A 53628-nucleotide genomic window follows, 5' to 3' on the forward strand; every position below is an offset into this window, starting at 1 on the left:
ACTTGCACTTTTATTTGTGTATTTTTCCATGATTGCAACTTCCACTTAAACAGAGGGTTTGAGTGCTTTCAACACCACTACAGTGCCAAAGTCTAAGAAATTGTCACTCCTAATTCTCCTCATAAATAAATAATAACATATATTGCCACAGAAACTGTTCCATTTGTGGAGGAAGCAAAGTTTAGTTTGTAAAATGCAACTGTCCCCGGAATTAGCCTTTCCCAGGCAGACAGGACAGGACAGGACTTCAGTCAAGGTGCAGGAGGCGTTCCATAAACACAGCAAGGTGTGGTTTTTATACACCAAAACGGCCCGCTTCCGCCTATTCTCAACTTATCTGCGCAACAGGCGAAGGGGAGGGCGAATCGCAAGGTCTGTCCTCTTTTTCGGGGGCAGCAGACCAGAGGAACACAAACACAAAACAACTTTACAACAAACTTCACAACGACAGCCAATATGAGTTTGTACGGCTCCCATTCGAAGCTGCCTACCCTCGGGCAGAGGAGCAACTCGCGACCGGACCTGGCGAGTGCGAGTTTTAGAAACGACTTGCCGGTGTTTGTCGGTGGGAACGGATACCAAGGGGAATACCAGGGAGACGGATACACCTACTCCTACACCAGGACCTCCACGCACGGTGGCGGTGGCGCTGGCGGAGGGCAGAAAATGCAGATGAGCATCGGTAGCATGGGTGGGGGCGTCGGCGGTGGAGGTGGAGGGACAAGGTAAGGGGTTTTTTAATCACCTGTTGCTGTATGAGCGGTCCGCAACAATACCAGGTGTTTTCGTCGAAGAATTCTAAAAGTGCTACAAAAGTAGCTACAAAACGTTTAATGTTAAAAATGTAGCGCTGTAAAAATACTTTGCGTATTCCTGTACATAACAATTTCTTTTCCCTCATGTTAAAACTATTCAAAACCTAAAGTAAAACAACAAAATGAAGTTACTTATAGGAAAGTTTTGGAAGATTTAAAGTCTTCAATAATATATAGCCTGCCATATACCTTCTCGTATTCTCGTATTATAAAGTAGCGCCGGATAAGCTCACTTTAAGGTCACCAATATAAAACGGGCACACTACAAATCCTTGCAGTCATGTTCTAGAAATATTAATACATTTTAACCACAACGAAATATAACTCTAGAGTCTATTTTTCCCTCTTCCTCTTTGCTTTGTGGCAGAGGCTTGGCCTATTCAAGGTCCATGCAAATCCTCACCAGGTCATGACCTCAAAACTAAGCAAAAGTCAAATTTACTCTCATTGATGTATTAGTCTGCATCACACAATATTGCCCAATATCTTGGATCACAGTGGAGGAAATGCTTGAGAAACTCCATACACTGTACACACCCCTTGACTTTCCTCCCACTACTAAACCTCATCATGATGTCAGTCGTGATATGACTCTGTCTCCACACCTAATAGGATACGCCCCAGGCTCATACTAATAATACCTGCTTTTACATGCTATTGTAATTATGCAATAATATGATTTTGTAATTAAAGGGCATTTCACCCATATTCCACATCACGTAACATTTTCTTGCAGTTTGAAGCCCTTTGAAATTCTGTGATTATGTGTAAGCTTTCAAAACTACTTGATAACATGCAAACTGTATTTTCCACTAGTGTCCCTCTCTGACACTTTGGGGCAGCATTATATTTATAAAGATTTTATTGAGCTGTAATTACTTAATATGCTGACTAGCTGACATCTTTCAGAATTGACTTTAAAGCTCTGTGGCCTGTTTACCAAGCACTTAATGGCTTATTCCTGGACTGTATCTCGGACTCCTCTCTAGTTTACACTTCCGCACGAACCCTTAGTTTCTCAAGTGGTGGTGTTCCACAGAACCACAGCCCGACGGCTCAAAACTCCTCTCGTCTGTATTATCACTCAATTATTTACAACCTTTTTTTAACTTTTAATTTGTTATTTTTCCTCATTTCTTTGCCTTTCATTGTATTTCTATACTGCATGCTTTTTATGTGTATTTTTATGTAAAGGATATCATCCTGTAGTCAGTGTATGAATAGTGCTACATAAATAAATTATTATTTTTTACTATTATTATTTCTCTTGTAAAAGCTACCACAAATCTTAAACCAAAAAAAAGTTGTGACCGATATATGCAGAACAGAATGCTTAAAATATTCTACTGGATTTGTATTTGTGAAGTATAAAATTTTGTCTTCATGTAATAGTCATGTCACATTACTGAAGGCTATTCAACAAACCGAGAACATAATTTTCTGTCTTCTTATGTGTAGTGTGCAGGCTATTCAGCACAGAGCTTCGTTCCTGAAAGGCCAATCTCAGGAGTACCTGCAGAGAGCGCAGTTTCTGCTCCAGAATGTAAGTGTGACACACAGATAACATTGCCCACTATGATGTGTTTGTCGTCACATTTAGCCGTAGTTAAAGAATTAGAATAAGAATAGCCAGAGTTTTGTAAAGACGTATGAGCACAGATAGGCTTTGCTGACAGTCCATATACCACACTATGTTGCTGTATGTTGTCTGTTGTCTCTATAAGAGTATGATGCTGCTGTTAGTGGTAACAGGTGCTAATTTCCTGTTCTGTTTGGCATTAATAGGGTGGCTCAACCTTCGAGGTGGAGAAGTTGATGAGTATGGCTGCAGAGAGCATGGAGCAGCTGAGGAGATGTGGCGCCGAGCTACAGCATATGCGCATACCTAATGATGTCTTTAGAAGGTAATTCACCTTGTAGTGTGCATGTGTGTGTGTGTGTGTGTGTGCCTGTGCAAAGCATGTGCAGTGTGTTGATGCATTTGAAAAAACCCTGCCTCCAGATACACATGGAGAGGTGGGGATAAATGAGGAAAAATATGCTGTTTTTTTTATGGATTCTGTATAGACAATCCCAATCTTCTTGGGAGACAGCTCGGTAGCAACACTGATGAGCTAGCTGCATGTACCCAAATAGCCTGGGAACTCTTTTTGTGTATGTTTTTCATTTAGCTGTTGTTGTGCATTTGAGCCCTTTGAAGATGAGCGTGCAATGTGCCCTCGGAAGATTCACAAAGTATTTTACATTTCTGCTCACCCCAACAGCTTGGAACAGCTCCAGCATATGCAAGGTAGTATCCAGCAGTCTCTTGGCGGGGTGCCCCAAAGATGGAACAGAGGCAGCGTGGGCTCTGACGGTGGGAGGAGCTATAGCGAGGCCATGGCCTGGATTGCTCAACAAAAGGTGAGCTCTTCAAACTTGGCACTGCGCTGTACCAGTATTGCCCTTTAAAGGCTGTTATGACTGATGCATTCAATGACGACATGTTGGATGAGACACTGACTCTATCGCCTGCAGTTCCCGACTGGTTAAAACAGTATGAGTAGTTGTGTCTGCATGTGTGTGCATGCCTGTACGGATGACTAAGGGTATGCATTTGCGTATGTGAAGGGAGAAGTGGATGCATGGCTCCCACCTTATCACATATTCTGACCAGCTGTAATTGAAACCAGTCAGACACGCTGCCAGAACTTGAGCCACTGGGTGAAAGAGGCCAAGCGAGGTACAATACGGAAAGAGAGAAAGGAAGGGAAAGAAAGAGCTCAGCCATTTGAGATACTGAGAGGTGGGGGGTGGTGGTGTGTGTGTGTGTGTTTTTGTGTGTGTGTGTGTGTGTGTGTGTGGCACTAATGTCAAACAAGAAGCTGAGAAGGCAAAAGAAAATGAGAGAAGACGTGAAGGAGTGTGAAATCTGACACTCACCACTGACTCAGTTGTTACGGGACATGACAGTTTACGTGCCTCTGGGAAAACGCCCTCGTACTCACTCTACCTCCCAAACCTCTACACCCCACCCCCCATCTCCAAACAAGTGCACACACCCTTTCATTCTTCATTCTCACCACTCCAAGCGTCAACCTTTTATTTCTTCATTCAGAGTTCCCCATGTTGTTCTCAATGAGCTCACCTCCTCAGACATTTTATGTTCTCTCTCAGTCTTAGTTCATACTATTCACTTTTTCTTTTAAAAGTCCTAGTCCCCCAAACATGGAAACTTAACACCTGGTGACCTACTTGTCTCCTCCTTGTTAGTTTCGGTTGTGTTTTGAGCTATTGTGCAAATGTCCTAAAATGACCAGCACACTGTATCTGTTTTTCTCGCTGACCGTTCTCCATTAGACCCTAGCCCTGCTGCTGACAGCATAACTCGACGAACAGCCATGTTGTGTGTGTCAAGTAATCATGTAGGAAGGGAGTGGTGAGAAAACAAAAGGCCTGAGAGAGAGGAGGGAAGAAAAAGGGCGAGTTCAGAGGAGGGACTGGCTCAGGGTGGTTTGCTAGCAGAGCTCTTATCAAAGCTGAGGTCTGTGAACTCTGGTTAGGGGGGAATAGCTGGAATAGTTTCCTGCTTAAGAGACGGACACAGACAATAGACTCACTTAATGATTATCTGCTGACACCTAGAGGACAAAGGGGGGAAAGATGTAGATTTAAAATCACTACAGCATGTATGGAATACAGTAGAAAACAACACAACCCAATTCAATACAATAAACTTTAGTGTCCCCGAAGAGAAATTCTTTGTGGACCAAAGCAAGTCAAGCTGCTTGCATAAATACATACACAGTAAGACATACAGTAATAACAGGACAGGCAAAACAAAGTTACACGACAATAAACTTGCATATAAGAGAACTTAAGTGCTACTCTGCTGGGTGTTATTTAAAAGCCTAAGGTATGTAGGAAAGATTCAGTTGGTTTGTCCTCCACTCGGCACTTTAACAGTAGAATATCTGATGAAATTGTATCTGTTGTTTACCTCAAATACGGTTTATGTTTATGTAACCTTATATCTTTTCTTCTAATCATGTACCATACAATGTATATTCCCCGCAAGCTGATTTTGGCAGCATAATTATGTGTCACAAGTATTTGTTTTCAGTAACATGATAATAAGTGTTTACTCTGTGTCATCTAGCGTCTGATTGAGACAGCTCCATGGGGGGACGACTCAGCCACCATTGAACAACAGATCATAAATCACAACAAATACCACAGCACAATCCAAAGGAGCCCGGAAGTGGACCATGCCAGGGATGAATTGGTAAGGGATATTTTGACTTTTTTATGTTATTATTGAATCACTCTGGCCCCTTTGTCTTTGTTTTCAGGCTCTGTATAGTTGGTCCTTTGAGAACAATCTTAGATTCGTTCAAACTGAAGATGTATGCCCTTTAAGGAGCAATGAGTCGGATTTAGTGGGCTCTAATGGTTACACAGCAGAATGCGTTCCTCTCTGATGTTTAAAGATGGCTCCATGCTTAACTTTTGATATACATACAAAGCCTATTGGTAGACGTAGTTGGCAGTACAGCCACCTCTGGTCAGAAATCAGACAGGAAAGCAGGCGCAAACTGTTTAAATATTGATTTTTATTATTAGTTCGGCCCCAGAGAAGTACTTTAACCCTCAGAATTTGTGGAACACGCTTTTGCAGACCATAAACATGTACTGGAAGATGCAAAACACTGCTGGAAAATAGGTAAACATGACCATTTGAACTCCCTACCCCCTCCAACTGGGAATGGGAACAACGTTCAGAGAACCTCTGAAAACTTTTGGTCATCGTTAGTGATTTCCTCAGCCCACATACTACCTGGACTGCACTTATGTAGATAAAACAACTTATTCAAACTTTATGAAAACACCAAGAATCCTCATTTCTGTTTTTTGTGCACTAATAACAAGCATGTTTATGAAGATTATATGCTATTTCTGTCTTTCGCTCAATTAAAATCCTACACACTAATCCTTTAATTGCTAAATTGTGTGGGTTGCCTGTTTTATGTAACACCATGACTGGCAATGAATTATGTGTGCATAAGTCCAATATTATGTCACGGTGATATTTATTCAATGCAAACTGAACATAAAAAACATCTTTTCTCTAGAACATGAGGGGTGACAAGCCCGCCCTCCATGCTTTGGAACAAGAATGGGATAGCCTGCAGGTAGGACCAAACTCTACAAAACAATGAAAAAATATTTAGAGAACATTATTGCTGTTGTTTAAGCATTACTGGCATCATTCATTTCCTTTGTTTTTACCTCAGAAATTGTCCCACAGCCGTGTGAGTCAGCTGCGTGAGCTTCAGAACATCATCGAGGAGATCTCTCGCGGCATCATGTGGGTGAACGAGAGAGAGGAAGAGGAGCTTATCTTTGACTGGGGAGACAAGAACATTGACCAGTACATCCCCAAGAAGCAGGAGAGCTACTCAGTAAGGATCTCAGGCCGAACTGTTCCTTTTAAACAGATAGAGTCTGTGGTTTGGCTCCAGTTGAAAATATGATGTTATTGTTTTTTTTTTTTGTTTGTTTGTTTGTTTGTTTGTTTTGTTTTGTTTTGTTTGGCTATGAAAACCTTAGTTAAAATGTGAATATACACATCTGTGAGCACTACGCCTCTCTTTTTTTTTTGTTATTGGTGAAATTAAGTGACAACAGACAAGGTGACATAGGGGACAAATAAATTACACCAAGTGAACATAAAGTACAGATGGTGAACATACAGTACAAGCCACAACAGATAACAACATAAAGTTGCAATGGTATATATATATAGGTGTCTGTGTGTGTGTGTGTGTGTGTGTGTGTGTGTGTGAGTGAGGTTATGGTATTATTGTGTCCAATATGGTATAGATAATATAATGAAAATAAATAAATAAATAAAGTAAAAAAATAATAATTGATAATATATATTGCAATGAGGGATGAGGCCAGACCGGGGCATCAGGGAAGCGAGCAAGAGGCCCCCCCACCAGGCCCCAAGTAGCACGGCTGGAGGCCCCAGTGGGAGCAGGGCGAGACGGCAGTAAAAGGAAGCCCCCCCTGCCTCCTGAGGAGTGGCGTTATTTTATTTATTTATTTTTTTGTTTGTTTTTATTATTTATTTATTTATTTATTTATTTTTTGAGAGAGAGAGAGAGATAGGTAGGGCCAAACCACCCTGCCCCCTACCGCTAAGCCTCTCTTACTTTCTATTGTCCATGTAGAGGCTGATGAGGGACCTGGAGGAGAAGGAGAAGGAGCTAAACAAGCTGAAAGTGAAAGTAGATGGCCTTCTGAACAACAATCATCCTGCCTCAGACAAAATTGAGGTGAGCTTTCTCTAGCAGACAGACTATCTTAATTTGTATAATATTCAAATATGGCAGCAGCTGACTAACTTGGTGAGGTATAATGAGCTTTTGTACTGATGACTGTGTCTGCTGCCTTAGGCCTACATGGATACCTTGCAGACCCAGTGGAGCTGGCTGTTGCAGATAACCAAGTGTATCCACATTCACCTGAAGGAAAATGCTGCCTACAGCCAGGTAAATACAAATTCTTTGTCTTTATCTCTCTCAGTCACACACACACACACACACACACACACATTGATGCTACTGTATTTGTCACATCTTTTTGTTTTCATCTCCAGTTTTTCAAGGAGGCCAATGAAACCTATGGGAAGCTGCAGAAGGAACATGAGAACATCCGTAGCTTCGCGTGTGACAAGAACACCCCACTGGAAAGCCTCACTGAACTCCTCAAAAACTTGGAGGTATCACAATACTCTTAGGTCTAATGCATGTTCCTGCACCTGTTAAATTAACACTTAAACATTTTTGAATAGCACTTTTCCTAAAAAAAATTTGCATGTCCGGTAAAGTGGTCAAGCCAGTTTTTTGGAGTAATTAACCTGGCGTGCAGAAATGATTGGAATGCTGTTGCGTGTCTGCATTTCCATAGTACACCCTGTGGATATGTTATGTCTGAATTTTGAATAATCAGAAAGGAATATTTCATACTGTGCCTTCTTGGAGTAGTTCAGTGTTACAGTGGCCCTCATCAGAACCAATAATATTTGTGTTTACAGAGAGAGAAGGAGAGAATCATGGAGAACAAGGCGCAGGTACAAAGTCTGGTCAACAAGTCCAAGGCTATTGTCAGACTGAAACCTCGCAACCCTGAAGAGAAGACCAGCAGCACTGTCGTAGTGCAGGCTTTGTGTGACTTTAAACAAGACCAGGTCAGATACACACACATGCACATGCACACATACATGCATATAAACACATACACACATCTCAAAGAGACTAAATTACATACATGCGCAGATATACACACACAGACATATGGTGTGAAGAGAAAGATCAAAAATATAATTTTGTTGTTTCTTCTGTGTGTTTGTGCCTCAGAAAGGGATTCTGAAAGGGAATGAGGGCATCCTGAAGGACAACTCCCAGCGTAGCAAGTGGCTTGTGACAGGACCTGGAGGCCTGGACATGCTGATTCCCTCTGTGTGTCTGCTTATCCCCCCACCAAACCCACTCAGCATCGGCCTTGCCAACAAGTAAGATGCGCTCAGTAAATGGGGGAATGATTTGTTAGGGAAAACATAGAGGAAATGTAGGTCATTATGGAAATCCTGTGCAGATGTTTGTTTCGGTAAGGGCAGAGCAGTGCATCTGTCGTCAAACAGATATCACATCATTTTGAAATGGAATGTTGATGTTGATATTTTATTTTATGATATTATATAACACATAAATCATTCATAATTAAATAGACACACACACCCCACATGCACACATACACACATATGCCCACATACAGCTTTACTGTCTAGACATTCAGTCTAGTCTGGTTCCTCTAGAATTGTCAGCCAACACCAAGACAATAGAAAGTCAAAATGAGACGTAGTGGCTGCTCCCAGAATGACTGATGACTTGTACTATTCCCAGGAACGAGCAGTATTACGAAGCAATCATGAGCATCTGGAACCAGCTCTACATCAACATCAAGAGCCTGATCTCCTGGCAATATTGTGTCAAAGACATCAATTACATCAACTCACTCACTCTCACTATGGTAAGTTATCACAAAGACAGCAGTGTGTCATACATTATTGCATTTACTTATTAAAATGCTTGCAACTGATACAGAATAATTCTGCTTGAGTAAGAGTACAGATGCTCATCCAAAAATGTACTCAAAAATTATCCTGGAAGAAAACTGCTGAATTAAGAGTAAAAGAGTATTCGCTACAATTTTTTTTTCAAAGTAGTGAGTACTAATTAAAATTTAGTTTAGTTCATGATCACGTCATGTGATAAAATAAAGAACTGTGATTAAAAAATGATCAGTTTAACAGCATTTTTATTTGGTGTACCGACTGTGCATAGACTGTCAAGGGTGGTTTTCCAAAGCCGCTGATTCAGTCATTTGACCTTCCATTGCTGCTTGCTAGCTGACCAGCTTGACTTGAAGCTGACTGCTGTGCTCCCCTCTTCATTAATCACTTGTTCTGTCATGATGACTGCACAGCTGCAGAGCTATTTGTGCCTGTCAGCTCAAATTATCAGCTTTCTCAAAACCAACACAAAGGGAGATACAGTTGTAATGCCACCTATTTGGTCAAATGTAAAAAGGAAAATAGTAGAATACTGATTAAAAAAAAAAAAAATACTTGAGTAAGAGTAAGAATAATCCACAAAAAAAAATTGTTTGTCGTAAATTTTACTCATTTACTCATTTGCATTACTTGAAACATGTTACTACCCAGCCCTTTTCACAGCTTATGTTTTCATATTAGATGCAGAGTTGAATTAGAATTTTTTTTTAATATTTTTATATCTTCTCTGGAAAATTGCCTGACCGAACAAGGTTTCTGCTTTTTCATGCTCACCATATGTCTCTGCCCTATAACGTGACCCCACTCTATTCTCATGTCACTGTAGCTGTCCAAGATGCGTCCTGAGGAATACCGCAGTATCATCAAAAGGCTGGAGACTCACTATCAAGAGTTTCTGCGCAGTAGTCAAGGCTCTGAGCTGTTTGGAGAAGAGGACAAGCAAACCATCCAGGGCCAGTTTGCTGGAGCCCAGAACCACTATGATACCCTGGTTATCCAGCTGCCTGCTTACAGTGAGTATAACATGGCTCCTCAGTCATTCATGGATGGATTCACTGAGTAAGAGTGAAGTATAAAAGATGAACTGTTTTTGAATCAAATTAAGAAGCAAAAAAAGTTTTATATAATATTTGATTCCTAACCTCCTAATCTAATTATCCTTCATTTCATCAATAGCTGCCAAACTGACTGAGCCCCCTAAACAGGAGCCTGTCAAAGCTGAAACCTCCAAAACTACGAAGACTACCATCATCAAGACTCCCGCACCCAGTCCTGTCATTAACCTTACCCTGCTTAATGGCCTGCACGCCCTCCGACGCAGGCTGGAGCTGGTCGAGTCTGGTCTCACTAATCATCTCCACATCTCTCTGGGCGACAACAGTTTGCACGAGTGCTCAGAGCACCTCCAGAAGCTGCATGTGAGTAACTGCTCTTAAAGAATCATTTCTGCATTTTTTTGAGTTTAAGTTTTCCAGCGTTCTCCAGCGTGTCCTCTTTCTGCTCTAAAGGTTCAGGTAGATTCTTACATGCTATGACTTTTGCTTTTTTTTCCCAACCTGATCAAAAAAACTTGTTTTTTAACCACTTAGATACCCATTTATGCAGAAATATAGAAAATATGCATACATAAAAATGTTTGGTTACAAAAAACAAACAAACACAACAGTAATCTCATGAAAGAGAATAAAAAGAAAACTGGCTTAAAATTCACCAAGACCAGAATTACTCCTTTACACAGAACCAGTGTTGAATTAGTAACTGAGCAAACAGGCCAACTTAATAATTCTGGTTCCAACTTTCTCTTATTAGTAACAACACAATTGTTAAAAGTACAATAGAAGACCTTTTAAATTTCCTTTTCATTTACGGTTTCACTAGTGAAGGGCGATTATGCAAAATTTACCTTAATAATTTTACATGATATTACTGTGCAGGTTGTCCACCAGGATTTAGACTCTGTCCATGATGAGTACCTGCGCCTGAGGGAGAGGATTTTGAAGCAGCTGGAAGGGGTCCCTGCAGACTCCGAGCAAGCCAAGTTCCTCCGCTCTGAACTGGACCTCATCAACCAAAAACTTGCTGACCTGCAGGGTCTCTCCTCAGCTTACCTTCAGAGGTAGAATATGTAGTATAATCTCATCACCTGTGTACTTAACATTTACCTAATGTTCCCTTGGCATTTTAGGCAATACATGTGTTAATGTAACATTTTGTCCTAGTGTATCTCAGCTTGTGGCAATGTACAGCTTTGCAGGTTTTGTCGTATAAGATCACTTCTTACTCTTTCTCAGTAATGACTGTCATGTGGAAGATCAGTATTTAATGTAATTATTGTGTTTCTTGATCACAGACTGTCAGCCCTAAAAGCCTTGATCCAGAGCCTCCTCAATGCTGAGGATGTCATCAAAGTGCATGAAGCCCGGCTTACAGAGAAGGACACCACCTCTTTGGACCTCCGTGAGGTGGAAAACTATCGGAGCACATTAAAGGTCTGTCACACTTTCCATATGCATTTCATGCAGTATTCTCTGGCTATGTCATCAGCAGGCTTAAATACATATGTGAAACCGTGTAGTACAGTAACAAACTGATTTAAGATTAAGTAATTATTAATTAGGTGTTGTATGGATATTGTTGGAAGTGTGTAGATTTATCAGTTTTCTCTATCGGTTTTGCAGCAAATGAAGACTGATCTGGAGCAAAAGAGAGACCTGCTGACAGCAATGGAGTCCGACCTGGCCAAAGCTGTTCATTGGAATGGTCAGATCGCCAACTCTTTCCACAAGTGTGATGTGGATTTGTCCAAATACTCGGACCTGGTTGGTCAGTTGTCTGACCGCTGGCGTCGCATCCAAACTCAGATTGATAGCAGGTAAAATGATCTACACACATACACACACACACACACACACACACACACACGCACACACACACACACACATACAAATGTAGAGTGAACCTCAATGATTTCTTTAATATCTCATCACTGATATCTCCATCTTTATACCTACAGTACGTATCTACTGTATTCCAGTAACAATACTAAAAATATCCTTCAATCCTTTTCCTCTTCATCCCACTCTTTCCCCCCTAGAGTGTGGGATCTGGAAAAGCAGGAGAAGCAGCTGAGACATTATCAGCAGAGCAGCACTTCCCTGGAAGAGTGGATAGACAATGCCAGGAAGCGTCAGGACAGCCTACAGACGGTGAAGCTCAGTGACATTCAAACTCTCATGGATCACCTCAGCCAACAGAAGGCATGTATTTCCTTATTTAAATCAGCTTAACAGAGAAAAATATGCCCAAATGTGAGAATAGCCACAATTTACTCTTTAGTGCATATAAGATTTTTTTTTTTCCAGGAAAATCTTGTTGTTTTTTTTTTCACAACCAAATATTTTCTGTTTGATTCATTAGCGCTCAAAATCATCAAAAAACAGTCCTAACACCTAAGCAGAGATGGGTCAAAAACATTTTCTTAACAGTCAAATATTTATGAAGAAAGGAGAAATATATTTATCTTGAGAGCTAGTGACTCAAAAATAATCTTAAAACTTCAGGACAGCACTCAGGAACGTTTCTAAAAACTTAAGAAAACAACCTTTAATGTCAGTATAATTCCACTCCATTCCAAGTAATTGCTGTTTTAGAATTGCTTATAAATAAATCAGTATCAGTGGATTTAATGGCCCTCTACTCTATGGACAGGCACTCCATACTGAAATCAAGGGAAAGAAGGAGAAAGTGGAGGATGTGCAGAAGGATGCAGACACCTGTGCTGCATCTATAAAGGTTGGTGTCAAAAAAGTCACTTATTGTGAACAGTTTCATTATACTGTCAGGATAAAACATTGTCATATATGTTAGCAGGCACATAGACACAATCAATTAAAAAAATATACAATTACAGAAACATTAATGCATATTGTGCTGTTTTTTTTTTTTTTTCAGGACTATGAGTTGCAGCTGGCCTCCTACAGTGCAGGCCTGGAGACTCTGCTTAATATTCCTATCAAAAGAACCATGCTGCAGTCCCCTGCTACTGTGGTCAGACAAGAGGTAGGAGCTCTGCCTCTCCATAACACTATAGCAATTTGCAGTGTAGCTCAGCAATGAGGTTTAATGAAATTATACCTGGTGTTATACCCTTGAGTAATTATTGTGTGTTCATCTCCTGTTAGTTATTCAGAGCAATTGAATTAAACTCTATTTGCTCAGGATATTAAGTTAATGTAATACCATCAACTTAATGATTCATTCTTTTATTGCACGTTATCCTCAAAGCATCTTAGTCATTATGCAATTAATATCACATCTTTTGGCTTCAGTATTCATTTACTAATTCAAACTTCATTAGGCGGCTGACCTCCAGTCTCGCTACATTGAGCTGCTTACCCGTTCCAGTGACTACTACAAGTTCCTTGGGGAAATGCTAAAGAACATGGAAGATCTGAAGGTAAGCACTGGGATTGTGCTATCCACTAAAAGACATGCTATGTTATATTTAAACTATTTATACTAGTATTATATTTAGTGGGTGAAATAAGAACAGCATACATAAAAAAATGTATAATGGAATGTGTTTCATCTTTGATACTAATGTACATAATTGAATGAATTAACAAATATGTCTTGAAAATATGAAAGTAAATGACATAAAATACCTGAGAACCTTCTTAACTTTGTATGTTTCATTGCTTTCTTTAGATCAGGAACACCAGGATTGAGATGCTTGAGGAGGAACTGAGGCGTCTGAAAGAAGATATCCAGGATCGTAACCAGAAGAACCAGTCTCTTGAGGATGCTCTTGCCCGATACAAGCTAGAGCTCACTCAGTCAAAAGAGCAGCTTATTTCTATGGAAGAAGTGAAAAGAACCACAGCATTTCAAGCTAATGCTACTAGGGAGAGCCTTGACAGCACAACCAATCAGCTGAAAGATCTTAATGACAAGTTGTCCCGCATTACATACCAGCTAGATGAAGAAAAGAGGAAGAGAAAGCTGGCTGAGGAACGCTATGCCAGTCAACAAGAAGAGTATGAGGCAGCTGTTCGGCGCAGACAGAAAGAACTGGAAGAGCTCAGCTGGGCAAAGATTGATTTAGAGAAGTCTGTGAAGGACAAGCAGCTTGAACTGGACAGGCTTAAGATACTGCTAGAGGAAGAGTCAACACGTCGACAAGGGCTCCAGTCAGAGATCTCAAAGGTAAGAGCACAAAGCAGCCAGGAGATAAATCAACTTAAACAGACATACGAGACAGAGATCCATGTTACCAAGGCTTCTGTCCTGAAGGTCTCACAGCAGAGAGATGAAGACACAGCAGAGCTGAAATTGCACTGTGACAGACTCACTGCTGAAAAGAAAGACCTAGAGGAGGAGCTGAGGAGACTGAAGCTGTCCATAGCCCACATGGAAGAACACAGGAGCAGGGCAGAGGAGGAGGCCCAGCAGCAGAGGGCCTCAGTGACAGAAGAGACTAGAAGACGTAGTGAGTTGGAGGTGCAGTTGAGAACCCTAGTACATCAGAGAGGAGAGAATGAGCTCAGACTGAAGGAGACTGCAAAGAACAATGAGGAGAAGTCCAGGCAGATCAGCCTGCTTACACACAATCTGGAGGAGGAAGGGAAGAAGAGGAGAGCTTTGGAGGTGGAAATTAGTCGCCTGAAACAGGCTCAGACAGAGCTGCAGACAAAAAACACCACCTATGTGGAGTCAATCAATAAGGAGATTCACATCACCCGAATGGAGCTGGAGAAACAGACTAGTGAGAAGACCAGGGCTGAGCAGAGTTCTGCCAGGTTACAGAGCCGTATCAGGGAATTGCAGTGCTCTCTGGATGGCATGGAAGTAGAATTGGAGAAGCAGAAGAAGGCAAACCAAGAGGAGTTCACACGTAGGAAAAGAATGGAAGCTGAGCTGGAGAGGATGACACATACCTGCAGAGAGCACACAAGCACCATTAACACCCTCAAAGCAATGCAGGAAGAAGTATCCACCTCGGGAAGGAAGTATGAGCATGATCTCCGGGCCCTCCAAGAGGCCCTTGACAAGAGCATGAAGGATCACAAGGTCACCATGGACCAGCTGACCCAGGTGACAACTGAGCTGAAGACACTAAAACAACAACTACTGCAGGAACAGGCCCGGGTCCGTGAGGTCAACCTCCGTAATGAGAGTCTTTATAAGACCATTGAAGAAAAGAGCCGTTTGCTTAATGAAAACACGACGGAGATTGAGAAGCTGCAGAGTCTGACACAGAACCTGACAAAGGAGAGACTGAGGTTGGAAGAGGAGCTTAGGGCAGTTAGGCAGGAGAGAGATGAGCTAAAGCTGAGCAAGGACAGTACAGATGAAGAAAGTGCTTCTCAGATCTCAGCCTTACATGAGCAACTCCAGAGCAGCAACAAGAGGACACTGGAACTCCAAGCTCTCATCAGTGACGTGACCAAGGAGAGAGAAAAGCTTAAGTTGGAAATAGACAAAATCCAAAAGCAATCCATTGAGGTATTTTTGATTGCTGTGAGGGATCCGCTCCACATAATGCAGCTAATTTGCATTCTTACCTTTGCATGAATCATTTTTATTCATTTAAAACTGAAATCAGTTTGATGGTGGTCTTATGATTTTAGATGTCACTGTTTAGGAACTGACCTTCATTTTAAGGGTTTTGCATGAGATGCTTCATTTGCTTGCATGCTTTCATAACAGTACGCATTTCATTCATTGCTGCACTTTAGACATAATATAACTGAGCCTGCATATGCTATAATAATATCTGCTATCCAGACAGGCGTGGCTTGTGGCATTACAAATCATGTTGGTATTGTTGACAATTAAAAATTTTGTTGAGGGTTTAACCTATACGCCTAAACAAAGACATAGCAGCCTTCATCAGACTCATTTGTCAATTTATGTGGGTTTTTTGCTCATTAAATGTTGTTACATATGTTTACATGTAACAATGTGATGTCTTTTGTTTCCCCAGACTTCCATAATGGTGCATGAGTCCCAAAGCCAATACACTGAGGTGCTGCAACAGAAGGACAGTTTACTGGCCAAGCTCAAACTGTTGGAGCAGGACAAGGCCCGCCAGCAACGTCTAGAAGAGGAGCTCAGCCGCATCAAGCTTTCACTAGAGGCAGAGTTGCGCAACAAACAGCGCCTTCAGGATGAGAACAATACCATTCGCAAGGATCTTGCATATATTAAGAGTCAATATGAGCTGAAAGAGAGCCAGATGAGGCAGTCTGACTCAGATAGGGATAAGGCTGACCGAGAGAGGAGCTCCCTGAAGAGTGAGGTGGAAAGGCTTATGAGGGAGCTGAGGAGTGTTGAGGAGAGATACAAGAGCCGGCTTCTGAGCTCTGAGAAGGAGGTGTCAGAGTTGATTCTTAAGAAAGATGCTCTGGAAAGAGAGATAAAGAGATTGCTGGAGAGAGCTAGCACTCTGAGCAAGCACACCCAGACAGATGAGAAAATCCCCACAGTAGATCCTTCCAAGCTATTATTTGATGGGGTGCGCCGCAAAGTAACAGCCCACCAGCTGTGTGACTGCGGTATAATCAGTAAAACCACCCTAGACCAGCTCTTAAAGGGAAAGAAGACTGTGGATGAGGTCGCTGTGGACATCCAGCTCAGTCTTAAGGGTACTGGTATCATTTCTGGCATGACAAGTGGGTCCCAGGGTAAAATGCCTTTCACTGAAGCCAAAAATAAGAACCTGCTCAGCCCAGACAGTGCCCTCATGCTACTGGAAGCCCAAGCTGCCACAGGCTACATTGTGGACCCAACATTCAATGAAAAGATGCCTGTGGATACTGCTTGTTCCAGAGGTATAGTAGACACAGAAGACAGAGACACCTTGGTGATGGCTGAGGCAGCTAGCACAGGCTTCAAAGATCCATACACTGGCAAATTGTTATCTGTAGGTCAGGCTTGTAAACAGGGTCGGATAGACAAGGAGAAAACCATCCGTTTGCTCCAGGCTCAAGAGTCTGTTGGAGGCATCTTGGACCCTGTTCTGAGTGTATTCCTGCCTAAAGACTTGGCCTTGGACCGTAACCTTATTGATGAGGAGCTCTACAGGGCTTTGAACAAGAAACCCACCTGTTACCTTGATCCAGCCACAGGAGAGAAGATAAGCTATACTGACCTTAAGGTTAAGTGTAAAGTGGACCCCATCTCTGGCTTGCTGCTGCTCCCTGGCCCAGAAAAGCCCATGACAGTTAAGGGCCTCCGTGGTGAAGTCTCTGTCACAGAGCTCTTTGATGCCAAGCTGCTGGATGAAACTGACTTGCAGAAGCTTAATCAGGGCAAGCTCACTAGCAGAGATATTGAGGACAAGCTCAAGTCCTACCTGTATGGATCAACCTGTATTGCAGGGATCTATGATGAGGCCAATGACCGAATCCTGCCCTTCTATCAGGCAATGAAGGAAGGTCTTCTCATGAGAGGAACCACCCTGGAGCTTCTTGAGGCTCAAGCTGCTTCTGGTTTCATGATTGATCCAGTCAATAATGTCTTCCTGACAGTGGAGGAGGCTTCAAAGAGAGCCCTTATAGGTAAAGAGTTTAAAAATAAGTTGTTGTCTGCAGAGAAAGCAGTTACTGGATACACAGACCCATCCACTGGAAAGACAATCTCCCTTTTCCAAGCCATTGAGAAAGATCTAATTGAGAAAGGCCATGGCATCCGTCTGCTGGAGGCCCAAATTGCCAGTGGTGGGATTATTGACCCCAAAGAAAGTCACCGTATTGATGTTGATGTTGCCTATAAAAGGGGGTATTTTGATGAGGAGATGAATGAGATCCTAACATATGAAGGAGATGACACCAAGGGGTTCTTTGACCCAAACACCAAGGAGAACCTGACATATCTTCAGCTGAAAGACAGATGTATCAAAGATGCCAGAACAGGCCTAGTGCTTCTGCCACTGATAGACAAGAATAAGCCCCAAAAATCTGAGCAGAGCCGCACAAATGTTCTTCGCAAGAGAAGAGTGGTGATTGTTGATCCGGACACTGGGCTGGAGATGTCAGTGCGGGAGGCCTATCACCGGGAGCTAATTGACTATGACACCTTTCTGGACTTGTCAGAGCAGGAGTGTGAGTGGGAAGAAATAACTGTCAAGGGGTCAGATGGCTCTGCACGCTTGGTGGTGGTGGATAGGAAAACAGGAATCCAGTATGACATCCAGGACTGCCTAGAACGTGGTATGATTGATCAAAAGTCTTTTGAACAGTACCGTGCTGGAACCCTAACCCTGACCCAGTTTGCTGACCTCATTACCAGCAAAGCCAGCACTGAGATGACCATCACAGCCGGTAATGTTGATGATGTGCTCACCTGTAGCAGCCCTATCCAGGCTACCCCATCCTCCCCAACTGTTCGTAAACGCTTCGACAGTATTTCTATCACCCTCTCTCCAGCTGAGATGTTTGATGATCAAAGCCCTGTGGGAGCCATCTTTGACACAGAGACCCTGGAGAAGATTACCATCACAGAAGGGCACAGAAGAGGCATAGTTGATACTATTACAGCACAGAGATTGCTAGAGGCCCAGGCATGCACAGGGGGCATTATCAACCCAGCCACTGGAGAAAAACTGTCTCTGCAGGATGCCGTCCATCAGAGCCTCATTGAACAAGACATGGCCTCAAAACTGAAACCAGCCCAGAAAGCCTATATGGGGTTTGAGGATGTAAAGACTAAGAGAAAGATGTCAGCAGCAGAGGCAGTAAAAGAGAAATGGCTGCCTTATGAGGCTGGTCAGAGATTTTTGGAGTTTCAGTACCTGACAGGTGGTCTGGTAGAGCCTGGCACTGGGGATCATGTCACCATCGAAGAGGCCATTCGCAGAGGTTGGCTAGATGGACGAGGAGCACAGAAGCTTCAGGATACTCGGAACTACCAGAAAAACCTGACATGTCCCAAGACAAAACTGAAGATCTCCTACAAGGAAGCCATGGACAGCTGTATGGTGGAGGAAAGTAATGGTATGAAGATGCTGCCGGCTTCCTCAATGTCCACCAAGGGAATCAGTAGCCCTTACAATGTTTCTAACCCAGGCTCTCGCTCTGGATCCAGAGCTGGTTCTCGGGCGAGCTCCAGAAATGGGTCCCGTAGAGGCAGTGTTGATTACACCTCTTCTTACAGCTATACAATTTCATCCACCTCCACTTACAGCTCTAACACTCTCTCTTAATACAAAAACATCATCATCAACAACAACAAAAGGATTTAGACTAGGGGTTTATTAGCAGTTCTATGCAATGCAAGCGTGTTCTTCAAAGATTTTTCTGCTAAGTGATGGGAATAAAGGTCACATAAATGTAACAATTTTGAATTGGAAAAACTTTTATCATTAATTCTGAATTCATTTAACTGCTTTGTGTGTTTTAAATTTTGGGTTATTTTGAGTTTTTATGCAGAATATAAGTCATGTTGTCATGCATAAAAGGTGAATGTAATTCATTTTCATAGAAAATTATAATGTAACACTTTAAAATGTATCTTTTATTTTTAACATGCTTGTTGATATCATCCTCCACATAACCCACAGTTCATTTTACATTTTTGTATTTCTAAGGTAATTGAAGTTTGGCTGATGTTTTGTAGCATTCTTTCTTGTGCTTTGTTAATTGCAAGTGCTGATGTTTTGCATAAAAATACTGACCTGACAGCAATGATCCACTATGAAAATGCATTACTATCAAATAAATGCTCTGCACATTTGATGAAAAACGAATAAAGTTTTCTTAACAACAACATTGTTATTTTTTAGGGTCCTTTAAAGAACTCAGTTATGCACAGGGCCAACTGCATGAAGTCTTATATCAAAAAGCAATGTCAGTTCTTACCTGTAGATGGCGATAATCGCCATGTTAATCTCGCCTGTCTAAACAGAGGGGGAGGCTTCCCAATCATCACATATTCATCAGAGGAAACATTTGATTTGTTCTCCTGCTTGGCAGTCATAATAAACACCGAAAGGTATTGTTTCTGTTGCAAGAGCACAATACAGGACTCTAATGTTAATTTGCATTCAGCTAAAGAAACTACCATGTCGACCTGAAACAATTGTCTGTCTTTATTAACACAGAAGAGTAATTTCTACAAAGTGGTGTCACTGTTAATTTCACCAGTGGCCAAGGCAGTTTTCGAGATAAGCTAACTTCATGGTCAGTTGACGCTGTCCGACAAGGACTTGACAATAGTAACCAACATAATGTAGATAGTCAAAGGAGCCATCGGTCTTAAAACAATGACAAGGTTTGGACAGAGTAAATTATTAAGCAAGATCCTCTTCAACAGTGTATGTCTGGCCCAAACAAACAAACAGCAGTTATGTAACCCAACTCTACTGTTCCCTTTTGGCAAACTGCATGCCGAACGATAGGCCATCATTTATCAATGTACCGTTGCGCCACCACACAATAGCAGTCTGGAATACTGAAAAGCCAGTGGTTAAATTTACCGAGGCGGTTACCCAGGGCCAGGTCTTACAATGCCTTACCATGCTCATATTACATGTTTACTCATTTTTAGTTTTAGGTCACGCTTGTATGTAGTGACCATAAATCGCACGTAGCTCTAGATATGAGATGTGCATGCTCATTGCACTGGGATATACACACCAGGCCTTCTGTGTTCTGTTGGTTATAGTGCATGAAGTAAAAATAATAATTATAATAGTTCTACTACTACTACTACTAACAACAACAACAACAACAACAACAACAACAACAACAATAATAATAATAATAATTTTAATAAACATCCATAAGGAAATGTGCAGTTAAGTGGGTGACTAAACCAAAACCTGTTGTCACTAGTATAATGAAAACTTGTTTGTATTATTATTATTATTATTATTATTATCATCATCATCATCATCATCATCATTCTTAGTAGTAGCAGTAGTAGTGCTGCTGTTGTTGTTGTTGTTGTTGTTATAATTGTTATTGTTATTTTCAGAATAATGTGCCACCTGTTGAGTGTATAAGTCGCTGGGGGCAGGAACAGTGTTGGAGGAAGCCTAAGTCTGTGTTTGTGTCTGTGTGAGAGAGCCAAAGGGAGAGAGGTAGATGGAGGAGGCCACAGAGAGAGGAAAAGGGGGGGGAGGTAGAGTGGAAGGGGGAGGGATCAAGGGAGGCAGCCCCACGGCACAGTGGGAGGACTATCCCATGCCAGGACTTGTGGCGGCTGCAGCGGCAGCCTCGACTGGAGGAAGTGTGTTGGGGGGCTGAGCAGCAGCAGTTCAGAAACAGAGCAAGGGCTTCCATTTTAGCACCAGCAGCCACAGCAGCAGCCTGGGAGAGCACTGGGGGCAGCTGGGACAAAGTGAGCTCAGAGAAGTGCCTCTGATCAGCCTGAGAGCACATTCCAGCAGAGGAAAATGAGCCTCTCAGCCTTCACTAAGCCAGTGTGACGGGCTGAGTGCTCTTTGACTCAGGACTTTACCTCCCTCTCTCTCTTTCAGCACTGATTGACAAAGGGAATCAGTGGAAAAAGAAGAATCAAAGTCCTCGCTTTCATTTTGAAAAGGTAAGGCACGGTGTCTGAACTTTTCTACGGCTGTTCATTAGTGGGGAGGGGTTTAAAGTTGAGCTGCTCAGCACTTAAAAGCAGGATTAGAGTTGCAAACAGTTTGGAAACATTTTCCTTCCTCTTTAGCCTGTTGCTCAGCTCTATCTCATTGAGTTTAATCATTTCTTCAAACTTCAAAATGGGGCACTGCTCCCTCTGTATTTACCTTGGCTCTGAATCCCGCTAAAGCCAAGGGTTACTGTGTGTGTGCGTGTGTGTGTGTGTGTGTGTGTGTGTGTGTGTGTGTGTGTGTGTGTGTGCTCCAGCACTGTGAGACCCTAGCAGGATTGTCAAGACAGAGAAGGGAGTCATTCAAACTGAACAAGCATTGAGTTTGTGATTTTTCCCCCTTTCAATGTCTGAATGAAAGAGTTTTGTTCATGGACCACTTTTTAAAGCCCAGCCTGGCCTCTCAATAGGAGGAATAGTTTAGTGTAAACATCTTCCTCGTTGAATTGTGTTTTGCTATGAATATAATGTGGGGCTCCTTGCTGTTTTGGGCTCTGGTGCATTGGAGACCTTAATAATATGAAACATATGGGGCAATTCTTGTGGAAGCCTTTTCCTCGGTAAAGCAAGCTCATAGAAGTTCAGAAGACACAAACCCTTTTTGTCCTTTGTTGACTGTTTGGTCTGCTCTGCTGCTGGAGAGAAAATGATGGAGAGAAGCAGAAAAGGAGGATATGTTTTTTTCCCCCTCTTTGAGCTACAGCTGCTGCATGGTATTTTCGGCCTTAGGGCTGCACTTCTCAGGCAGCCATTGTTGATGACATGTACAAGCGTCCTTACATCACAGCAGCTACCCATCGTCACCTGAATCTCAATCCCTCCCTTTCTCTGCTTTGACTCTGAAATCAGACACACACCTGCATTTACACCCTCCTGTGCACCTTTCTTCCAAGAAACATAAGCCATGCGGGTTGTTAAGGACATTTTGCAGCCTAAACTCTTTTAAGATAAGCGTTAATTACAGACCTAACAAGATAGGAGAAACCTTTTTGAACTGGCAATTATGGCTCTTCTTGCTGGTTCTATTTTGAGGTCACGAGTTGCATGAACAAAATCTGCCCCTCACGGCTAAGGAAATGTGTGTCTAACAGTTGTTAGCCGAAGTTAAAAACCAAGGTGTCTGTTTTTTTCACCTCCCACCTCTTCCCTGATAACAGGCGGCAATTACAAAGGGCTGGCTGAGCAACACATGAATGAGGATCCTGATAGTGTGGTTTGGACAGGTGGGTTGGCAAAGGGCTCGGGTTGTGTACTGTAAGCAGAACACTCTGATCTAACCCTGAGAGCAGCAATATGGGACAGAGCAGTGGGGCATTTCACTTTGTCGCAGTGTGGCAGCTACCCGGCTGACATGTGTAAACCATTAAACAGAAATGGAGACTAGGAGAGGGAGGGAGAAATCAAGGGGCACGAGAGGCAGAGAGAGAGAACAAGAGAAAGAAGTTAGAAAGAGGAGTAAGAAAAAGAGGGTTAGAGAGAGTGAGAGTGGGAGCGTAATCCATTTTGGAACGCATTCCACTATGACCTTGGGATAGAAAGTGGTAATTAGGGAGTACTTTAGGAGCCTGGTGGGTGTGCAGATTCACTCAGAGCCAGAGTCCTCGTTTTTATTCCCTTCAAAATATCTCATGAAACTGAGGGACAAATATACGTTGGAGTTCCAGCACTACTAAATAAACTGGCTAAAAATACCCACTCTCCCCTTCCGCGGCTTTTTTCAATAGATTCCACGGCTTCGTTTATGTCAGTTCTTCAGCACTGAATGGGCGTCAAAGCCACAGCGTAAACATATAGAGCCCCTGACAGGAAAGGGACAGAACAAACTGTGGCCTTGTTTCTTTCCAGGCCCTTCAACCAGCCTGTTATGTCACTGTGGAGATGTTATCCCACATTGCGAGGCATGCTCTCCGAGATCCATTCCAAGTGCAAATGCGGGGCAGTTCGGAACAGTGAAGTTGATGGTATCAACTTTATTAGATGGCAATTTGATCTGAATGCTAAATACCAACTGGAGCCAACAGCCTCTGCCAAGCTGTAGCATGGAATATTGTAGGAACAATTTGTATTGTGGGACAAGGAAATTTGTTCCGGCTGTAAAAGGCCCTTCATCTGATAGATTGGTGAAGCATGCTTGAGTTATTCTACTTTTCAGGGTTAGGTTAGGCAGACATAGATGATAAGGGAAATGTAAATATCTCTAGAATGCAAAAAAGGTCTTTAAAAATACATTCCACTCCACCAGTACCCCCCATAGGCAGCCAGACTTCCTGAAGCATTTATGGCACTTGAGGTGTTACTCAGGGTTGAAGACAAACAGCTTGGAAGATCATTAATCTGTCCTTGTGACTGAGCAGAGCCCAGAGACTCACAGCGAGAGTAAGACAAGTTACACATGGCTGCTTTTTGCTCAGGACCAGAGCAGAGCCACATGCTGGGCTGGATGAGCTGTATCACCTCCCACCCCCTGCAGAACCGTAATATTTGTAGCCCCAGAAGTACTCAGAAGACAAATTGAGTATGTTTGTATGCTTAAACTCCAGAATCAGATAAAAAGTTGTGTGATATGTTGTGTTGGCTCAAATGTTTGGCAGTATTTGAGAAAGTGTTTTTTTCTCTCTTTACAATAATGAATTTCCGTGCTCTTTGTTCACTACAGGCACCAAATTCCACTTTAATGGACCTATAAAAATATTTAAGCAGGCCCAAAATGGATGCTGTTGCCACAACCTCTCAATCACCAGCTAGAGTGAGCCAAAAGAAGCAGTTTGGTTTCATTTTTGAGCGTGAATAAAGGGAAAGGACTCCTTGATTGCTTTCATTTGTATGCCAGCAGGTTATAACCTTTTTGGAAATGTAACTGTCTCAGATTCTGTGATTGATTTTACCGAATGTTGAAACTTGTCCTCTGTTTATCCAGAAATTTCTGCACTTTTGCACTTTGTTATAACATGTATTAGTTTGGAAAGCTTACCTTTCCCTCTCAACATGTGCTTGCGTTGTACATAAGCATGTAAAAATGATGACAACAGCTAATGAAAAGATAATAAAGATGGGTACACTGTGCACACACACACCGTACTGTAGGAGTGAGCTATTATCCCCATCTTATGGCTTAGACACTATCTTTAAAAGATTATGAGCTTCCCTTACCTTATGCTTATTCATGGCTTTTTTTTCTGTTTTCCCTCACTTGACTGAGGCCTTCTCTCTCACCCTGTAGTGTATTTTCTCCCACTCGTTTGTACACATGCACAAACAGACTGCATGATGATAACCACACTCAAGTCTCAGATGGAAAATGTATCCTGGGAGCCTGTAGACATGTAGCAACCAGCCTAATAACATACAAACAAACTTTTACGTAAAAGGATTCTGTTGCTGTGGCTCAACCTTAGGTTTAGGAGAGTTTAATTATTTGAGACAGGCAAGTATGCAAGGTTTTTGCCAACTGTTGTCACCACAATGGGCTCGAAAATGAAAACAGCCATGATGTCACCATTCGCTTGATTAGGCCATGCTTTAATGCTGACTAACACTGATTTCTGTGGGTGGAATTGCTCGCTTGCTGTTTATGTGCTATTACACGGCTCTCTTTTGTCTTCCATGTAGTTGTTCACTGTTTGTACAAAATGGAAGATTCTGTACAGTGTGAGCCAGGTGGAGGGTGTGGCTCCCAAATGGGAACTATGATGCATCCCAGCCCTCCCAATATTACTTTCTATCAGTCTTCCTCACCTTTATATCACTCAGATGGAATGCTGGATGGATTTATTTTCAGTGGTGTTTGGGGTAATTGAACGAAAGGTATTTAGAACTGTTGGAAAGTGTCCCAAGTGATGGTCATGCGTGTGTGAACGTGGCTGACAGCACCCATGCAGTCTCGCCTAGCTCTTACCTGCAGGGGTTGAGCTGGGGGAGCCAGACACACCCTAATCCCCCAACATCCTGACCCAGTAAACCTGTCATAGCTTGTTCACAGTAGATCTGACAACCCATTTTCTCAAATCACTCTGCCTGCCCCCTCTCCTCTGCCAGCCTTCCTCTCACAGTGCCATGGGTGGGCTCGGGATTTGAGATCCTTGGCACTGCTTATTCTGCCTTTGTGGACTAATGCTGTGCCTCGAACCAGGAACAAAAGCAGTCAGTGCAAATTAAAGACCAATTATCTTTAGTGCGTGCTGGGACAAGTCGCTCATGCTTGCTTGAGTGATGAGAGTCAGAATTGAGAGGTCTTAGTGGAAAAGGAGGTGCTTCAGGCCCAAGTACATCAGAACAAATCATGTAAAATGAATGATGGGTCTAAATTTAACATTCTGAATTGGACAAAACCTTCTAATAGCATGTATTGGCTTCTTGTGTGGATTTTTTTATTTAGCCTTTTTAAGTTGACTATTTGTTGAGTTTGTCGTATTGTTTTTATAATGAATGTCATTGCTATGTTTTTAATGGATGGTCTCCCCAGTTATTTAAAGGTGCATTATGCAGAATTGCAAGGGTTGATTTAGACAAAAAACATGGATTAAACACATAATTTGTCATAATCAGGCCTGCAATGAGAACTCATTAGATTCAGCCATCTGATTACATCCTTATTCAATGTTTTTTTGTTCTTTGTCAGTTGAGTCTGCACAGCTCTCAGCTTGTGATTACAGCACAAATGATTCAATACACCATTTGATTAACATTTCCACATTTCTCTGGGTCACTTGGAGGTTAAGTATTGGGTAGACACCACACCTATCTCTACCTAGTGGCGTGCCTTGACGCTTCCAAAACATCAGTCAGCCTTCCACCCATTCCTCATTCCTCTACCCTGGAGAAACACAGGCCCTATGTATTGGCTGACCTGTTCATTAATTTCCCATTAGTCGACAGTTTTTCCTTCAAGTCTCAGGGGAAATAGACTAACCCCACTATTAGTTGCAACAGTCTCCGATGACCTCTTCCCCCTACCCACCTCCTCCTCAGCACACACACACACATACACCCAGTCTGTTTCCCCGAGTGATGACCTCCTCACACACATAGCCTCTTTCATTCCGCTCTGAGGGTTGGTTTAAGCCCTGGCTATACAGCGCCTGGTTTATTGCTCCCTCTCTGGAGCCCTTCAAAGTGTGGGGCTCTAGCCTGCAGTCACTTCAGACTTAATTGACAGACACATTCTCAAACTGTAGATTGGCCAGCTTTTAATCACAACAAACAGGCAGTGTGACTTGAGAAGGATGTCGACGCCTTTGGCAGAATGTGAAATGCATGTCAGCTAGCCATTTATCAACTAAAATTGATCACCTCGCTGTTACACATGCTGAACAAGAGCCTAAAACAATACTCTTTTCAGAGGCAAATGACACCCAGCCTACACTGCAAAAAAAATCTCCATCCTTCACTCTCAAAATCTTGTTTTTCTTAAGATAAGTGGAAAAATCTGTCCATGGGGTGAGATAACCCCACTTGTTTCGAATGCAGCTTCACTTGATTTTTGATTTTTTTTTTTTCTGCAAACAAGTATAAATATGTTAAAAGAGGGCAGAATACCCACTAGTATCAAGAAATTGACACTTGATTCAAGAGAATTGTGGAAATAAGTTGATTAGCACTGGAACATGTGGGGTATTTCATCCCATTGGCAAATTTTTTTGGCAGATCACAAAATTGGAAGACTGAACATGAGACTAAATGACTTGTTAAAATGGAGAATTTTTGTGTTTGTTTGTTTTTTTGCAGTGTAGCCCTAGACTTAGCTCATTCCTCAACCAGGACAAGCAACTATTGACATAGACATATGTCACAACATAACCAAAAAGAAGCTGTATTTCCTGTAACTTTTACTTAAATTAGCGTACTGCTTGCAGTGGCCAACAGGAAACAGTTTGTTGGGGCTCTATTCTCTTACTGACAAGCACCACAGAGCGACATGGAGACCGATGAGAGATGACTAGATAAGGGGTGTGTATGTGTGTGTGTGTGGGGGGGGGGCAGCCTCACCCCAGCCCACCAGGAAGTTCATGGCCACGAGGTCACAGGGACACGCCATCTCTCAGGGATTTACAGCACGCTGCGGATAACTGGTTTCAACCGGAATTCTTTGAAAGTTTTTTCTTTTCTTTTCTTTTCTTTGTCATCGTTGCATTCAGTTTTATGTGGCGAATAGATTGCAGGGTTAGAATCTTTTGCAGCGGAGATACATGGCAATCATCTCATACATGTTCAAAAAGCCTTTGATATATTGTTTTGCTTTCCCCCAGTACAATATTTCTGAGACAACACTGTCGGGACGGTTGAGCAGATAGGCTGTAACTGTGTAAACAAGAAACCCTCTGTGTCATACAATGTGGAATTGAGGTCACACTCCAAAGATATCCGCGGGAAACTTGGACACAATGACTAAAGCTGAGGACTTTGACCATCAAATATTGACATGCATGAAGTCACTAGCATAAAATGGGTAGGGTATGAGGGCATAATTAAAGGCCCTGAGGTAGAGCTGGGCAGTATATCGATATTATGTCGATATTGTGATATTGTGACTCAGAATCATCTGGGATTTTGGATATCGTAATATGGTGATACGGTATAATTGTTTTCCTGGTTTTACAGGCCGCATTACAGTAAAGTGATATAATTTTCTGAACTTACCACACTATTCCAGCTGTTCTGTTATTTGCCGTTACCCATTTAGTTATTATGTAGGCATCACTGATGATTATTTAGCCTATCAAAAATCTCATTGTGTAAATATTTTGTGAAAACGCCAATAGTCATCATCACAATATCTATGTCAAGGTATTTAGTCAATTGTGATATTTGATTTTGTACATATTACCCAGCCCTACTCTGAGTCACCTGTACTTTTCCCGCCTATGCTTTTCAGCAGGAAGCCTGAGCTTCAGGATGGAGGAGGGATATGAACTCGACCTGACATATATCACAGAGCGCATCATCGCTGTGTCCTTCCCCCGGGGATGCTCAGAGGAGATCTACGCACACAACCTGAAGGATGTCACGCGAATGCTCAAGTCCAAACATGCAGACAATTACCTGGTCAGTGTCTGTCCATGTGTTGCACACGGTCTCACCTTGAAAACAAACGATGCTGTGAGAAGAAGCAGATTGTGCCAGTGGCAGCACAGACAGTATTGATGTGGGTCCTGATGGGCTTTCAAGGGAAGCTGACAAAGTATTGATCTCCCAGTGGTTCAGCCTCAGCTTATCTTTCACTATGTATCTGTTTGTCAGTGTGGTATAGCAGCAGTTTATTTTAGAATGGAGAAATGATCATCTTAGAGAAATAATGTTGATTCACTGGCTGTGTGTTGTATTTTTTTCTCGTTTTTTAGATCATCAACTTGTCAGAGAAAAGACATGATCTCTCTAAAATGAACCCCAAGGTAAGATCATTAAGAGGTCACACACATCAAACCAGCGCTAGTTAATAAAATACTAGTAGGATGAGGACATCAATACTCAATACTGCATCACACTGGAAAGGAACAAAATTAATTGCTTTTCTGCGGCTGCACAGATTTCAGTGGCTGTCTATCGAGTTAAAGTAAACAGTATCATTTTGACTGGCAGCGCATGTTCATGGCAGATAGGAAGTGGCTTGTATTGTGTGTGTTCACAGTGTCTGTGTGTGTGCTATGTTTTTAGACCCTGGACACGGGCTGGCCTGACCTGCATGCCCCCCCTCTGGATAAGATATGCACTATCTGCAAGGCCATGGAGAGCTGGCTCAATGCTGACCCTCTGCATGTGGTGGTCATACACTGTAGGGTGAGCATCTGCAGGTTGTGGTGCTCCACTCTTTAAAGGTGCACAACGCAAAATTGCTGGGGGTTGATTTTAAGTGGGGACGCTTCAGTCTCAACTCACAAAAAATGCATAATAAACACATTATTGATGGTTGAGTCTACATGCTTCTCACATCAGTGGCAAAAACAAGCACTTTGAGTGGATGTGATATGACGGGTGCAGATGTCCCTAATGATTACATTGCAGCCTGTTTCACAGCTTCCAGCTAAAGCGATCTAGCTCAATACTGGACTAATTCCAAAAAATGTTGTCCCTATCAATCATTTGGAGCAAAATGGATGGAAAAATAGGGCCCAGATTGAAAAATACTGGAATTATCCTTGAAATAGTGTCTTTTTTAAAAAAAAATCTGTTATATCAGCTGTAGGGCATGGTATGATTTAAATGAGAAATTACTGTACTTCTTTCTTTCATCATTCTTTATTTGAGCTTCACAAAAATACACAGATGAAAATTTGTTGTGTAACTGTGTACAGCTGTAGTTAACACTTTATAACACAGATTTTCCAAAAAGCTAAACCACAAATGCTACAATGTAGGGTGATTCATTGCCTGCTTTATCTTTTTGTCCTCAGGGCGGCAAAGGTCGAATCGGCGTGGTCATTTCATCCTTTGTGCATTTTACCGATATATCAGCCAGGTAACTGCTACTGTGTGTCACATTTTTGACATTATGCTACCATGAATGTTGAGCTTTAACTTGTATTGAATGAGGATTTGTGGTAATGAGTGTCTGATTTGACTCCTACACACTTTGCATCAAAGGATATCAGCAACTCACAGCTTTTCTTGTAGACTCATTTTGTACACCACAAGCAATGTCATCGCTTAACCGTGACTGATTTATTTGCTCTACTTTAAGTCCGGGTCAAAATGAGTCAGACAGTGAGTCAAAGCAAAGTTATTGCTCTCAAATTCAAAGGCAAACCACAGAGTTTAAGTCATGAATCACCCTGTACAGAATTACATGAATTAACCCAGAAGCAGGTTAGGTACAACAATAGCTTGTGGCCACGGTGTCACTTTCATTAAATCCACTGAGCCAAGAAAAAAAAAAAATTCTCAGGTAATGGCCCCTCAGACTAAGTCAGAGGAGCTGCAGATGTACTTATCACCGAGTCAGGAAGTGCAGCAAACATCTAGCGAGAAAGTAGTTTGAAGTAGAATGTGTATTGGCTTGTTTTGGCCTGGGCATTATGCGACTATGTAGATCTTTTCTGCACACAGAACAGAACCATTGTGGTATGAGCACACACGGCTGCCAAGGCTGGCCAAAGTCAACTTCTCCCGGGGTTTGTGTCCCACTGAGGAAGACCACATTCAGGGTGGCTGGGTGAATGTGAAAAAGAGACAGCAAAAAGCGGTAGAGGACGAAATAGAGAAACAATGACATACATTTACAATGAAATAGATTTGGGGGGGAGGTGTGGGGTGGGGGCAGCAGGAGAGGGTCCTCTGGTGAAAAGGCTCCAGCGCCTGTTGGTTTTAGTGCTGTCCGAATAGCAGCGCTGTGTACACATTCTGGCCTCCTCTCCCCCTCCGTGTTTACTTAAGGCTGGCATTGTCTTCCTCTCTGCTGGAATCCCTTGTCTCTCCGGTTACTTTCCCTCTTTTCCCCCGTGCATGTGTGTGTTTGTGTCAGCACGTGTCTGCCTTGTCCCAATTCATGCTGAGGTTACAGAGAAGCAGAGCACCTTGTCATCTCTGTGTGGCGTCATTATTACCTGAAGCGCTGAATGTGTTTCTCTGTGTCTGTCAAAGTGCTGATCAGGCGTTGGACCGCTTTGCAATGAGGAAGTACTACGATGATAAGGTCTCAGCTCTAATGACACCTTCCCAGAAACGGTAAGACCCTAAACATATGCACGTCCACCTATATGGCACTACAAGAAAGTACCAGGGCTGGGCGATATGGACAGAATCAAATATTACAAGATCTTTGACAGAATACCTCGATATCAATATTGTTGTGGAATGATTGGCAGTGCTGTCATAACCACAAGAGATTTTTGATAAACAGTCATCAGTAATGTATATATGATAACCAAGCAGACAAATAACACAACAGCAGAATAGTCTATGACTAAGCAGCCCTTTACTATAATACAGCCTTTACAACTAGAAATGACATCACTTATCACAATATCACCCAGAAATCAATTTTCATATACTGACACAATACTGATAGATTATCAATACAACTCCCAGCCCTAGAAAGTACTACATAATGGCTAAGTTACGTATGTCAATCTCTACGTGTTTTTGGACTACTCCATCATTGTCTATCTTTGACTCTTTTGTGTTCTGACCTCCCGCCTCCATCCACCCACCTTCATGTCCCAGAGCCGCCTGAAGCAATACAATAGAGTTTGCGTGCCTGGGCGCTGTTTGTCTGTTTTCTAGTGAAAAAAAAGCCGGGCAATAGACCAGTCATTGTTAGTAATATTAATGGGAATCAGATCCCATGGTGACCTGGTGTAATCTTATCACCGTGACTCACACTAACAGCTCTCTATGCAGAGCATGGCGGCCACAAATACACAGCGGGTTTCTCGTATTGGTGTGTTTGGGTGTTTTTTTTTTGTGTGTGTGTGTGTGATTTTCAAGCTTTCTTATTCTCAAGTTCATGGGGCGTATTACTGTGGGACCAGTACTCATGTGTGGGCAGGGTCTTCCCATATATAAGGGGGAGTTGTGAGCTTATTTTAGAAACTGTATGCTCTACATTGAATACTACCCGGACGTTTATGTTTTAGGGATGACAACAGACATTGACGTACAATGAAAGAATTTAAACCGCCATATTTGTGCTGCATGTGGTTATATCAGCCTCTGCTTTCATGCCAGGTATGTCTGGATCCTCAACAGTCTTCTGAGCGGATCGATGAAGATCAACGCCTCCCCCTTGTTCCTGCACTGCATCATCCTTCACGGGATACCGAACTTCGACGCCACTGGAGGTTAGGCTCATTTTGTTTACTAGTATGAACAGCACAGCTACAGCTCCAGTGTAAATACAGTTACTGCTACCACGAGAGAATAAAAATCCAGATGGAGCCACATCAGAGCAGCGGCAATAAACAAGATGCAGACTTATCTTTGTCATATGGTTGTAAAGCATCACAGGGGTCTTAAATCTTTTCCTCTGTGTCTCTCTCTAGCTTTTTCTAACACACACTCAGACATAAACAGACCTGTAAAGAAGAACTGCTTTATGGCTTCCCAGTAAACCCAGGGGAATCCACACCCATGTTTCCATATAAACTGATATTTTCACTCATTTCATCCAAGTTTTAATCAAAATCGCTTTTTCACAACAGAAGTTTATCACCAGTTGGCTGTGAACAGTACAATCTGAGAAGCTATACATTAATCTCTTGGGATATCTTGTACAGGAGAGGCTAGCTGAGCCCATGTATCCTTACAATAGAAGTCCTTTGAGAAAATCAGTGGCACAAAGCAACAATACTGGGTCATATTTCAGTGTATTCTCAGAACACGCAGTCTCCCCACAAAAGACTGAGACAGATTTATGTGAGCGTGCACTTAAACATTGTACGATGATACAATAAACTCATTTCATAATTTATATCTCTTTCAGTATGTCGTCCATACCTCAAGGTGTACCAGGGAATGCAAGCGGTGTATTCCTCTGGAGTCTAGTAAGTAGCCAAACGCCATTTCAACCGCATCACTTACAGCGCAAACTGCTTGAATACTTCCATGTAATTTGATACTGACTGGCTATCTCTGTGACTCATAGCTTTCTGTAAATATCTGTGATTGGTTGCAACTGTTTGACTAACTGTAACTGACTGCTAGTGCATAAATCCCGGTTTACTGTTTTGTGTTAGTCACATTGGTCCAGGCCACAGAGACAGGGTATGCATCACTCTGGAGCCTGCCCAGCTGCTAAAAGGAGACATCATGGTAAGAAAACATACTGTTTGTGCACCCTACGCAGACTTTTTTTTTCTTTTTTTTTTTTTTTTACTTCGGTTTTCCTTGAAATATTCACTATAAGTTAATTTATAAGAGCTAATATTTGTTGTAGGTTAAATGCTATCACAAGAGTCAACTTACTTCGGAGCGTGAAGTCATTTTTCGGCTGCAGTTCCACACGGGAGCAGTGCAGGGCTACAACCTGATGTTTGAAAAAGAGGACATGGAGACCGCCAACAAAGGTAAACCCTGGAAAAAAACCCGAGAACAGGTCTGAACGTGCCGCCAGTTTACAGCAACCTCTCTGCTCCGCACAGCAGTGCAGGGCTCAGTCTGGACTTAATTTAGACTTGGCAGTTTGAGACCGATAATCTTTTTTTCCCAAACATGTAATGTATCATGCTTTACGGAGAGAATCCTTCACAGACAGCACCATTCATCCTTCCACTTGTGAATGGGCCACACTCATTGCATTTTTGTGTGTTGACATTCCAGATCCCAGATTTCCAGATTATGGGAAAGTGGAGCTGGTGTTCTCAGAGGGCCCAGAGAAGATTCCAGGTATTTTCCTAACTCTTCACCTTTTCTTGAGCATTATTTGAAAACCAGACGTGGCGCGTTCTCCACCTAGCATTCTTCCCTTGTGCTCTCCGTGCTCTGCTGTTTTCCTTCTCCCTCTGCCCCCTGCTAAGAGGAGGATGTGGAATGCTGCAGAGGGGAAATGTAGTGTGAAGTGTGTGCTGACAGAGAGGTAAAGAAGCACAGCATGTGTTGCCTCAGAGCCTCACAGGAGGGAAACTGTGGGTTGTGTGAATGCATGTGTGCAGGTTTGTGTGTTTGCCTATGTGTGTATGCGCACAAAATATGTATTAAATATATTTTTAAACACAATTCCTATAGTGTAGCATTCCTTTGACTTCCGCTGGCATGATGAGAATATTCATACTTGGATTAGACCCCAGATGGGTTATCCAGCATACTGTGGCCAATATTGGCCTTTGAATACAAATCAGATAATAGTCAATGTCGTCTCTTGTTAATATTATGGAGATGAGGATATGATTTGATCTTCAGGATTGAAGGTCTGTTGACCATGAACTGGAGCCTGGCTTTAAGAAGATGTTAACCGACCTAAGCATTTCATTAATAGGGGATTCATTCAAAGTCCCATAGTCATCTCAATGCCATTTGTGGGGCTTTTCCACCATGCCAAGAATAAAGATATGGGGGGGAAACTGAAGGGATTTTTTTGGTGTATAAAATGTAAAATGTATAGATCTTGAATAACAGCACTCAGTATTGACATTCCCTCAGAAATCATGCCAAAAAAAGAATAAAAAAAACATACTTTTATACAACTTGTTCTTGGTGGTTTCAGGTGCGGACAGGTGGCAGAACGGCGCAGATGTCATTGTGGACTACAACACAGCGGATCCTCTGACCCGATGGGACTCCTACCAGAACATCTGTGATGGGGAAGGTATGGGCTACCCCACATTATTCACTACATGATTCACAACGTCTGTGTAGCAATGCCAAGGTCTGCAATGAATCAGACCCGATCTGAGGTTGTCAGTCTCTGTTTTATGAATGGAGGGAGGCCCATAGGGTATTAAGGAGGCATTAAATGTACCTTGCTTCTCTCTCTCTCTCTCTCTCCCTCTCTCTCTCAAAAGCACACACACTCACACTGCTTTTCTCTCTCAGGGCATTGACAGAGCATGTCAAGCCCTGTCCATTGCTCTGGCCAACCCTGCTCCATGTGATTGAAGGAGTGCTGCATGATTGCTTTAACATGCACACACAGTCATCAGTAGCTTGGTTTATGTGGCAATTTTTCAAAGTTATTAGTCATGAGTAAGATTTGCATCCACGCAGGCCTATATGGAAACAAGACTTTTACTCTCATGAGGAAAGTAAATATCAGAGAGCTTTTACCTTGGTCTAGAAAGCCCATATAGAAACTCCTCATGCACTGCGATTATTATGGCAAGCGATGTTGTTTCTACCATTTACTTCTCAAGAATTTTTCGTTTTGTTGTTTCATCAAATGAATGGGCATGCTCTAACCATCCCACACATAAACAGACACACGGACACACTCACTCTCACTAGTGCTTGCACAAATTCAACCTTGTACACACATACACACACACAATCAGAGCCACCCTGTCCGGGCGTCCCATCCTAGCTGCGGTTGTTGCTCTCCCAAATCTCTCCACTCAACCGCAGAATTCACAACAACCTCCCAGAATAGAGCGACGTGGTGGTGACATTAAAACATAGATCCACCCATTCCCAGTACTCAATGAGTGTTTTTATAGGCTAACTTAAGCAAACTCATACGAAGATCAGTTGCTTTTTGTCTCAATTAAACTACCCCAACACATCGATATAGAATTTTATTTGTGTATTATGGGAGAGCAAACACTCACCAAGACACACACAAAGACATCAACCAAGCAATTCTTTTTTTTTTCTTTTTTTTCTTGCATTTGCTTTAATTCCAAGGCATTCATGTGGGATATTTACAGCCTTGTTTTCTCATGTAAACACTAGATTTGAAAGCGAAGACTGGGAGCTCAGTTGGAATTCTGCATCTACTTACCAGTCCTCTGGCAGCCTCAGTGTACCTCTGAAAAGCTGTCAGTCAGGTCTTGGTCAGTCAGCGGGAGGAAGTCTTTAACCAAAAAAAAAAAGGCTTGCCACTGCAGTGCTAAGGTTGTGAAAAGGAAACCTAATTTACTTCAATGGCTCTTTTTTTCGCAATCCCTAATCCAGTTGTGTGTTTATCCCCATGTGTGAATTAAGGCTTGAATTTGGGAAAGGGCAGGTTCTATGTTTGCTGTTAAAACCAGTTAATTTGTCTTTGCTGAGCTTGGTGAACAGCCTGCATACAAAATGATGAATGGCTGACGATCAGTGATGAAATGAGAAATGTTGAGCAGCCTCTCTAGATTCTGCTCATTCATATTCATTGACTGAATGCCCGCCCCAGCAGCTCTCCCTTGATAGTGAGTTTTCTTTGTGCTTCCAGTGAGTCATAACAGAGCCGTGTACAAATTGCCCGCTGGATTATTAGGGAATGTTTCCCAGAGGGCCGGCGACTGCACAGCGGAAGCGCACGTGGAAGTCAGCGCTAAGGAAAATAAAGATGATGATCATCATTAAGCGTCTGACTCACAGGTCTGGCATATGAGAGGCGCTGGGATGGTAGTAACTGAGAAAAGATCGCAGGGGCAGGGTAACTGCATATCTATGTACAACGGGACGTCCTCCTGTGATACAAGAGCGGCTGGATTAACAGGTCATATAGTGACAGTCTCTGTGCTGCTGTTACTGTGAGATTACTCAGGGACAGACCATACGACAGCAATCAAAGGATGTTTTGGAATGATTTTCGTCATTTATGGGGTTTGGCAATGCCAGCGCACTTCTGATAAAATAGTTGCTCCGACAATTGTTGAACCCCATAATTGAGTTGAGGGCACATCTGTTTCATGGCTGGTGGTGTTGCACATGAGGATGGCAGGCATGTAATTTCACAACACACAAGGGCAAAAAAAAAAAAAAAAAAAAAAAAAAAAACAACAACCTGGCCGCCGCTTTTCATAAAACTTGCCCAGAGCTCCAAGTAGAAGGCAGGATTGCTCTAATTAAAAAGTGTCTTTTTACACTGAAAGAGTCTGGAGCTACAGGAATGTTGTTTTTATCCTCTGATCCCCTTTCAGCCACTCTCTTTCTCTCTCTCCCCCTTTTTTCCCCACTCTCCCTGGCAGGGTAGTCCCCTGATGCAGAGCAAGAGGTCGGGTTACAGCCTTTTCTCCAGCCCGCCTCCACTCTTAAGCTCCGCCCCACTTGTTTACATTCCTCTGCCCTTATTTGGAGAACTCAAGGTCCCCCCTTGTGTGGAGTGCAAACACTCTCACCTTCTTAGCGCGGGGAGAGAAAGAAAGCAAGGCCAATTCATTCGAACTCTGCTGGCTTGTTTTGACCCTGGCTATTCTCCTCCGGTTGAAAAGCCATGTACTTCCTTGTGTGTCTGCGTGACCCCGTCTCCTTCTCAACATTGTTGTTTTGTTGGAGACGCCGGTTGTTGTGTGTACTTACCTGGCAGTGAAGGCGAAGGTAAGAGCTCTGGCTGGCTGCATTTTTTTGTCAAGGAGACGGGAGGGGGGCGGTGGGGGGTCGGGGCATGAGGGGGAGGGTAGAGAAAACAGAGAGGCAGGAGGATGACAGGGACAAGAGAGAGAAAGAGAGAGAGAGACAGTGAGACAGAGGAGGGGATATGGAGAGGGGAAGACATCTGTCTTGAGAAGTGTTCCCAACATGCCAGGAGGAATGTTGTAACAGGGATTTGTTGGAATACTCCCGGCCGATCTGACCTGCGCGGGCTGCGCTTGGAGGCCTGAGCCAAGGCTGAATGTGAGTTCCACCAAGTCAGCCGTGTGTGTTTGTGTGAGCGGGGGGCAAATAACACAGGGGCTTTTCGGAGAAGAGGAGGAGGGGAGCTTTTATCATGCGTGTCTGGTATTCAGATCCTCCAGTCATGGTTTGACTGAAAGGCAAGTACTTAGCACTGTAGGCTGAGGGAGAAACACAGGAGCAGGGGAGTCATGTTCCAGCTCTTTTGGTTGAGGCAGAGGGTGAGTGACAGTGATACAGCAGCGTTTCTTACTTGGCAGCACTCTTTGCCTTTACTTGGAATTTACACTGAGCTCTCATTTTTTTGCAAAGCAGAACTTGTTCTTGGGGTTTTTGAAGGCTTTGCAGCGGTGATGGATTTGACTGTGCCTTGCAAATGACTGACCTGTGTGACTTTTATTTTGCTTTGGAGGATTAAGGAGGTTGTTTAGACATATGCTGGGGGTCAGGGGGCAGGCGTAGGGAGTGGGGTGACTTAATCGCAGCAGGGTGAGGAATGCAGAGGTCAGACTCAGAAGACCTGCTGCCCACTGATTTTGCAGAGCAGCATGCGGATGGCTTTCAATGTTTCTTATATAATCTGAGCGTGACAGACAGCTTTGTCCACTGCGCATGCTACATATACTAGCACCTTGGCAGCTCATCTGGTGGCCTAGGGCAGGAGGGTGAAATATAAGCTATTAGGGAAAAATAAGTAATCAATCTTTGTTTGAAAAAGGTTTGGATTATAGAGATGGTTATACTATTTGAATACCTGTATTGTTTTTTTCATTTGTGACCCCAAAAGGTGCCTCGTAATTAGACGACATACAAAACTGAAAAAAATAGCCAGCTTTCCAGTCATACAATTAATAAACGCATGGTGCCAGCATATGTGTCACATATATGTTAAGTTCATAACTTGACTTTCTTTCTTTATGTGTCAGTTTCCTAGTTAGTTCTCTAATCTAAAATGTTTTAAAATGTCTGAACTGTTGTCCTTGTCAGTTGTCTTGTCAGATGTGATCATGTGTCTTGAGGTTTGTCTGTAACTGCTTCTGCATTATGAAGTCTTTTTTGTGGGATGACATATCTGTGCACATGAATGTAGCCTTGTGTTGTCTGTAGTTTTTTACTGTTTGTATTTGTCTGTGTGAGTTTGTGATGTTTGTTTGTGTATGGTGTGTGTCTATGTGTGTGTGTGCATGCCCATACCAGCTGACCGTATGAAGCGCTGCATTTCTTCTCTTTGCAGTGCCACGTTCTCAGGGGCTAACCCAGGACAAAGCAGCAAATAAGAGAAGCCCCAACAGCGGAGTGACCACACTGGGTCGAGGGGCCCGCACCACCTCCGCCACCTCTAGTCCCGACCACAGTGATCACGCCCTCTCTGCCAGTAGCGACTCAGGCCTCTCTAGCACTTCCCTGTGGGCAGATAAACCCACACCTATCACTACCACCCGGTCCAACCTGGGTCCCAGCGTACAAGAAAAGGCCCAGCTGAAGCGCCTTTTGAGTGGCTTCGGTCTTGAGGAGCCCTCCCTTGAGATGGATGATCCAGGCCCCAGGGTGGGCATCCAGCGGATAGTCCCTGCCCAAGTGCACATCAATGGAGATCCCCGTCCCAGGGAGAGGGAAACAGACATCCTGGACGATGAGGTCATGACCGGTCATGATCTGCACAGTGTGGACAGCCTGGGGACTTTGTCATCCTCCTGCCACAAGAGCAGCCAGAACTCCTTGCTGTCAGACGGCTTTGGGAGTCCTGGAGGAGAGGAGCAGCAGCTGCCCCAAAACCAACACCACCTCCACCACCCTGCCCCTACTTCCGTGGAGGAATATGACAGAGCCTACGCTGAGGCTAGGAGAGGCTGTCTGGGAGCCCGGAGCAACTCGGTGGCCTCCTCTGCTCCCAGCAGTGTTTCTATGCCCAAGCAGCACATTTACAGACAGGGAAGCTATTCCACACAGTCCTGGGTTCGCCAGCAGCAAATGGTGGCTGCACAACAGTTCGGCTACATGCCTGAGGATGGAAATGACACGGACAGGTACCCAGGGAACAAGCAAGCGAGCACCCCGCCTCAAGCAGGTCTGCCCACCGAACCACAGGTCCCCACCAGGGACACGACTGACGCCCTGAGAAAAGCAGCGTCTCACAGTGATCAGCCAACGTTGAACAATAACAACAACAACAAACGGGACGAGGAGTTCAAATCTCTGACCGTGGACATTGACAACTCCATCGACCAGCTCAACCAGCTGATCATGGACCTGGATCCCACTTTCGTGCCAGTTTCGACCCGCTCCAGCTCCATTAAGAGGAACGGCGGGGCACACGTGAACGGCTCGGCCCCCAAATGCTCCAACGGCATCAATCACAGACTCGGCGATAACAATGCAGCCACCCTGCAAAGCACACAGCAGACAGGTAAGCAAGACAGACAGTCTGGGTGTGGTGGACGTGGTATGGTATGGTGTGGTGTCTGCAAGTTTGGTTTGTGGTGAGCTAATGTGGTGTAATGCCATGCAGTGTGGTGGTGAAAAGGCTGAAGACATGATAATGTGATGAAGCCAGATATGTTGATTCCACACTTTTGACCAATAAACATAAAGATACACTTTTCTGACAGTCAAACAATATATTAAATATTCTAGGTATATTTTATAACCGTGAGCAGTTCCACTCTGACGACTCCCAGCAACAATTCCTCTCCTCCTTCGCTGCATTTGCCGAGTAAACATCGTAAAAATCCGTTTCCGATAATAAAACATTATAATTAATATGCTGTGTGTATTTTATAACCGAGTAGCACTCCTCCCTCACTGCAGAGTTAACTTCAGAAAGCACACCTTTTCTCCCTCTCCCACCTGGCGAGAGCTAGAGGAGCAGAAATAGCAGGGTTGTTGCCAGGTTTTCAGATGTTTTCAGTGTGTTTCTGAGGTAAAAGAGTGCAGTCGAGACTTGTCTGTGTACAGCTATCTGACGCGGGGATCAGCGCGGTACATGAAGAGAGGGAGAGCAGCTGTCATAGGCCTCCCTGAACATTGCTGTCTCTCACAGTTTGACTGCAGTGATTGTTTACTGAGGAATACAAATATACTGCTCACACATCAAGAGTTTTGAGCGTTCTCTCATAAAGACTTGTTCTAACTGATGCCATTTCGCATCAGTGAACAAAATAGGAAAGCAGTTGTTTTCCTGTCTAAAAACAAGAACAAACCAACAGGATTCCATGCGCACACCTTTGCTTCCTTTCAGAGGAAGTCATCTCTCACTGATGTGTCTCCTTCAAGTCTCATGTGGTTACTGTACAACACTATTGCTTTGATCTGTCCAGACTGTGTTTAGTGTGAAGAGAGAAGACACGTTCGCGATTGTCAGGGTTTATTTCACCACCATGAAACCGTAAGTTCTTGAGGAGATTGTCAGGAAAATATTTCTCCGTTACTGAAAAACAGTGCATTTCTTTGGAATTTAAAACGCAGTTCTCATCGGTGTCATGTGGTGGGTTACACGTGAGTGTTTCTTCTGTTGTGCTTTTGTTTTTTGTTAGTGTTACTATGCTGATGGACCAAACTCTACTTCAACATGATGGCTCTTGTATCCAGACATTCACCAGAGTTATTTCCGCCTGGCTCGTGTTCAAACTGATGCCAAGATGTGGTTCAAGGACACAGACTGTGAATTTAAACCACTGTGCAGAGGAATTTAAAGAATGCTCACTTTCTTTCAGTAACTGTTGTCTCCTTTAAACTTCCATACGCTTTCCCAGAGGTTACTGGATTAGAATTCATTTCAGTTCCCCGTCACATACAAGTCCTTAATTCCTTAAGATCAACTTAGTCTTTTTACAGATTAAATAATTTTGATGTGTTATCTATCTTTTTACCATTTCAAAACATATCTTTTTTGCCCATAAACTTCTTGTCAGTCTTGCTAATGTTCACTTAATGTTAAAGACCAGCAGTTGAGAGGTGCACTGGCATCTATCAGCTGACACCATTTTATTTTTTACCTGCAGCTTGGTGAGGCAGAGAAGCCGCCTGGCTGTTAGCGGTTTGTGAATCAGACTCCGATATGTACCTGTGCTTGCCAGGGGGCACAAAATAGGGAGGGCTGAGGAATTTACAGGAGTGGAACAAGTGTGCCCTGAAGCAACGAGTTTTCCATTCGATTGCAAAGGCGTACCTGTCTGTGCATATCAGCTACACAGAAGCACCATTCCAAGAAACAAGCGCTGAAGGCTATAGACTCTAATTTGCCGATAACCTCGACAAAAGTCTTCTTTTCTACGGAGGGTCTGGTCAGTTTGCATCAGTGACAGGAATCTTGTCTCAGATTCACACTGTCCAGCTGTGTTTTACCTGTAAGCTATTCAAGTTCAAAGCACCAAAACCCATTTAGGACGATTGTGACGCTCTTTAAATTATTTAAAATTTAATGGAAGACCATGCCTATCTGAAGTACACAGAGGCAGAGATTAATTTTGGCAGCTGGTCAAAGCTTGTAGTCAATATCCAAATAACTAGGCATATCATGTGTTCTCACTTGTGTTCCTCACATTGCACCAAGGCAATGTGAGGTCAGTTATATAACTTGGATTCCTGCATGTCAAGTTAGGCGGCTGTTCATCCACTGTTTTGTCATCATTTTGATTTTACTCCATTACCTAGTTTGATTCAGTTCAGTGACTTTCTTATGGTTGCTTGGACCCATTTACACATCTGTCAGTGTAATTAGCAGGCAAAGAGAGGGATGGGAGAGGGAGGACACTATTTATGTTAAGGATCTGAGAGCTAGAGTAGATATATTGCAACTTTGGGACTGAGGAGGAAAACACAGGAAGACGGTGAATGCTATCCACTAATGCAGTACCTGCAGGACAATTCTGGCTTTCCTTTTTATTTTCTCTTTTTTTCCCCAGAGGGCAGTAAAATATTCTATTTGACACTATCTAATGTAATACACCCTAATTATATTACTGCAATAGCATTATTATTACAAGGCATATTAATATTAGCCAAGTAGCCCATTGATATTTTTAGTATTGCTATTTTTGGCTGCTTGCACAGCTCCAGTGTCCATAAATACTGCAACATTAACACACTATAGGAAACACCCTTGGCATTGTGCAAATATGTGGCCTTGCTGCCCGTCTTTAAGTGGATTCATTGACAATGAAAGCAAAAATGTGTGTTTTTTATAGGGATATTGCAGTTATCAGGGTTTTTTTGATGTTGCAATCTATCTTGCCTCTGAGTTTACGCTAGAGAGGTGAGGTGACAGAGGTGATGGCACTGATAGTGAGAGTCATTAGAGAGAATGAGTTTGTTTCTGTCGCATGATAATGATAGAGCTATTTAGATCCAATCACTCCCTCTCAACAGCATGGAGACAAAGGGCCTGCACTCGCTCACACACGGTTACGCACATCCGCATGTTCTGCAGCCTGATATACTGCAACAGGGAGAACTCACATCACTGGGATGCATGCATGCAGAAACACACACAAACAGATTTTGCCATCCATCCACACTCCAGACAATGTGTGTGTAATGATCCCCAGCATTAGCACTTCTGCACCATTAGCATTCTTCAGGGCTGAGAGGGCAGGGACTCTCTGTGAGGGCTCAAATTAACACCCTGGTGCTGAGTGGCAGCGCTCTCCAGAGTAGCCACACATTGTCACAACATTGACCAACCCCCCTCCCACCCCACCCCACCTCACCCCCTACACCACCCAGCTTACCCCTTGGCATTCCTCAGCTGTCCTCTCAAAAGATTAACATGACGGCAGGCACCAAGCGATACTGCTCAAACGAATCCAGGCAAGAATAAAAATAATAACTCACATGACATAGAATGATATACAAGATGATGTATGGCTTTATTCCAGAGTAGACAGGATAGCTTTATCACCTTGACTAGGATGAAGTTGCGATTGCATGGAAATGTACTGCGCCGATAATCCCCTACTTTTGCCGAATGTCCCTCTAATGAAAAGCACCAGATGTGCCTGGTTTTGCTGGTTGCAGTGAAGTTGAAGCACTTTTTTTTTCAACTTTGTTTCTTTGAGATCATTGATTTTTTTTTTTTTTTTTTTTTTTTTTGTAATTGTGTTTGTTTTGAATGACCTGTTCGTCACTCCTGTCCATCTGTGTGTATCCAGCTGTCCAGTCCAGCGAGGTGCGGGCAGATGGCATTCGGACTCTGAGTCGCCAAGGAAGTAGTGTGACGGATCACCCAGGCTTCTGCACTTCAGGGTGGGCTGGGACAGAGGAGTACAGGGGCCCTCGGACATACTCCCCTTGTGTGCCTCAGTCCCAGGTAAACACAACATGTGATTGCGTGTGCGTGGTGTTTGTGTGCATGTAGTTTTCCCACACTGCTGCGGGCATTACACTTTATACATGCTGTTGTGTTCATACCAGCACTTCATGCTTGGATGCTCACTTGCATGGTGTTATCATATTTGTATATATGTATGTGTGTGTGTCTTTGTCGCAGCATGGCATGTTGTACAGGAGTGACAGTGTTGACTACAGGGCTCAGGGCCCAGATGTGGACAGCGGGGTTGAGGCAGGGAGTGACATGACTCCGCCCACTCCTGCCTTCCCCATATCTCCACCTACACCCTATGGTAAATATGTTTCACTGTGTCGATGTCAATACACATTTATTTTGTCTGTGTACATGTATTAGCATGTATTTGTGACTGGCTTTGTCATGCTCAAATGTCTTTATTTTTATTTAATTATTTATTGTTTATTTTATTTATCTTTTTTGGGGTGAGGTTGTTCCCACAATTCTTTAAGTTCATTTGCAATGTTTGCTATAATATCCCATCCTTGTTCATTTTTTTTCAGTGAAAAATATGTCGGAATTCACTCTCAGGCAAACTCCATCTCCAAGCATACAGTCTTATGGAGGCTACAGAACAGAACATGGTAGGATCATATCTCTTCAACTGAAAAGCAAAACTTTACATTTAAGTTAACAGACTTTTAAAAATCATCACATAGCCTCATGTAGAGCTTTATCAGACGGATATTTCTTCAAGTAGAGTGAGGAAAATAGTCCTTCTAAAACATCTTAAGTAAGCGGGTCTTAGAACAGACATTACAAAACAGCTTTTTTTAAAAATCCCTTTCTTCTCAGAAACTGAGGGTATTTATAGAAAATACAGAAATGTCATTTCATTGTGAACCAAAAATATGGGTCACTTGACCTTTGGTTAAGCCTTTGGATTTGAGGCTCTTTATTGTGGGAAATCAAATAATGAACAAAGTGCTTTGTGAAGGGAAAAAAGCACAAATTAAGTCTGTTTTACTTGTGGCAATAATCTTTAAGCTTCCTTCTATTCTTCTATTCACCCACACTAGCTTTTTCTCACCCACCAATTAAAGATAGTGAGTGACAAAAAAGACATGCAGTGTGGAGAATGTAATTGCAAGGGACTCACAAAGACCCAAGTTTTCCTTTCATGGCTGTTTAGCACAACTTGCCATCATCTGCATCTTTTTATTCACTATCTCACTAGAGCTATTTCAGGTCCTCTTGCTTTAACTAATAGTGGTAACATTGTTACTCATGGAATTTTAGCGGTTTTGAGAAAAAGGCAGAAAACAAAGATGTCTCACAAATGCCTGCACAGGGAGATTCCTAACCGGTCTCGGCTTCCCATGTTTGGTTTTGGAGAATGTCTGCGTGGTTTATGTCCTGAAAAGAAAACTTTTTTAGACATAATAGTGATGTTCTTCAGATTAAAATGGAGCAGTTTCTGTTTCTTTTTGTGTGGATATTTTTGCTGTGGTGTTTCTCTGCGGTGGAACACACCCTGGGTATAAGATTGTTTTCAGAGCTTGTGTTTTTGTGTTTTCACAGCACTTTTGTAGCACTGCCATTTGTGTACTTTCTTGTCATTTTCCCAAACTTTAGTGTCGCTATTAATTGTTTTTCTGCTGGTTATTAAAGAAGCGTTTCTGGGAACTAATCTACAGGGTTCAAAGGCTGCCTGTGTCAGCCACTGAATTAATACACAGTAGATTTGCTCTGTTGTAGTTGACACAGTTTCTGAGCAGTGTTATGATTGAGGGTCACTGGAGAGGCAATAGATTGCTGATGTCAGAGGTTACCCACATGCAGAGGAACGATCTCATTAGCAATCTGATCTTTATGTCCATCTTGGTTGTCTGACCCCATCATTGGCCTGTTTCCATAGAAATCTTTGTTTAAGAGGTGCAAGAGTGGCAGTGCCTGGGAGCTGATCTGTGCCCCTACTGTGCTTACTACCTCAGACACCCAGGCAAGAGTCACTGCATTCACGGCTGCCACATCTCCATGGTTACTGTGGGGCAGGAAGCATGGCACAAAAACACTTTTCTTCCCCATGAAAGTGTCTCTGTGTACACAGAGGGGAAACAGGGACACAAAGATACCAGCAGTTCTTGTCAGCTTTGCATGTCTCTTTCCCGTGGAAGTAACCCCTAGAAAATCTGGCAATAGACCTACAAAATGTGGAAACATGTGCTTTCAACGTGAGGGCAGCTGGCTGTCAATGGCTCCAAGCTGTTATTGATTAAAAAAAGCTTTTAGACGATTATATCAGTGGGCATTTAATTTCGGGCCGCTGCTGAGTCTGACTTGTTGACTCAGTGGTTTGTGGCAGGAGTAATCTGATGATCTATTTTCTACAGATCGATGACTGAGGTCAAGCAGACAGGGTTTTCATCTCATTTTGATTCCAGTGTTGATTGATATCGTACTGGAAAATTTCCAGTGCTCATTCCAGAGGGTTTATCCATTTCCATATGTGCCTTGGTTTTTTTCCATATCATGTCATGTTATGTGCTGCAGAGTTCAATTTTGCTTAGAGTAGCTTTATACCTCTACAATACTTAGGAATTATTTTTGTATGTATTTATTTGTTCTATTTGTCTTTCACCCTGTTTGTTGATATGCTTTATGAATAATTTCTAATTTATTTTCTTCCTCTCATACAGAGCCCCAAGGATATTCAGAGATGATTGATCATGTTGGACTACCAGAAGATGGCATACCAGATGCCTCCCTCAGCTGCCACAGGTTGCTAAGCACCACACGCTCCAACTCCATTGGTGGGACCCTTCAGCGGACAGACAGGTAGAGATCTATCCAATGCCATCCTTCCCATGCCTCTTCGAAGAGTTTTATACAAAGTGAACACAATGGTTTAATGGATAATTGCTATTTGATCAAGTAAAATCCTGCTGCGTATTTGTCACACTTTTGTGATCCTTCACCTTTATTTTTCCTCTTACCCAAGACCATCAATGAGCCAGCCCTGGCCAGAGCATCCCATCCTGAGCCACCACTCCTCTGTAAGCAGCTACCCCTCCAGACAACCACTCCAGCACACCATGTCACTGGACTATGGCCACCACTCTCCTCCCCTGTCGCACCCGCACCCTCATCCTGCCCCCAATGCCCACAGCTCTCCCCGAAGCATCCAGCGAGGCCAGATGGCCCGCTATGCTCTCAGCCACAGTCCTGCTCAGAGCTTTGATGAGCAGGATGACTCAGGCCTGGGCTATGGCACAGACTGCGCACCCTCCACCTCCTCTCTCTTGGGAAATGGAAGCATGGACAGGGATGTTCTGACTTCCATGGATGGACAGAATCAGTTGCAGCAGCCCCAGGTGCAACCCCCGCTTCTGCCTGAGAAGAAGAGGATATCAGATGGGGAGCACTCACTGGGAACAGCCTCTCCGGCCCTCAGTGGGTTCTCAAGCCCCCATAGTGGGAGCTCCCTAAGTATTCCCTTCCCTAACGTCTTGCCTGACCTTTCGGCTCAGACAGCTGGTACAGCCTCACCATTGCCAGGTAAACCAGAAGTCTTAGTTTGCTACCAAGCCATCTCATGTATTCTGCAGCTACATGGCTTGATTTACCACATTTAAATGAATACTGCTGTCATAGTTTTGGTACTTGCTGATAATTGTATGTATTTTGCAGATGTTCTGGCCAGCAAGCAAGTGACAGTAAAATTTGTGCAAGACACATCAAAATTCTGGTACAAGCCAGATATCTCAAGGGATCAAGGTAGGCTTCTTTTGTTTGTTCCAAAGTAATATAATAACTGAGACTTTTTTTTGCCAATATAGAAACCTCACACTCTATGTGCCATTTTTTCCTCTTCCCTCAGCCATTTCAGTCCTGAAGGACAAAGAGCCTGGCTGCTTTATCGTTCGGGACAGCCACTCCTTCAGAGGAGCCTATGGGCTGGCCATGAAGGTGGCTACGCCCCCACCTTCGGTCCTCCAGCAGACTAAGAAAGGTACAATAGATGTGCAAAAAAAGTAAAAGATCTTCCAAGCTGAATTTTAATTGACATCTTAAGCTGATTAACCTCAATCAAAAGTTGAAACGCACATCGTTGAAGGAGCTTGACAGTTAACATAGTTTGGCCATGTTCACACTAAGCCAGGTAGATCTGAAAACGCTTTTTTCCTGTTCCATCCACACTACACCTCACTAGTGTGTCGTGACTGTTTTCCAAAAGCCCACCATCTGCACTGAAATGCCCCAAAATGCTTGCAATCCCCAATCGAGCATGCTCGGGCCAACTTCTGCTCTGTAGAACTCACACCATAGCTTAGAGTGGACCAAAACGGAGGAAACAAGATGTGTTTTCAAATTTACCTGACTTAACGTGGACATGGCCTCAGAGCTAGGGATCTTCTGAGTTGTTCCTCTGCGACACATGCCTTGTTAATGAGAGCTCTGTACCACAGTAGAAATATCAAGCACTGGACCCGCTGAGGGGACATTCTGGGAATCACACATCACACAATCGCACACAAAGCCCTCTACAGTTACAGCCCTCTGTACTCGCCTCCATGGCTGGAACCTGAGAGTCCTTCCTCTGTTTGTGTGTGAGAGCTCCTTGCTCTGGGTCTCTCTCCTGGGCACTACCATGATCTAGCCAAACAGACCCCTATTGCCAGGTAGTCTTAGATGTGCAGCTAATGTTTCACCTCTTAACAATGGATGTGCTGGGTCTATAAGCCTGCAATGATCCTGGCGCCTCTTCCAGGGAAGGTCCTTGCCCCACATAACTTTGTCTGAAATAGATATTATATCAAAAGAATTCAAAAACAGGATGCAGTCTTATTTATTTCCTGGTCTGTTTATCTAGCATATCAGTTGCAGGGAGGCTCTTCCTGGAAGTGCAGGTCACAAGAGGAATGAGCCAAATGTTCACAGCCAGAATCTCTACCTTTGTTTCAATGTGAAAACAAACAGTGACCAGTGGATGCTAATGGTTCACACATCATTTTCTCAGCTATTCTAAACTATTTTGAAGATGCATTTCTCACCAAAGTTGGTGAAGGCTACCAGGACAGAATTCCATTTTCCCCTCACACCTGTCCTTTTGTTTGCCTTCACCCCTTTGCTCTCCAGTGGCACCTGTGGTGACATCATGACACGGTTCTTCTCCAAACTTTCAGCTTAGGGCATTGTGGCTCCTTAACAGTGTGAAACCCAACCCACCTTAAGCAGAGGGCCTCTCTCCAAGCCTTTGTGTCAAGACATTCCTCACATAGACTCTCCTCCTGCTCCCTCTGAGGCGCTTCTGTTGAATCATAATCCCATTAATCTCTGAAGCGATTGAATGTGGCGATTTAATATGTTTTATGTAACTCTTGGAGGCTGGGAAATTACTTGTTATACTGAGCTGTGTGCTCAGTATAACAACTGTTATTTAGGTCGGACTAAATAAGAGGTGTCAGATAGAGGACGCATTTTCTGAGACAGAAAGCAGACTGGTACCAATGTGAGAAAAAAAGACCTCTCATATCTCTTTCCTTTTATTCTCTCTGTCTTTGTTTCTGACAGGAGGGGATCTTTCCAATGAGTTAGTACGCCACTTCCTGATTGAGTGTACGCAGAAAGGTGTTCGGTTAAAGGGTTGCCCCAATGAGCCCTACTTCGGTGAGTGTCCACAATCTTGTCTTCTCTGTACACAGTTGGTTTACAACAGCGTCACTCCCTGGTTATAAGGTTACACTACAGCAAAGATCAATTTACTGTGCTGCCCTCTTGTGGTCGTTGCTGCACTACATCTGCAGCATGACATGGCAGATTAACTAGACCTGGCGGGTTATGTCTGTGGTTTGCAGGAAGTTTAACTGCACTGGTCTGCCAGCATTCGATCACCCCCTTGGCCCTGCCCTGCAAACTTATCATACCTGACAGAGGTGAGAGTTCACACACACACACACACACACACACACACACAAATGCATATGTCCGTTAACCCATTCACCTTACTTACTGTTTTTTTTTTTTTTTTTTGCCTTCAAAGAAAATTACAAGAGAATTAGAAAACTGACATAGCTGATGATGATAGTAATATTACTAAGTAACTAAGTGAATTATAAATCAGCTTGGCATTGAAGAGACCTTGTTATAACTTTTTCTCTGTAATTTGTAACTTTCTCGCTAAGTTCATTTTCAATAAAAAGTGGAAGCAGTCTTAGTAAAACTATCAAGGCAATAAAAGGGGTGAAAATAAATTAACAATAGATCAATTCAAAAGATGGACATCCCCACATATATCGGCCCACACACTTAAAAATATATGCATGCATATAGGTAAAATTGTATGATCTTATTATACTATTCTGTCAAATGAACTCAATTGGTCAATAAAAGACTGGAACAGAGGCTACCTATATAACTATCTGTCTGTCTGTCTGTCTGTCTGTCTGTATTTTTGCTCTCCATGTTTGTAGATCCTCTTGAGGATTTTGTGGAGAATACCTCACAGTCCGTCACCAACTCCGCCGCTGAGCTCCTCAAACAGGGAGCAGGTAATCAGAAGTCTTAAGATCACTTTCTATGAATAGCCGTCATGAGTAACCAGTGATGGCACTGCACACAAACAAGAACAAAGTCTATGAGTGCATGCAGTTTCATTACACCTTGTGGTGATGGTTAAACTCTAATGACTGATGTGTATTGAAATAATAGAGCATAGCCATTTCTGAGATGATGATTTTATTGAATGTTTAATGTTGAATGTCTGCACCGGTGTCACCAAGACAAATTGCTGTATAATTACTGTACTCAGTGATTATGGTGCCTCTGATTCTGATCTTGGATTCCTGTCTCCTATGACAGCCTGTAATGTGTGGTACCTCGCCTCGGTGGAGATGGAGTCTCTGACGGGCGTCCAGGCAGTGCAGAAAGCCACCAGTGTGACTCTGAGCTCGGAGCCCCCACCCACCTCCACTGTGGTCCATTTCAAGGTCTCCTCCCAGGGAATCACCCTCACTGACAACCAGAGGAAGTGAGTGCCACTCGCACACTCACACACACCCTACACATGTGCACACACTGTATAAAGCCACATATAAAAGCCACATTAACCACTGCACGGTCTCTGTTTAGGCTCTTCTTCAGGAGGCATTACGCCGTCAACACAGTCATATTCTGCGCATTGGACCCTCAAGATAGAAAGTGAGTATTGCTTATTTAACGTTTTAAACATGTCATTTAAGGGTTTTCCTTTGGCGGGCCATGGCTATAGTTAGCTCAGCCTGTTATCACTCTAAGTGGGTGTGGTATAGCAAGATGTTTCATCCAGATCCTTTGAATACAGCCAGTGGCAACAAATGACACAAGTGAAGAATATCAGGAAACTTGCTCATGATTGCTTAACATGCACAACAGATTTAACTTCCTAATAATACTCTTTTGTGCTTTGTTTTCCCCCTTCATAGGTGGAAAAAAGATGGCTGCCCTTCAGCAAAGTAAGTTATTCTTACATAGCTGTAAGCAGAACAGAAATTGCTTGATTTGATTTTTATTACATAGAGCATTTATCTGAAAGGGGATTTGGTTAGTTCAAGATGGTTGGTTTTGGTGTTAAGGAGTCTCCTCCACTTTTGCAGGATTTTTGGCTTTGTGGCAAGAAAAACTGGCAGTGCCATGGACAATGTGTGTCACCTGTTTGCCGAGCACGACCCTGAGCAGCCGGCCAGTGCCATTGTCAACTTTGTCTCAAAGGTGATGATTGGCTCTCAGAAATGTAAGTAGGCCTCCCTTGGACTGAGCTGGCTGCCTGGACTAGAAACAGGAAGTAAACAAGGACTCAAGGACTGGACGCCAAACAATGGAGTTATTTTTTTGCCCCCAAATGTTAAGGACAGATGGTGTGTTTGTAATGCTCACACCACAGTGATCAGCACCAGCAGCCCATTCTGTTTGAAGCGCTCCTCTGATGAACTTTAAGGAAGCCAGCTAAGAAAGCACCAAAATCATAACGAGACACATAATCTTCTGCTACTGTTTGAAACCTGTAGTCTCTTGCGTTTCTACAGTTAGAAATATTACTTCCCAACATATTTTGTATACATAGTACAGTGGCTGTTTTTTTGTTTTTTTTTTTCTAATCCGCACAGCTATTTGTGGATAAATTAGGAAAATGCAGTAGTGTTGCATGTAAGGCATGTATGGTATGTCTTTTTAAATATTTAACCAAAACAAACTTTATTCAAGCTATTAACATTGTTTAAGTGTAAGCCATTTTAGAAACACCTCCACGCTGCATTTATCGTACATTAGTTATGCAGAATTGAGGCAATTTCTTGTGGAGCTTAAACAAAAGTGCAAAAGTAGCGCAGCATACGCGTTAAAAAAGTGGGACTTATGGAATGGTGACATCTGAAAGTATAAACGTTACAGGATTATTCTTTATCTATGCAATGTAAAATTTTATTTTTTTAATCCACCGCATACTTGTGCAGCATGTATTTGGTCTCTCCAAACTCAATGTTTCTGCATGACCCATTTATGTTAAATACTTTTCTTCTATTCCGTTATGTTGTATGTGAATATGACCACTTTTAAAGCTATCTTAAAATGTGTGAGTGTGTTGAAATGAATGAAACCATAGAAAAATATTTTAAGTAAACCCTAATATATATATATATTATGTTGACATGAGTTGGTTAAAAATGCATCACTGCTTAATGTAGAAAACAGTTTAAATGGCATTCCTCTCACAGCTGCCAAACTAGTGTTTTTTTTTTTTTTTTTTCTTTGTATTGTCCTCCTTGTGGGAGCTTTTGGCCACTAACTGTATTGTAATTTTTCAGTGTCAAAAATATATCAGTATACATCATTTTGTACATTTGAATTTGAATTTAAAGCAAAGCTATAGGCCTTTTATGCTGTACATGTGATAGTTCTTAACAAGTTCTTACGAGAAAGAAAAGTGCTCAGTGTTGGAATTGTGCCAGTAAATATTTTATATGATATACCCAGCAAGTCATCGGTCAATGACATATACAATATACTATCTCTGGGACAAATATTAAGTGGTTTGTTTCACCCAGCTGACAACATTGTGTATGAGATGATGACCAGGAAACATTTTCATGCCCTTGTGCTTTACTTTGGTCACTTTTTGTGTTGGGCAACTGTGTTATCTAGAGAGGGACCAACCACAATGAAGCTTTGTTGATATGCATTGATTATGTACACATATGTTATTATGTCGTTATCTTTTTAATGGCATACTATCTGTTCCTCACACCTATATACTATCTTATATTTTTAAGAGTAATACATTTTATTGTGTTACACCTGAACAGTTGATTTGTATATTGGAATGCAATGTTTGATGTGCTCTGTAAATAAACAAAAGGGAAAAGTTACTTCATTTGTCAGTTTTTTAATCACATTATCGAGCAGTGAACACCACGCAGAGATCCATGAGGATTTCACGTGGCTTGGCCTCAAGTCTCAGCCAAAATACCTGAAAGGCAAGACTTGACCCAGTATCGAGTATTTTGAGTTTGGCTGTTATAGAGAGGTTTCTTTCAGCTTCTGTTAATATTAAATAACCTTGCAATACAAAGGGATGATTTGAGAGGGGTGAGAAGAAGACA

At 42.8% G+C, this 53628-nt stretch overlaps 2 protein-coding genes across 4 annotated transcripts; both read left to right on the plus strand.

The window, feature by feature from the left end:
- The first annotated feature begins 349 nt into the window (after positions 1-349).
- On the plus strand, positions 350-19701 carry dspa (desmoplakin a). 2 transcript variants are annotated; one of them, XM_030074408.1, is made up of 24 exons: positions 350-725; positions 2274-2358; positions 2601-2719; positions 3080-3218; positions 4954-5079; positions 5927-5986; positions 6089-6256; positions 7031-7135; positions 7256-7351; positions 7459-7581; positions 7897-8049; positions 8219-8373; positions 8765-8891; positions 9761-9947; positions 10111-10352; positions 10869-11050; positions 11285-11423; positions 11613-11806; positions 12029-12191; positions 12643-12726; positions 12886-12993; positions 13292-13390; positions 13642-15438; positions 15920-19701. In XM_030074408.1, the coding sequence occupies exons 1-24, from the start codon at positions 457-459 to the stop codon at positions 19136-19138; spliced, it is 8139 nt and encodes a 2712-aa protein (XP_029930268.1). In that variant the 5' UTR covers positions 350-456; the 3' UTR covers positions 19139-19701. The 2 variants fall into 2 exon arrangements, with proteins under 2 accessions (XP_029930268.1, XP_029930269.1); XM_030074409.1 differs by having other exon boundaries at positions 13642-14139.
- A 1483-nt stretch (positions 19702-21184) lies between these two features.
- Positions 21185-53381, plus strand: LOC115375507 (tensin-3-like). Of its 2 annotated transcripts, none has more exons than XM_030074931.1 (27): positions 21185-21480; positions 28403-28572; positions 28869-28919; positions 29182-29304; positions 29919-29983; positions 31105-31188; positions 32191-32303; positions 32945-33005; positions 33198-33273; positions 33398-33527; positions 33781-33846; positions 34664-34765; positions 38945-40117; positions 43860-44017; positions 44198-44330; positions 44557-44637; positions 46693-46831; positions 46995-47551; positions 47684-47770; positions 47874-48005; positions 49568-49663; positions 49852-49929; positions 50467-50544; positions 50855-51023; positions 51125-51193; positions 51457-51486; positions 51628-53381. In XM_030074931.1, exons 2-27 carry the CDS (start codon positions 28423-28425, stop codon positions 51770-51772), a joined length of 4146 nt encoding a protein of 1381 aa, XP_029930791.1. In that variant the 5' UTR covers positions 21185-21480; positions 28403-28422; the 3' UTR covers positions 51773-53381. The 2 variants fall into 2 exon arrangements, with proteins under 2 accessions (XP_029930791.1, XP_029930793.1); XM_030074933.1 differs by having other exon boundaries at positions 28406-28572.
- Positions 53382-53628: the final 247 nt, after the last annotated feature.

The sequence above is a fragment of the Myripristis murdjan genome, chromosome 17, assembly GCF_902150065.1.
Source record: "Myripristis murdjan chromosome 17, fMyrMur1.1, whole genome shotgun sequence".
Lineage (NCBI taxonomy): Eukaryota > Metazoa > Chordata > Actinopteri > Holocentriformes > Holocentridae > Myripristis > Myripristis murdjan.

What these genes read in the sequence shown, in the direction of transcription:
- dspa (XM_030074408.1), top strand. Translation starts at nt 457, where the DNA reads ATGAGTTTGTACGGCTCCCATTCGAAGCTGCCTACCCTCGGGCAGAGG. An exon ending in GGTGGAGGTGGAGGGACAAG is followed by an intron (nt 726 to 2,273) that starts GTAAGGGGTTTT and finishes TCTTATGTGTAG; the next exon opens with TGTGCAGGCTATTCAGCACA. An exon ending in CCTGGATTGCTCAACAAAAG is followed by an intron (nt 3,219 to 4,953) that starts GTGAGCTCTTCA and finishes TGTGTCATCTAG; the next exon opens with CGTCTGATTGAGACAGCTCC.
- LOC115375507 (XM_030074931.1), top strand. Translation starts at nt 28,423, where the DNA reads ATGGAGGAGGGATATGAACTCGACCTGACATATATCACAGAGCGCATC. An exon ending in TACAGCCTCACCATTGCCAG is followed by an intron (nt 47,552 to 47,683) that starts GTAAACCAGAAG and finishes TGTATTTTGCAG; the next exon opens with ATGTTCTGGCCAGCAAGCAA. An exon ending in AGATATCTCAAGGGATCAAG is followed by an intron (nt 47,771 to 47,873) that starts GTAGGCTTCTTT and finishes CTCTTCCCTCAG; the next exon opens with CCATTTCAGTCCTGAAGGAC.